Source organism: Odontesthes bonariensis, chromosome 7 (genome assembly GCF_027942865.1).
Source record: "Odontesthes bonariensis isolate fOdoBon6 chromosome 7, fOdoBon6.hap1, whole genome shotgun sequence".
NCBI lineage: Eukaryota > Metazoa > Chordata > Actinopteri > Atheriniformes > Atherinopsidae > Odontesthes > Odontesthes bonariensis.
The window spans coordinates 26,098,081-26,169,161 of NC_134512.1; the positions used below are offsets into that span (position 1 = coordinate 26,098,081).

General features: G+C 41.7%; 3 protein-coding genes across 6 annotated transcripts; 2 read left to right on the forward strand and 1 right to left on the reverse strand.

The window, feature by feature from the left end:
• The first annotated feature begins 2,537 nt into the window (after positions 1-2,537).
• On the forward strand, positions 2,538-30,528 carry ankrd26 (ankyrin repeat domain containing 26). Of its 4 annotated transcripts, none has more exons than XM_075470333.1 (45): positions 2,538-2,601; positions 3,610-3,898; positions 4,339-4,453; positions 4,586-4,759; positions 5,201-5,307; positions 5,405-5,542; positions 5,706-5,860; positions 5,974-6,000; positions 6,279-6,315; positions 6,400-6,469; positions 6,571-6,622; positions 6,720-6,916; positions 9,507-9,678; positions 11,783-11,844; positions 11,929-12,025; positions 12,295-12,399; positions 12,840-12,907; positions 12,995-13,064; positions 13,157-13,201; positions 13,818-14,093; positions 14,179-14,280; positions 14,365-14,435; positions 15,011-15,826; positions 16,900-17,075; positions 17,426-17,641; positions 18,196-18,226; positions 18,331-18,472; positions 18,602-18,815; positions 18,980-19,163; positions 19,277-19,423; positions 20,300-20,762; positions 21,019-21,524; positions 21,665-21,817; positions 22,032-22,207; positions 22,473-22,566; positions 22,721-22,747; positions 23,179-23,256; positions 23,525-23,659; positions 23,771-23,883; positions 25,982-26,129; positions 26,277-26,567; positions 27,692-27,927; positions 28,066-28,309; positions 29,468-29,513; positions 29,620-30,528. In XM_075470333.1, the coding sequence occupies exons 2-45, from the start codon at positions 3,699-3,701 to the stop codon at positions 29,748-29,750; spliced, it is 7,107 nt and encodes a 2,368-aa protein (XP_075326448.1). In that variant the 5' UTR covers positions 2,538-2,601; positions 3,610-3,698; the 3' UTR covers positions 29,751-30,528. The 4 variants fall into 4 exon arrangements, with proteins under 4 accessions (XP_075326448.1, XP_075326450.1, XP_075326451.1 ...); XM_075470334.1 differs by lacking the exon at positions 2,538-2,601 and adding an exon at positions 3,204-3,318; XM_075470335.1 differs by lacking the exon at positions 5,974-6,000.
• Positions 30,529-46,944: 16,416 nt separating this feature from the next.
• Positions 46,945-57,518, reverse strand: LOC142384889 (forkhead box protein P2-like). The gene is made up of 15 exons (XM_075471195.1): positions 57,366-57,518; positions 55,838-55,942; positions 54,113-54,190; positions 53,561-53,693; positions 53,189-53,366; positions 52,655-52,759; positions 51,623-51,710; positions 51,014-51,159; positions 50,163-50,320; positions 50,002-50,072; positions 48,688-48,789; positions 48,468-48,589; positions 47,784-47,853; positions 47,153-47,239; positions 46,945-47,037 (listed from the first exon to the last, which is right to left on the reverse strand). Exons 1-15 carry the CDS (start codon positions 57,516-57,518, stop codon positions 46,945-46,947), a joined length of 1,689 nt encoding a protein of 562 aa, XP_075327310.1.
• A 3,537-nt stretch (positions 57,519-61,055) lies between these two features.
• On the forward strand, positions 61,056-67,836 carry ppp1r3ab (protein phosphatase 1, regulatory subunit 3Ab). Its single transcript, XM_075470337.1, has 4 exons — positions 61,056-61,960; positions 63,662-63,720; positions 63,820-63,917; positions 64,377-67,836. Exons 1-4 carry the CDS (start codon positions 61,071-61,073, stop codon positions 67,362-67,364), a joined length of 4,035 nt encoding a protein of 1,344 aa, XP_075326452.1. The 5' UTR covers positions 61,056-61,070; the 3' UTR covers positions 67,365-67,836.
• Positions 67,837-71,081: the final 3,245 nt, after the last annotated feature.

A 71,081-nucleotide genomic window follows, 5' to 3' on the forward strand; every position in this document is an offset into this window, starting at 1 on the left:
GTGAAAGCGCAAAAGCAGTTTGTGAAAAATCAACTACATGATTCCAGGTCTCCAAATTTCTTTGAGCGTGACCTCTTAACCCCAGACTGATGGGGAGCAACAATTGCTTCTCTGAGATAATTGCTGATGTCTTTCCTCCTTAGCTTTGTAGTCAAGTCAAATTTATTTGTGTAGCACATTTCATGTACAAAACAATTCAAAGTGCTTTGCATAAAATAAAAGCATTACAGCGGGAGTGGAAGAAGCATTAGAATATAAAGAGAAACAAATAAAATAATTCAAATGAATTAAAAAGATTAAAAACAAGCAACAGTCTAGATAGATTAATAGATAGTAACACACCTGTGTGCTCCAGACCAACACATTGCCAAAACCTTTGCTTTTTGCAGAGGTGCTTGCATCTCCTGGTGATCATTTAAGCAAGAGTGCGTTTGATTAGCATCACCTGGCTGCCACCAGCCTTAATTCCAGTAGATGCTGTAAGGGTGTACTTAGTTATTCACACACTGCTTTTGCATTCTGGCTTAGTTACATGGTGCAATATGTCATATGGCGTTGTTCATCTCAGGTTGTATTTATTTCATTTCAAGATGTGTCAGAACCAGATTAGTTTGCTGTTATGGCCTGAAATTGACAGTTAAATGTAAGAATTTTCATTTCTGTATTTGCTTTCTTCAGCCCTTTCAACCAAACCTCCCTGTCCAAAAAAGAGAAACTGTTGTGACTATATTATGTCAAACTGAAATAGAATCTATCTATTTCTTTTAAAAATGGCAATCGAGACCTTTTTTTTTTTTTTGCTCTCGCAGTCTTTCTCCCAAAGACAATTTCCCTTGCCTTAACAAACTGTGTGGAAAATTTTGTCTATTGAGTCCAGTCTTAAAACGCACTTTTGCTCATTTCAGTGCTTTCATCCGTTGAGACAATGCACCGCTGCTTCACATCACTGTGGCACAGCGATTTCACGATGTTAAATATCACACAGGGCTGAATCTTCTGCAGCGGAAAACGATTTTGAAAAATCGTGCTTCAGTGGAGATGAAAGAACTTTCCAAGTTAATGATTTATAGCAATTAGCTCCGTGCTATTTTGGTACACCATGACTGTAATTAAACTCTAATTCTATGCAAAAAGAGAAAAAAAGAGTCATGTTCTTTTTGAACATTCTTCTGTATTTTGCAGCAATCTGCCTTTGTAGCCTTCCAAGTCTGGAATAATGTTCTCTGTTGGACTCAGAAGATTAAATAACTTCTCATTCAGAACCACTTAAAGTTGGGTACTGCAACATTAGGTTATTGGACGCATGCAAAGTGAAATTAAATTGCCAGGTGACACCATCAGAGGTAAATATCACATTCTGTGAGCAACATGTAACATTCATATGATGAAAGTGTTGTCTATCTAATATGTCTGGCCAGATTATTCTTACCATCTTGTCCCCCTATAAAAAGGTGAGATAAAAGTGACCGATTTAGTCATCTGGAATTGGGGTTGACAATGTGGCATTATAATTCCTTTTCTCAATTTCAAATAGCAATAATCCACTTTGAGGGATGTGTTCTAGGTAAGTGAATATCAATGTAGTTCATCTAGAATTTTGATTGCTGCATGTTGCTTTACATTCTATACAAAAGTATTCTATTGAAGCAAACCAAAAAATATGTCACTGCAAACCTGAAAAGCTGGACCCCAGAAACCCTATTTCAGCCAACTGTATAGAATTTAGACACCTGGTGTAATAGTTAGTTTTGAGGTTCAGTAGGTAAAATTATTTTATTGGCAACCTCTTGGTTGAGCTTCTCCAGACATTATAAGCAAAATATGTGTGCAAAAAAATAAACAAATAAAGTTAAAAGAACACACACACTCATACATTTAAAACATATAATGAAGTGTGACAAAACACATTTGTAGCTGTTGTTTCACTGGTATTGTAATTGAGTTTTACATGCGAGGCCTCCATGTACATTATAGTACTCTACAATAGGGGGTTATGCTGCTTACATAATGTGCAGCTTTTGTCACTATACATAGGGATGCAACTCAGCTTTTGAATTCAAAAGAACCACTTCATTAATTTGTTTGAATTTTTTAAGTGATTTTTAGCTCCTATTTCTCCTCCTCAGTAAGCTTTAGAAAATAGACTGTCTTTGAGGGGAAAGTATCAAAAAATACAAATAGTCTACGCCCAGGTCACATCTCTAGCCCCATCAAAAGTTAGTTGTTCTTTTTTATTCCAGTTTATTAAGTGTACTAAATTCACACTCCGTTTCACTTTTTTCCCCTTAATATAAATCAAATGATTGAGATGACCAAGATAATTAACAGGAGAAGCCCAGAGTGTTCTGCGAGTATTAGATGTAAAGGTGTCACCACTCTGTGGTGAAATTTGGCTATTGCACAACCAACCCTGCGTGACTTGTAAACCAATATTTTGCATAAACTGATGTCGCCTATTGGTCAATCAAAGCAGTCAATACCTCAGGCTCACTTCTGATTGGCTTCTTGAACATCCAATCCCAAGCCTCTTTTTCGGAGCATACGTTCGTTAGCTTGAAGCTAGCTCTGAAATGAAAGTGACTTGACTCCGACAATCAACAGGTTAGTATTTGATTTATCATATTGTTGTTACCACACATAACACACATGCTCCCATGAATTGGGGTTAAACACTCACATACTTATATAAACATTCTATATTGGTCTTTAAGTCAGCACTCTAATTAAATATTCCCTATGTTTGATTTTTAGCGTTCGCTAACTAGCATACAGTTAGCAGTGTTACAGTTTTCCAGGCATGTTAGACTCCTACATACGTGTTGGATCTTTGAGCCGCTTATAGCGTTGCATTAGTGTTACGATTGCAATAATCCCTGATGTGCTTGGCTCTACCGCACGTTCATTTTAAATGTGGCGGCTTGCATCATTGGTGAAGTGACAACGTGGGAGGCGCAGCACGGAGCCATCCGAAGCTAGATAATGTTGCTAGGCAACAGTTAATCTGAAATATAATATAAGTTCCTTTTTTTAATAATTAGAACATTTTGTATTTATTTTTAACTTCTATTAACACCGGGGAATTATTTATTTGTGTCTATGGTAGTTCTGGTCATTAACTTATTAAATAAAACTATGTCAAGTATCATTTCTACAGTTGGTCACCATGGTAACAACCCAGAAGCTTCATCGCTAACTACACTGAAACACCGACCTAAGCTAACGTAGTTGGCTGTTATATACGTTGTAATAGCACCAAAACCAATATAACATTGAAACACGGGTGGGTGTTTTCAAGCCCAGCTTTTATCGTTGCAGAATGTAAGTGGACGTCTTTTTGTAAGGTATGCTCTAGTTCGCACCTCTGAAAAGCTAGCTTGACAGCTAGGTTTCGCCGTCACCCAACACTGCGCTGCAGTAACAAGATACAACACAGAATGCGTATTACCTCTTGATACGTGGACTCGAATACTACTGTGTGAATGCTCGGCAGCCACTTTACCTTCTATTACCGTTCGAGGAACTGTAATTGTGATAGTCTTATATTAAGCGACACCACAGTGTACGCAGCACTATATAGGTTTCTAATCCGCTTTCAACGTCTTATTTTAGGGATGGGAGAGTCGCCTGTAGTGACCCTCCAGCAGCAGAAAGGTGGAAGGTAGTGACGGTTCAGAGGCAATGTTGGGCTGCCATATACAATGAAGAAGATATTTAGCTTTACTAAGAAAAAGAAACAGCCACTTGGTACCCCTGACAATGGGAGTGTGCTTTCTGCTGGCTATGACCTGAAAGACAAGGACCTCGGGAAGGTTCACAAGGCTGCCTTATTGGGTGATTTGGCTAAGCTGAAGCAGCTTGCTAAAAAGAATGACATCAATCAACTTGACAAGGAGAATAGGTAAGTAAGAAGCACTTGTTGGCACATCATTCAAGTTTTCTGTAGAGAATAAATAATGGTTTTGCAATATTTCTTGTTGATATCATTCATGTGTTTTTATGTGTACAGTATGCATGTAGCATTTACTTTTTTGTATTTGTTTTCTGGGAATGCCTCATTTTATATTCAAACCGCTGTTGAGTACTAAATGAAACGTACACCCCATTGTTTCTGTTCAACTTGTGTTTCACAGTAGGATCTAGTTACCATTTACATTTAGTAAGTGTCAAAAGTAACTGAAGCAAGCACTTGTTGTATTTTACAGAATGGTTGTAATGAAGAGAATTTAATGATTAAATTAGAACCATACGCATGATGATGTAAAGAATGTCAAGTTCTTCAGTGAAGTGTTGAGGAAGAACATTATTGCTTGCATTCTGAGAAACTCTCCACTGTTGCAGAACTGCACTTCATATTGCCTGTGCCAGTGGTCATGTTGAGGTGGTGCAGTTCCTGGTTGAGAGCAAAGCCAAGCTTAACCTATGCGACAATCAAAATAGATCCGCCTTAATGAAGGTAATCCTGATTGATGACACTCCAAGACAGAGTGAATCTTTCATAAATGCACAACTTCATAGATATTCCTTCATGGAATGTTTTCCAGATTTGTATCAATCCATGTCTCTGAAATTTGTGGAACATTTTCAGGCGGTGCAGGGCCAGCATGAGCGCTGTGTGAGCATATTGCTGGAAAACCATGCTGAGCCTAACCTGGTGGACATCAATGGCAATACAGCCCTCCACTTAGCGGCAAACATCCCTTCTATATCCACCGCTGTATTATTGTTGCAGCATGAGGCTGAAATCAACGCTCAAAACAAGGTGATCCTGTACCTGTCTTTATCACTGTACAGCGTCTCACACTTTAGCCAAACATTAGGACTGTCCTCTGTTTTAAACCGAAGTTTAGCAAATATATTTTTAATATGGATTCAGTTAAGATGCTAGGTTTTAAAGAATATTTGATATACTGTACCATTACATGATCAAAACAGTTTTAAGCTTTAACTTACTTGTCTTTGAGCTGTAGATCAAGGCTTCTTGGCTTTTGCAGCACAACTATTTCAACACACTTTCATTCATTGCTATTTCTTTATTGTCACCCCTATGCTTTTCTATTTTGAAATCTATAAATGTATGTCTCAAGAAAGGTGAACCGTGGTTGTTGGTATGTTTTTAAATGTATCTTATGCATTGTTGAGTGTATATAAGTTACAACAAAAATCTTGCTAATAAAGTTTTTGCATATGATCTGTGATACAGGAAGGGTTCACACCCTTGACTGTAGCAGTCCGTGAGGACCATATCGAGATGGCTGAGTTTCTCCTCAAGGAGACGGCTGATGTGAATTCTGTGGACCAAGACCGCAGGTCAGTACCGAGCAACAAACCATCTGTAATGAACGCTTAATAATGGGTCCTTTTCGTTGTTTACAGTCCGTGTGTTGCCGTTGATTTTTACCCGCAGGTCCCTGTTAATGTTAGCTGCTGGCAATGGACAAATCAGCATGGTGAAGCTGCTGTTGCAATATGATGCAGACAGTACACTCAAGGATACCAAAGGATGGTCAGCTGATGACTATGCAGTGATGAACGGACATCATCCGTAAGCTCCTTCTGTCTTTGAGCTTATATTCCTCGACTGATAATTCCACTGTGATTGATACATTTTGGGTGTTTGAGTGAAACACAGAATTAAACTGCGGTTTTCTTTTTCTTTTGCAGGACTATGATATTTTGACATTTTGACATGTTTTTCTCTTTTGCAGTTGTTCCCTCCTGATAATAGAGCACGGTACCCAGAGGGCTGATGGGGCTTCGGTGTCACGTCAAGGTCCAAGCAAGAAGAAAAAAATGTTTGGCAGTCCCTCCCAAGACCGTGAAGCAGGCTTCTCTTTGGGAGGACCAGCCACTGACAAAGATGGTAGGCAGTTCTCATCATATGAGAATAAAAGTGATTATTTTCGCGGTATGTGTTCGTTACTGACGTTGATTATTTTATTCATTCCTCATGCATAACCTATTGACTGGATCTAGAACATGGAGCAAATGAAGCAGGGGGAGGTACTATACTTAGATAAAAAAAAAATTGTGAGCAAAATTAGTGGAAGAGTGTTATTTATTTGCCATTAAAGATGATTGTTGATCACTACGGATCAATATCAGTCCTTTTGTTTTCAGATTCCCTGCTGCTTAGATTGTGGTGCCATGTTCTCTTTGCTGATGCTGCTTTTTAAGATTTCGATGCTCCCGAGCTCTCGCTACGGGACACGTTTAATATTGGTGTTGAAGTGAATTCAGACGCGGATAAGTTGAAAATATGTTGTTTGGCCTTGTTGCAGATTTTGAGGACAACTCCCAGTCAGAGTCATTAAGTCGGTAAGCGCATTTTTCTTAATGTATTTTACAATTTATACTTGCAATCCAATCCCCCAGCCTTAAGTGATTCTCTTCCTTTCTCAGAGTTTCAAAAAGTGCTGCTGATGAATGGCCTTCGTCGGAGGATGAGGATGAATCTGAAAGAATTGAAAAGGTTGATGCTTCTCATTTTTGCCGTATGTCCGTTGATTTTATTTCTTCAAGTGTTTTGTTTTGGTAATTTTTCTAACCTTCATACTGTGTTCTGTGTTTCAGAAACCACTAAAAGTAAACCTGAGCAAAATGATTGGATCTAAAAAGGGAAAAGGTACCAAGAATCATTCAAACTTTTGTCACTTACAGTATCAGTGTTTCCATCGTTGGTACTGTTTGGTAGTAATTTATTATCCCTGCCTGACCTGTAGCCTCTGCACTACCTGACACATCCTCGAGTGGCACAGAATCAGAGCCAGAGAGTGACAATAGAGTCCAGAGAATCCCCTCCCTGCCAAAGGCTTTATCTTCCAGCAAAACCCTGCCTCACCCAGTAGATCCCCCTCCTCCTCCCTTCCTTTCAAAATCACCCCGGATGACTTCCACTCCTCTTCCAACATACAGAAAGGTAAAATATTTGTGTCAGAGCTTTGTCAGTTGCATGTCTGTGACAACTTTCTCTCCTTCTATGTTTTTTCTCTCCCAAAATGCTGAAAACGAACAGACAGTTCAGCCGAGAGGGGGAAACAGATGTGCTCAGAGCCGCATTCGAGCAGTAATAAAAGGTCAGAGTCTCCGGAAGGAAGCGCAGGAGAGGAGTCTGAAGAGGAAGAGGAAGACGAAGAAGAAGAAGAGGAGGAGGAAGAAGAAGAGGAAGAGGATGAGGATGAGGATGATGAAGATGAGGATGAAGAGGATGAGGATGATGACGAAGAAGAATATGAAGAAAGTGAAGAAGGGGAAGAGAATGAAGACGAGGACAGATCTGTGGAGGAGGAAGACAGCTGCGCAGCTGCCGCCAAGGCCGATGCTGCTGACTTTGAAGATTTGCAGAAACCCACCATTGCTGTTGTTCTTAATAGTGACAACTCTGAGACTCCAAACATGCACAGTTCCGATGTCCGTCACAACAGTGGGACACCTGTTGGAGTTGAACATGAGAGTGATGATGCCTCGAAGAAAAATGTCAAAACAAAGCTCAACTGCCCCGCGAGAAAAGAGACTGGTGCAACGCCAGCAACGTTGGATGTAGCAGAGGATTGCGTCGTGTCGGCCATTAGGGTAGAATCTAAATTTTCTGATGAGGACGAGAGTTTTGGGAGGGAAGGTTTAAGGTCATCAGATAAAAAAATCATTTCAAACCAAAGTTCCACAGAAGGCCCCGCTGCACCCATACTTCATACAGATGCTCAGTCGCCATGCGAGGCAAATGAGGAAGAGTCCGAGAAAGAAGCAGAAAAGGATGACGATGACTCCTGGACAAAACAAAACAGTGGTGACAACATGTGGAATGATAGTGATAATGAGGAGGATAATAAAACTGAAGGATTTGATCCCAGCACCTTGATTGCTTATCAAAGAAATGTACTTGCCAAGGTTGATACAGAAAACACAGACAGCGCGTCTGATGCAGAAGATGATGCTGGGTCACGCAAAAGGGCTTTCAAAGGAGAGAAAGGTAGGTCCTCATGGGGCTCATCACTAGAGGGCAGTGACACTGACATACCCAAGGAGAGTGATGCCAACAATGAGACTCTTCCGCAGGAAAGTCAAGTTAAAGCACAAGATTTGCAGCCGGAAGCTGCTTCAGTGCCTTCTCCGGCTACTGTACCTCCAAATGAAGACCGGCCTGATACCTCATGGGATTCTTCATCACCCGTGTCGCCATCTACCAAATGTGTCTCACCAAAGCCAGTGACAGATGAACGTGAATCATTTCCAGTACCGAGTGCAGCAAGCTCTCCACAGTCCAAAAACCGAGCAGGTGTAGCAACTGTAGATGAATCCGAATGGGATTCTTCTGAAAATAACGACCAAAATGATATTGACCCAGTCACCAAATGTGAAGCGGTAGCGCCACATTCAAAGGCAAATGTTATTACAGCAGACCAAACCACGGATCAGCAAAAGAGCTCTTTAGAAGAAGAAGAAGAAGAAGAAGAAGAAGAAGAAATAGAAAGTATTGAAAAAGAGTCAAATGACCCCTCCCTTGTAGTTTCAATAGTACCTGAGGATGACAACGCAACCGGAATCCAAACACTACAGGACGACGATATAGAGTTGGTGGCTCAGCCGTCACCAATGGAAGGAAAATCAGACTCTGAGAACAATAAGGAGGATAGTAGTTGGGATGATGAAGATGAAAGTGATGAATCCGAAAAGCAGAGGGCAATGGAGATAACACCTCTTTCTGACCCAACCGGTTTGCTGTCACTGAAGCCGGCGCCCACGAGAGCCGAACATGAAAAGAGAGCAGAAGAGGCAAAGACAGACGATGTTGAGAGCGACGTCGATGACGAAGTGGCTCCTTATTCTATTGTTGATGGAAATCATGAATCTGTAGAGGATAACGAGCCAGAGAGAGAAAAGTTGGGGACTGATGAGAAACAAGGTCAGAGCAAAGACGAGTCGAGTGAGGACTCGGACAGCGAGCATCTAAATCTGCAGTACGACTTCGCCAGCTCCACAGTTAAAAGGCTCCATGGGCTGGATGATTCTGGTAACGCTGTTGATGAGCGTCTGTGCGTAGGTGGCAACGTAGTCGATGACCAAGGGGCTAGATTAACAGCATATGTTCCACTTGAAAATAAAAGTGCCATTGTTACTGAAAGAAGAGAGCCATCAGGTGACCTTAACCAAAGTCCCCACGCTAAAGATGATGACCCCAGCAGTCAACACAATGAGTCAGATGTGAACACGCTGTCTGATGAAGTGTTGCCTCAGACTGACATTGATGATGTTGATGTAGACTCACCTGATGAGGGGGAGAACACAGGCATGAGCTGGCATGAGCACAGAGGCGTTGAAGAGGCTGACATTCAGGTATAACAGGACATTTTTCAGTGTAGAATGTAGCACAGTGTGGCCTCTGTAAACACCTTTATCCCTTATTATTTCATGTGCTTGTTCTTGGGTTAGTGCTTTGGTGTTAAAGGTGCTCGCAACATAAGCTCAGTAAGTAGGTTTTACTTATTTTATTTCTATTTGTCTTTACACAGAAAGAAGATTCTACTGAGGATGAGGATAATGATGACAAAGAGGAGGAGCAAGTGGAGGAAGAGGAGGAAGGAGATGAATCAGAAGAGAATGATCAGCCTGAAGATAGTGCAGAGTCTGCTGATGCCACTTCGCCTGTTCCTGAAGCACACGTCCTTAAGGATAATAAAAGAGGTAAGAGATGGTTTCTTCTTAACGGAAGCTGCATCTGCATGTTTATCAAGGAAATGTTAGTGCAGCCCTGCTAAGTCGCTACTATGAAAAACATAAATCTGGACTCTTGTCTGCAACCTGCACTGGCGAGTTGACTAAAAGATTTGCAGTATTGCTTGAAAAACTGTTTTGGATAGATAAGTGTAACTATCCGAGATTTATTCAAGATTTTCTGACACAATAACAAAATACAAATGATTATATAGAAACCCCATTTCCCAAAAAAAGTTACTGAAATGTTAAGAATCTAAATCTGTCGTTTGTTAATTCATCATTTAACACACAAGTCCAAGGAAAGGATTTTCAGTGTGTACCCTAACCAACTAATATCCAGCCCATGTAGCTATATCCATCATGGTGTCATGATGGTTTCTCAGACAGTGCTGCTCCAGGGTTTGAAGGTCACGCGCATCCAACGGTGGTTGCCGTTCTTAGCGTTTACTCACTGAGATATCCCTAGACTTCCTGAATCTTTTCAAAATATTAAGCAAAGTTACATTGTATTTAGAAATCGAATATTTTTTTTAACTGATCAGTAATTCACCGATGGTGTTTTGGCACAAAACGGTGAGGCACGGCCCATGCTCGCTTGGATAAACTCCTCTTTTGGTTGCGGCTTCTTTTATACCCAATGGTGACACCCTCACCTGTTACCAGTTAATCAGCTGATTGGAGAATCTCTTTCTGAATGCTGTTTCTCGTACATTCTGAAAACTTCTCTGTCTTTGCCTCTCTCCCAACGTTGAGTGTGTGTTGCTAGCTTTGAATTATTCATTGTATTTACTAAATACAATGAGGTTGGTTGGTTAAGACACTGAAAATATTTTTTGTGGACTTCTGTATCTGTTAGATAAAGGTTTAAACAAAAATGTGATCACATGTACACACAAAATAGAGAAGGGAGCCCAGTGAGCACAGCACGCTAAATCATTGCACAGAAGGGAATAATGCCATGCCTCCCTGCTGGACACTTTGTGTTCAAACACTTAACAGTGTACAACTCATTTCTTGAGTTCTCATGTCCTCTGCAAACAGCACAGTTGTGGCACTTGGAAAATTCAACCATGTTTTGCTCATAGATGACGCCTTTATATACTGTAAAGTTCACAATTCTGTCTTGGAACTCTGGAAATTGGTCTTGACCCATGGTACATCAAATTCCCATACACCGCTGTCGAACAAGTACAAATTAAGTGGGACTTTCATGCCGTGGCTGGACTGCCAAACATAATCGGAGCAATAGACTGCACACACAAACGCATTAAAGCACCCGTGCCGTTGTGGAGCGCACTGAGCTGAAAGCCAGGTGGATTATTCTGGCATGCTGCGTTTTGCACAATATTGCCATGAACGAGAGTCTCCCACTACCTGAACCATCAAAGTGCCATCATGACGAGGCAACACCTGATTGCACGGCTTTAGTTGCAGTCATCGAGCGTCTGGCCATGACGAGATGTTTTTTTTTTAAGCCATTTTCATATCAAACCATTTCTTCTTTATTTCTGTGACATTACGAACTACAGTTGACACGGAATTAACAGCACTCGTAATTGCCTCCCATTTCTTCGCTTTAGCAGGTCCCGTAATTCCACTGCTGACATGCTAAAAATGACAGATTTTCCTTTCTGGATCTCTGAAAGCAGAACTTCAATCTCAGAGCCCGTAAAGTTGTTCTTTTTGCGCCTTGATGCCATTCTTATGACTCAACACTCAACCCTTCCTGGCACAGGAGAGAGGAAGCACAGCCTTATATGGTATTATTTTGGGAGTGGAGTATGCAAATTTGCTATTCTCATGCACGTGCACTTAAATACGCACGGGTGAAATTCATCATCATTCATCATTTACGGAGTTCATTTACACACTTTTCCCGAAGTTAAGAGCGTTTGTTGAATCTGACGTGGCGTGTTCGCACGTACAAGACCTTACGGAAAAAGTGAGAGAAATTTAGAATAAAAATACGAAAATGTTCTTGCATGACTTTAGACGCTAAACCGAGGCATCACTTGTAAAACTGCATTCCTGTGAAGTATGTAATCGTACCTGGTCCTCATCTTTCTTACAGATTTTCTGTCTGAGCTGGGTCTGGAGAAAGGCGAAGAAGAGCAGGATTCATGGGACTCTGAGGTACGTTGAGGACATGAGTTGGGAAACCCCTTTGGATGAGATATTAGCCTCTCAGCTTCCAAGCAACTTTCTTCTCTTCCTTAGTCACATTCTGAAAACTCCAACTTACCTCGTGAAGAGAGACAAAGTTTGCACATCCAGAATCCCGAGGTGTCCGCTAATGAAGAAGCGCTTAAAGAAAGTATGTCCATTTCCCTACTTCCTTCATGTTTTTTTCTTGTTTGCTTTATTTTAAATGCAACCAAATCATCCCAGGCACCATTCCATGCAGCGGAAACAGTCTGACCTTATTTATCTTTCATAACTGCAGCAAAGAGCACTTTAACTTGTTAATGCATGCGTTCATTTTGTCTGAAAAACTGTCCAAGCTTCCTGTTTTCAGTTAAAATGTCATTTTGAATATACGGAGCGAGACGGACTTTCCAACAATGTGTTACTTTTCTTTCGTAGACTTGTTTTACATTCCTTCTTTTTTAAGAGGGAAGGGAGGCAGTAGGATGGCAGAGCTAGAGCCTCGCAGGAGTGTAGGCAAGCCAACAGGCAGCCAGGGAGAGGGTATGAAAGTCTTGACTCATGGGCTCATGCTAATCATAACAGAGACCTTGCCATCACGCCATGATCGCCCTAAGGGAATGCATGCATCGTACACCTCTCCATCCTGCCTGCTGCCAATGAACACCATTTTTTCCATATATGAAACTTAAACTGCCAGTGGTTCCACTTAACCTGCTCATTTTTTTTTGATAAGTTTTAGTTAAAATGTTACTAATATTTGCTGATGCTGAACTATGCCAAAAAAAAGAACTGTAACCAGAATCTCCATCCTGGGCTGATGCGTAGGCACGTACTGTATGTTCATGCTAATTAACCTTAAGCTCAATTGCATGAGAATGCTTTCCACATTGTTCTTGCAAACTTATCGTGCGTCACCAGGGTACAGTTTGGCTGTTTACGGAGGATGTGTCAAAAAAGGGTAACGAACGTGTCCTTTTCAGCTGGAAACGACAGTGACGATGATCACAGAGGGGAGCACGCTGATGATGGTGATGGTATACAGAAAGAGGTAAGATCCGCTACTTACACCACAGAGGGTGAAATGAATCGTTCAACCTGTTGGATTCAAAATGATGTCGTTTTTCTGTTCTACTAGAATGAGAAGGCAAAATGGGAACCGCTTAGCGTTTTGAGCAAACTCGATGGAGATTCTGACCAAAAGAAAGGTAAGCGGAATAGAATCAAAAAATAAAAACTAGAAAGCTTCATTCGAGGGAGTGTTTGGCATGTAATGTTGTGCTTTGTTTCAATTTGACAGACTTGATGGAAGAGCTCGGTTTGGGTGATGTTGACGATCTTGAAGGTGAGAAGAAATATTGCATTTTCCTCTTTGATTAGATGCTCTCAAGTCTGTGGGCCTCTCATGTGACGCTCTATTTTTGTCTGCTTTTCATTCCCTTAATTGCTTGAGTTTGTTTGCTACCTAATGACTCATTGTTACCATGCCCAACACACACACACACACACACACAAACACAAACACACACACACCTTTTACAGTGTCACAGCTGGGAAACTGAGCATTACCCAACGGTCTGTGTTGTGAAAGCCTCAGTTTCAGATTCTTCAGAGTTTCTTTCTGTTTTGATTAACGACATTCTCTGAAAACACAGCACTGACTTTTCTGCCCCCTCCCCCCTTTTTTTTCTATCATCGCTCTTTTTGAAGTGCGAAAAGCAGGTCAGTAAAGATAAGCAAACTTAGATGAGTAGAACAGTTTTCACTAGAACTGTATGGTAGTGCAGTAATGTAGAAGCCTATCCCAGATCTGCTCTGTGGTCATGAGTGCACTCAAAGCACTGGGCTGTAATGGTTATCCCAGTGTAAACTGACCTTTTACCCTCAACAACTTCTCTTTTTTTTTTTTTTTTTTTTTTTTTTTTTTTACTAACGTACAGTTTCTTGTGTTAATGCTGCAGATGCATCAGACTGGGACTCCGCCAGCACTACCAGTAAGAAGACGCTGCCTGGCCGCAGAATGGCCTCCCCTGGGCTTGAAGAGTTTCCAGAACGCTCCAATTCCTCTCTTAAGGAGGAGGAAGAAGACGCTGCACCTGCAGCAGCCACAACACCTCAGAGGAGCATCAGTGCTGACATGATGCTGCCTAGCACTCCCTCTAAATCTGCCCCCCAACCCCAACCTCGCACAAGGAAAATGGTGCTTCAGAAACCAGAAAGCGAGGAGGGCAAGTGTAGTAAGATGTTCAATGCGTGTGCATACTTCTCCAACACAGCATCTGGACTTGTTTAAGAGCGTCTCTTTCTTATGCTTTCCATCAGAATCGGACTGGGAACCAGACAAGATAACATCCCCTGGCAGCGCTTCTCCGGCTGACAGTCATCTTCAAAATATAGCTGAGCCTCCAAATGTGGTTAAAGCAGGTAGAGCTCATTGGTGTTTTTAAACTGGCCTAAATTTTCTGTAGATGCCCTGTTTTCAAGGTAATGCCTCTGTCTCCCCCTCAGGTCCCCCTGAACTCTCACTGATGGTAAAAGACACTAAAAGTAGCGCCGAGTTTGATGACCAAGAACAAGCGGTAAGAAGTTTTTAGAAAATATCAAGCCCGCCTACTTATGTTAATTCTTTGATGCACTCGTACTTTTCCCAGCAGGTCATGTTTTGGTAAATATGTGCACACGTGGTTGTGTGACGTTGCTTTGCATTGGTTGGGTCTCCTTAAAGGTGGTTAAGTTCATCTCTGTCAATACAAATGTTAAAATGATGTTTATTGAAACTTCTAAGCAGAACAAGCCTCATGGCTAGTTGAGACGAAGCTGTCAGATGGCTACTGCTGCTATACTGACAACTTGTTTAGGCAAAACAAATCCCTACTGTGGCAAAAACATGAGCAAAGATACGGCAGTTTACATAGCTCTGTTTAGGGTGGTAAAAAATAAGGCCAGTCAATTGTAGCTTTTTACTATATGATTAAACATTTAATTGCATTTCGTGTTGTGAAATGTTAACTTGCTAACAGTTTTCCATAAGATGAGGTTTTAGAAATCATAGTTGAAATGTCTCCGTGTTTATTTGAATATTATGTCAAAACTTGGTTTTTGCATTTTTGTCTTTGTCTCCTGTGTTTTCCCTTGTCCCCTCATGCCATCAAAGGAAAAAGATGATGCAGTAGATAGATGTGAGGTAGCTCTGAATAACTCTGGCCACACGGAGGATGACTTTAAAGATCAGTGCTGTCCTGAAGTCCGAGTCGGTTCGGGTGACGATCCTCCGTGGGAGAACCGTTATGAGAAGCTCTGGGTAGAGGTGGAGAAAAAGGAGGTGAAATCCACCTTCAAGAGCGTTGCTGGTGAATTAAAGGAGATGTTTGGGGAGCTGTTTAAATCAACACATACAGCAGAAGATACAACGGAAGGGGCCGCTTCTGCATCCACCTCAGGAGCGGAAGAGTCAAGTGACGAAGAAGAGGGGGAAGTTATTGTTCGCCCTACAACCAGAGCGAGGAGCACTGTCCTTCTCACCATACCTGAGCAGAGAGAGTCTGGACTGGAGGATTCTGCGGCAGAGTCCCCTGACAACTCCTTATGCGAGCAGAGGATGCAGGACCGTGAGCAGCCTTGTAGTGACAGCAGTATTTGTCAGGCAGCGGATCTTCTTACCGATGACGTGCAGGGATCTGCTTCACCACCGCTCACAACAGCAAAGGAGAGCATAGACAACATAAATCATTCTACTAAAACTTTAGGTGACGATAACGCGTGCGCGAATGACCTGAAAGATGAGACCAAGCGACATGTGGACCCAATCGTAGAATGCACAACTGTGAACCTAAATGAAGCTGAGAGGAACACTACAAGACCAGAGGCCAACCTCGAGGAGTTAGCCATGTCTCAGCCACCCTCACAAAGCGGACATCCCCGTGTCTCTGATGAACAGCTGGAAGAAGACGTGGAAAGGTTTAAAATGGAGGTAGGGACTTTCTTCCTCAATTTGGAGAAAGAAAAGACACAACTGTGGAAAGAGGTAGAAGATGGCCGCCTGTCCCACAGTCCCTTCTAGATTGCATCTCTTTCTCTTTTTTCATTTCATTCATCATCTTATTTATTTATTTATTTTTTAGCTCACCTGTGTCATAACACTGTGATCTAATCTTTTTCTCTGTTAGCCAGTAATTTGTCCTGTCCTTGTGGTTTTTCTGTAGTTGTGGAGTTAATTACGTTTTTCCATACATATTTGTGTCACTTTAACCAACCTCGAAGAAGTTATAGTGGAGATTTATTTATTTATTTCAGTGATATTTTCACGACTCACAACAAGCTTTTGGTTCAGATTTTGAGCAAAAAGAAATTGGCATTTTACTCCCAAACTACCGAAGGTTCAGTCTCGTATGCTCTTTTGTAGCCACGCGTCTTATTGTGCACAGACTTTGCATGTTTACATCTTTTAGACCCGACCTTCTTCTTCTTCATTATCTTATGCACGCTGTGCTTTGGTTTGTTTTTACACATGCAGGATCTGTCTCTTCAATCAGGCTTTTGAGTGTCTGTGTGTCTCAGTGTTGGAAACACGATGGATCATTTTTCTGTGCACAATTTGACATTTTAATTCACACAGAACAACAACTACAGTAATGTCTGGAATGGTCCCGTAGAATGAGATGTGCAACATCCTATTTGAAATCCTAAAAAATTGTCCTTGAAGAGATCTGGATGTAACGATTAACCCGTAATTCTTACTGAGATCTTCTCAAAAGCGCTTGCTGTTCATATTCGACTCAGTTATTCTAGTCTCAGCTGCGTCGTTGAGACTTCTGCAGTAAGCATTGTGTTGCATGGAAATGTTCATGCTTTTAATTAACAGAAAATGTCGAATAGAGTAACAACAGTAAGGTGTTAGGTCTCCAACGGGAGGGGTGACACTAAATTATGTATGACAGGAGTGTGCAAGTGCCTGCTCCAAAATGCATCTTAAAAAGCTGGCCACAACCTCTCTCAGCTGGGTGAGTCTCAGGTCAAACACTGCACGTACTGTTCTGTTTTCAGGTCGACAAAGGAACGGCAAAGCCTGTCGTGGAGGTTCAAAAATCAAGTGCTTCCCGGGATAGTTGTGGGACCACACTGGAGGAAGTTGTTTCTGAGAAACCTGAGACCGCTTTAGGCCGCCTGTCAAGTCAAGCTGGAGCAATTCATCAGGAACAGCAGCCTGTTGCCGCCAAAAGGTAAACATTGTTTTACTTTTTGTAGCTTTTGTGCATTTTTAGGCTCTGGCATTTATTTTTACGAGGGGCGGAAATAAAAACACCATCAACCTCAACCATCAAGTTCTCACTGAGTCATCCTATATTCGGATATTACTGTACACACCAATTATTTCTCGGCCTCTAAAGCATTTCATAAGATTCAATCTGTGGGTGTTTTTTTTTTTGTTTTTTTTACCTCACTTTCAGCAGAAAGAACCCCTCTCTAAATGTCCTTTTATTGAATTTTAGTAAGGTCTCTCTGAACCTCTGAACGCCCCAACTTGTAGACGTCGCAGGTCATTGACTATCAGGTTTATTGCTCTCCATAGCACCAGCATGGCTCCAGTGCAATTGCATCTCCCAGTCCGGCAGAGCTGCAATAGCAAGAAACAAGAGAAGCAAGCTGTAGAAGAGACCTTACAGCAGGAGCTGGTCAGAGGGGCCCGGTGCAGCAGAGCCCCTCAGACCAACACGCATGTTAACGGAGATCCTCTCTCTGTGTTTGACGATAGCTCTTTAAGTGACGTGTCGGACGATGAAGGAAGGTATATATGCAGTATGCCACTTTTGTGTACCATTTTATCTCTCTGTCACTAACCCCTAAGGTGTTATTAGTCTGAACGCAAGGTGTATTATATAGATGGCACAGCGAGGTCGGCTCATTGGGTTTTTCTACAGGAAATAAGGATGTCTGCAAGTTTGAGCAAAAACTTGAGTAATGGGGAAAAAAAATAATGAAGTCATTGATACTTTCTAATTCTAATTCTTTTTTTAATTAGCGACATCTATGAACACAAAAACCTCTAAAACGCTACAACAGTTTAATTTTGCTTGAGCAAACTAAGGCAGAAATACACAGTGCGTTCAGTCTGATCAAAACTCAACAATATTGGTGGTGGGCGATAATTAGGATGCCTTATTTAAATTCTTTCCCCACTAACGGAGTTGCATGGCTAACCACTGGGTTTCCAGAACTTGACTCGTATACTGCATTATACCATTACGCTTCCAACAACCCTTCTGTGTCTTTAAAGCTCCTAAACCTGAACACCAGCCTTTCAAATGATTTATTTTCCTCCCCCCTGTTTGCTCTGCCCAGGATGTCAACGAGTGGACGACAGAAAAGGAAGGTAAAGCACAGACTTTGTCAGCATCTGGATGGACTGGGGGGAAGCTTGAATACCAGAATAAGAAAGTGAATGATACTAAGGCCACGCTTTGTTTCCGTGTTCAGAACTCTGAAGAAATGGACATGGGAGAAGATTTCGATGAACTCACTCAGTCATCGGACACAGCCACAGATGACATGGACTCACCCACTTCAGGCTACCGTCACGCGTCCCTCCTCATTTCGAAGCTGGATTCAGCCACGTTGGGTACTGATTCAGCTTTTTCAGATACATAAAATAATAATTATTATTTTTTTTTAACCTAAAATCTGACATTTTCTTAACACTGTGGGACGTGAAAGACTTTCTTACAGACTAACGTGTTTTATCCCGCAGACTCAACGAGCATTGCAAAGTTGCAGAACATTTTCCATGAATACGAACGCTCCATCCAAAAGGCAAGAAGTCGCCACGGTTACCTGGCAGACAAGGTGAGCCAGTTGGAAATGGAGAGGGTGGAGTTCAAGTCCTCGCTGGAGGAAGTCAAAGACGTCAAGTCTGCTTTGGAGCGCAACCAGTTGGAACTACAGACTGAAGTCACAAACCTCAAGTGAGCAACCGCCTCCTTCGTTCAAAACTACAGCACCCTGTAGCCTCTTCTTTTACAGTCCCCTCTCTGTGCATCATATTTTATGCGGTTGATTGTTTCGTAGGTTTTTTTTTTTCAATGTGTTTTGATTTGACGACCTGAAATTTCTGCTTTGTTTGGCGTAGATTTCAGCTGAAACAGGAGCAGGAGAATCGTCGCAATGCCAACATGATGTACGACACTACCAGAGATAAGCTGAGGAAGACGGAGGAGCAGCATCAGGTCGAGGTTCAGGAGAGACAGAAGGTGGAGCTCACACTCAGAAACCTGGAGCTGGAGATGAGAACGCTGATCAGCAACATGAAACAAGTACATTTTCCTGATGTCCTGTTATAGTCATTTGCCTTACAACGTGTATTTTGTGACGTAAACCACAAACGAGATGTTTTTAAATTACGGGGGTTATATGTTTTTACACCCAGCTTGAAGAGGACCACGGTGAGACCCAGAGACTGCTGGCTCAGGAGCGCAGTGCACGGACTCTGCAGGAAAATCTGCTCAGCAGCCATCTACGAAAGCAGCAGGAGATGGAGGAGGAGAACAAAAGAAGCATGAGCAAAAGCAACGAGGTGATTCTAACTAGTGGTCGACCGATTATATAATGGCTGTATAGTTTCACAGCGCTGACCACTGATATTTCAACATGGAAGTTAGTAAAAACATGACTCGGAAGGTGTCTGCAGGGCGGCACGACTCATCAGCGAGTCAGTAGTTGGGCTTTCATCCACAAGTTTAGATTTTTAGGTTAATGGATATCTTGATGGAAATCTCAAAATCTGACAAATCATTAACAACGTGCATATAATCGCTTAAGTAGTGCATTTGTGTAATACAGTCTGATGGATACCGCCAGTTAGTGCCCAAGTGGTTGGCGTTTATAAGCACAAAACTGGTGTCTAACTGAGCAAATAAATAGTTAATCAAAACTAGCAACCGTACTTCAAATTATTACATATTTGATTATCCTCGTCCACCCCTGGTTAGTATGAGGCTTGTTTTTGTTGGTAGCCTGTTCAGTGATGTTGTCGGGCACATAACAGTTTTTTGTTTTTTTTCTTTTTGTTCTGGTTATCTTAGGAACAGCAGTGTAGTTCTGTATTTATTAGTACTGGAACAGATGTGTGCACGTGCACTCAACATGCTCGCCAGGCGCACACACGTGTGCAAGCACTACTATACCGCCACATGCTTCTTCTTTCCAAAGTTAGGCAAGCCTTGTCTCTGTGGCGGTGTGTACCTTAGGCCGCCTGGGCATCGATGTGACACATCAGTTCACAGCGTTTTGTGTCATGATGACCTGAATACTCGTGTCACCAACTGTCAAAAAAGTTAAATGCTGTTGAAGGATGATTGTTTTGAAATTCTGGGAACTAATAATGCTTTAGAGAGAACACCTGTGAACTCCAGGCAATATTAACTTGATATTTCTTGGCGCCTGCCCGCAGGCTTTGTCTCAGCTCACTGAGGCCAGCGACAGGGAGAGGGAGCTTCTTCAGCAGACCTCTGCCTTACAGGAGCAGCTAACCATGCTGAGGACAGACCTTGAACGGTCAAAGGCGAACAGCAGTCTCAGAGAGAGCCACCTTCTGGAGGAGAACGAGGCCCTCAAGGAACAGCTCGAAGATGTTCGACGAGATCTCAAACTCAGCAACGAAGCCGTGACCCAAACTGTCTTCAGCTGCAATAACCAGCTGACCACCCTGAAGTCTGAGTTGGCAATAACAACAAGCCGGCTGGAAAACGAGCGTCAGACTCGCGAAGCGCTGGAGGCAGAGGTTGATTCGACTCGCAGCCGACTGGCTGGAGCCGTAAAGGAGGCTGAGCTTCGCCTGGCAGCTCACTCTGAGACAGAGAAAACTCTGCTCCGGGAGAAGGAAGACCACCAGCGTCTCAAAGAGAGACTTACTGGTTAGTTACAGAAGTGTTGCCAAGACAGCTTCAAGCTTAAGATTTTAATATCTCATCATGTAAAACACAGAACCTGTAGCATTCTTAACCATGACACAGATTAAGTGTCCCCTTGATGAGTTGCTCTGTCTGGTCTGTGCTGCTTCCTGCTCTGGGCTGCAGCAGCTGTCCAGTTCAAGAAACCTTCTTGTTTTGGGGGCATTTCTTTGTCTAATCATCTTTTTGTTGGCCTAACTGAGACCATTTCTTCTTAAAGGTGAAGCAGCCAGTCAACGAGAGGCAGTCAGCAGCCTGTCCCAGAAGCTGGCCAAGGCAGAGGCTCGTGCAAACAGCCTGGAGAATGAAGTTCATCGGGTCACGCTGCAGCTCACCGAAAAGGGCCTGCTGCTCGACGTCCTCCAGCGGGAGAGGGACCAGGGTGCCGCACGCGCAAAGGAGCTAGAAGGCACTCTGCAGGCCGAGAGGGAGTTGGTCAGCCGTGCCGGAGCTCGCCAAGAAGCAACGCATGAACGGCTAGCCCAAGCCCAGAGCGAGGCCATGTTACTACGTCAACAGTTAGAAGAGGCCCAAAACAAAGGTGTTGCAAAGGAGCGTGCTGTGACAGATGCACAAGAGCGCTTCAGTGACATTCTGTCCAAGCTGCGCTCCGACTGTGAGGAAAGGGTTCAGCTAGTGGAAGAGAGAAATAAGGAGCTTGCCAGTAAGGCTGCTGACCTCCGCGACCAGATCTACAAGTTGGAGGAAGAGAAGAATGAAAGGGAGGTAAGATTAGGACTGTCCAGGGTAAGCAGATTACCCAACTTCTTTCACCAGACCCACTTTTAGACTTCATTCCACAGGCCAGCTGAGGATCTCCACTTATATCTAAGCAGCCCCTGCCTTCTCTTGCTTTATCTGCACAGACTAGTCTGAGACAGGTGCAGCAGGAGCTCGCTGACTCCCTCAAGAAGCTGTCAATGAGCGAAGCGTCCCTGGAGGTCAACACACGCTATCGTAATGACCTGGAGGAAGAGAAGGCTCGGCTCCTCAAAGACTTGGACAGGCTCAAAGGGAAGGTAATGTCAGGAAACAGTGACACCTTGTGGCGGCATATCCTCATCACTCCTCTGAGATGAGATGTGAATGATTACCAAGTAATGAAAACCTTCAAGTTCTCTGAGATTAAATTAGTTAAAAATCAGTAGGTGATAAAAACTGTTGGTCATAAGCAGAAATGACTTGTATTTTCATTAGCTTGGCTGAGCTTGATGTTCTGTCTGTGTCACATAGCTCGAGGAAAGCGAAGATGAATATGTGCAGGCGGAGAGACGTATCAACAGTCTGAAGAGCAGTTTGGATGACAGGGAAAAAGAACTGTCCACTGCGGCTCAGAAACTCCAGGAGGCGCTGTCTGCCGCTGCAGCTTCCGATATCACCGTCAAACAGCTGGAGGAAGCTGTGCAAAAGTATTTGCAAACACGTGCTGTCCTCGCACAAATGAGTGTCTCATTACTCAAAGGATTTTGTCTGATTAGATACTGCGTACACACAAAGTCACAAAAGTAAAAACAATCACGTGAACCTTGTGGGACAAGCAAACGTCACGAGTAAAATAATCACACCTTCACTATTCTTCAGCGAAAACATTTTCAGCCATGACCCTGGTTATGTTTTGATGTCAACACAGTATGAATGCCTTTGACCCCGAGTGTAAATGTGTTGTCTCACCAGGCTGGAGATTGAGAATGCCAGACTGGAAGCTGCTGCTAAGCAACAGTCTAACAAAATTGATGCTCTACAGAAAGGGACTCAGGAAGCTGCCACAGTGAGTACTAAAAACCTAACTCAGTTACTGGATCTCACTGGGTCTCAGTGCACTTTATCTACCTTTTTACAGCTGAGCAACATCCTGACTCGAATAACTGACTCTATATAATGAAAGTCGTTATCCTATTTTAAGCTATTCAATCTTTTTCCAGCTAACTGACTGCTCACCTGGAGGAGGGGTTAGTATTGTGGACGTAGGTTTAGCTTCTCTGTGTGGGGTTATTCTTTTTTTAATTCATTGATATGAATGGAAAGAATAATAGAAATGATACTCTTCGTGGGGTGAGTTGCATCTCGGCTTTGTGGTCTTTTAGCACCACCTACTAGATGAAGAATCCAAACATACGGAGGAAGAAATATCTTTGTGTTGGTTTGTGTTTCTCTTGGTGATGGAAAGATGTCTTTTTCTCCCTTAATCTTCTTTCTCTTTGTCCACGGTGTCTTCCTTTCATTCTTGTCTTTGTGTCTGGAGCTGTGTGATGCATGTCACTTCCTTTTAGTGTGCTTCTTTTTTTCTTCCCTAAAATCACGAATGGGAAATTTAACAGCTAAAACTAACCAAAAAATGTCTTTCATTTATTTATTCGCAAATCTTTTCTTCTCTCTGTAGGTCCGTGGACGTTTGGAGGACTTGGTAACAAATCTCCAAAGCAGTAAGATGACTTTGGAAGACCAACTTAATCGAGAGGTTGGTGGCCTGTGTTGTTTTCCTCACTATGAAATGATCAGATTATTTCCATCTCCTTGCTCTAGTCTTCTTTTCTTGATTTAGCCCTAATCAAAGCAGCAAAATATTTTTTGCTAGAGCTCAAATTGAATCAGAGATGAGATCAAACAGATGAGGAGAAAAAGAGGAATTTTTATAGGAAAAAATGATCGGATGCTTCTTTTCAACAGTTATTCTCTTGATTATTTATTAAATTGTTGACCAACTGTGTTTTTCATCCTCTTTGCAGGTCCAGAAACAAAGCGTGCTGTCTCATACAGCCCAGGACTCTCAGGCCCTGTGGGAGGAGGAGCTGAAAAGCCGCTCGAAGCTGGGAGTGCGATTGGCAGAGCTCGAAAAGGAAAAGGGGGAACTGAGCACCCAGGTGATCATGGTGTTTCCCTCCCACGCGGCCCACTCTTAGGATTTGAATTGTCCTGATGGCAACAAATGATTTGGGTCTCAAAAGTTTGTTGCCATGTTGCCTGTGTTCTAGATGGAGATTGAAAAGAAGAAAGCCAAGAAAATCACAGAGCAGAAGAAGGCTGTCGACGCTCGTATTGATGAAGAGATGAAGAGAAACACAGAGCTTCAAAAAGAAATGTACAGGTGACTCCTAAACTCCCCCCTGTGACCTGTGGCTGTGCCTCCTACTACATAGACACACCTAAGCTCCAGTAGAACAGTCTTTCCTGGTTTATATGGCTGTGGCACTCCAGTGTCTGTATCCTTTGTAAAGGTTGTGCTTTTATAAATTCCCAACACAACTATGTTTTTAGAATGTATCATAGGGTGTTCATGCATTCATAATTATTTATTTATATTTATATATATATATATATGTTCTGTGTTCACCCCCTTAATTGTGCCTGGTTTGATTTTCCTTATAAATTACCAAGAAAACAGGATATGGGTGCAGTCATTTAATGAAACATGTGCAAACATAAATGGAATGGGTTACTGTATTTAAGATAAAAACATATAGTTTTTGCTATTCTAATAAGCTTGAAAGACAATATTTAGTATGAGCACCTTTATTCTTCAACACAGCCTGAACCCTCTTAGACAAGCTTTCTTGTTATATCTTTAGGTAGTCTTCAGGAATAGTTCTCCAGGCTTTTTGAAGGACATCCCAAAGCTCTTCTTTGGATGTCGGCTGCCCTTTGTTCCGTTCTCTGTCAAGATGATCAAGTCAAGAATGCTTAAGTCTGGACTCTGGGAGGATTCATCTCTACATAAGACCTGTTGCCACTGATTTTCCGTCCACTTCTTGTGTCATTTGGCACACCTCAGCCTTTTCTCCCTGTTTCCCTTCGTTAAGAATGGCTTCAGAGGCTTCAGTGAACAGTAGATGGATCAACAGAAAATCCAGATGCGTCTCCCACGTCCTTTTTTTATCCGATCTTTGAAGGATTTTTTTTTCCCCATTTCTTATGGACACCACTTTCAGTTTTTTTGGGGGATGCAACTTCTTTTGTGCTCCACTTCTCCAGTTTCCTCAATTTTTTTTTAAGGACACACTGCACACCATTCTGAGAAATGCCAAGTTTTCAGCTAATAGCCCTTTGGGAAATCTCCCTGTTGGTGCAAAAATGCCATTCTATACCCGTCAAACTGTTATGTTTGGGCTTTTTCACAGGGGCAACTAAAGTTATTGGAACAAATCATGTTTCTTTACAAAGCTGCGAGTAACGATGTGTCTAAAGATACAATTTAAAATGGGTTCTTTGCTAAATTGTCTTTCGGGTGTTGACACAAAACTGGTTCATCCTTTGATTTAGATGCCTGTTTATGCTTGGATGATACATGTGTCAACGTTAATTGGCCTAACAAGCAATAACGCACATTCCACAAGGACTGGTGTTTAAAATATGTGAAAAAATAGCCAATGTATTTTATGTATTTTATTTAAACAGCCCTTTACAAACAATTGTTACGATGTACCAAAGTGCTTTACAGCAGGTAATAAATAAAGAGAAGAATAAGTAAAAAACAATTAAAACAATAAAAGCAATAAAATACAACAAAATCAAATAAGATAAAAGTGTCATCATACTACTGGGTATTAAAAGCAATCCTAAATAAGTAGGTTTTTAGCTTAGATTTGAAGAGGCCCAGGTCAGAAATAAGACGCAGCTCAATGGGGAGCTTATTCCAGAGCCTGGGGGCAGCGACAGAAAAGGCTCGGTCACCCCAGTGTTTGTATTCTGACCTGGGCACTTCAAGCAAAAAGTGATTTGTTGACCTCAGAGCTCTACCAGGATTGCGGACTGTTAAAAGCTCAGATAAATATGATGGGGCGAGGCCATTTAGAGCTTTAAAAACAAACATTAAAAGTTTAAAATCAATTCTATAAAGGACAGGAAGCCAATGGAGGGAGTCAAGAACAGGAGTGATGTCCAAAGAAAAACCTTGAAACATGTTCAGAAAGCCTGAAGAGCTATAGCTCAAGACCATGTAATAACATCGTAAGTCTGGCTCTTTTCAGCAAAATATATAGAAATGAGGGGTAGTTTTGCACATTGGTGTACATAAAACTAACAATGGTTTATACACCATATATTTTAATGCAGTGTACAAAAGCTTTTGTTGTTTGCAGTAATGGTTCCGGTTTGTGTACATCCGTTACTTTTAGTTGATAATTTGATTAGTTTATTTTGGATATTTGCTTTTTTAACAAAGTGGACTTTGTTAATTTGTGTTTCAGGCTGCGCACCTTACTGAAGACGGCAAAGAAGAAACTGCGGGATCAAGATGCTGCTGGAGCAGAGTTCGGATCTCCTCTGAACAGTCTTCGGATAGACCAGGGCAGACACAATCAGTCCGAGGGTGCCTTTGGAAGAATAAAAGACAAGGTTTGGGCCAAAATTCCATGTATTTAAACCTCTACTTAAAGTATTACTTGTAATGGTACATTCAGCCACATTCTAAAGTTGCCCCATTCAGTCCCTTACATGCAATATCCCGCCTCAGGTTTTTTTAATCTTGGCCTCTGTCTGTAGGTGGATGATCTGCAGGCGCAGCTGGAGGTGGAAACATCTCGTCGCAGCCAGCTAGAAAAACAGAACGGGGAGCTTAAGGATCAGTTGGCCTCTCAGAAGAGCTTGAGCCGTAGTAATGATCAGCTGGAGAGGAGCAAGAGGCAGTTGGAGGAGGAGGTACTGGACCTGAGACGTCGAATGGAGGCCGCTCAGGTGGAGCAAAGTCAGGTGGAGCAGTACCGGCGCGAGGCAGAGGAGAGAGCCCGGCAAGAGATACAACATAAACTGGAGCAGGTCAACCTCTTCCTCCAGGTAAGAAAGAATAGAGAGAAAAAAAACGGATCAAGTTTTTGTTAGGAGATCTATGAATAGGCTGATAAGCTCCGCCCACATCTCAGCCACTCAGCTTTTCATCAAAGTCTCTTTCAAAAACGGCAAAAGTCCCTCTGCTACACTAATTTCAACAAGAAGAAACGTCAGTGAAAAACCGTGATCAGGACTGCGAACTCTCACTCACTGAGCGGCAGAACTATGGGCTTACTGCGCAGGTCTCATCGATTCTGAAGAGAGATCGTAGAAGAGAGGTGCAAACAGGGAGAAAACATGCCCTCTCGTAAGTCACGGTGTGTCCCTGATAGATGGCTTGAATAGCGTGAATCTTCATAATAACTTAAGAGGTTATTTTTTCAGGTCAAATTTGAGAGTTCTGTGTGAGAAAGAGGTGTCTCTCCCAGGGAAAAGCGGCCCTCTGCATCACTTTGCCAGACCCTGGGTTAGGGTTAGAGCTCTGTCAGTGTGTCGCTAGAAGTGAAGAACACAAGCGGCTGATTCCTACTCTGTGGAAAAATCTATGATTCTGGTGCTCGGTGAGTGAGAAATAGCAGCCCTTCTTATTTCATTTGTCCTTGGTCTGGACATGAACGTGATAGTTTTGGCTGACTATTCTCTGGAGGTTCAGCCACACTGGGGCAGTGGAGTCCCAGCGGCCTGGGCTTTCAGTCCTGTCGTCGAGACAGAAAATGCATTTGTACTCGTAGTCTCTCTCAGATAAATGGTGGGAACAGTGCCACATCTTGTCTGTTTAGTGGCAGACCAAACTGTTTATGGGTTAAATTTGTCAAACGGCTTTCTAAAAAAAATGAAGACTGCAGGCCCGTGTCCTCGCTGGTATGTTTGATGGGATACTGCAGCGTCTCCAAATTAATTGAATACTCCTGCAGTAGTTTAACGTCTTTGGGTAAGACGTTAAATCTCATTTCATTCTGTCACAGTCCTAAACATGTCTCATCTGTCATTTTAGCAACCAGAGGAAAACCCACCGACTAGCTTCTCCTCCTTGCTTTCGCTAGCTTCTCCCAGAAACTTGCTCGATTATATGCCTGCGCTCACCGTAACGTCTCTAAACCTGACTTACGATGATTGTGTGTTTCGCCCAGTCTCAGGCAGCATCCCAAGAAGCACTAGATCAGATTAAAGCTGCCAACGAGGCTAACCTGCGCTCGCAGCTGGAGCAGAAGATTCGGGAGCTGGAGGGAGAATTGGGCCGGGCCCGCACCACCCAGCAGGACAGCCTTAACCAAAGAGACTCCACACGCACAGAGCTGGAGCGATACCGGCAACTCTACACAGAGGAGCTTCACCTCCGCAAGTCCCTGTCTGCTAAACTCGAGAGGTTAGAATGAATTTACAGTCAATGAGCTGAACCTCTACACTTTGAAAGTGCATTATTTGGGAATAATGAGTTCTTTTAAACAGTGGAAGTCTTTTTGGAGGGGTGATCCGACACACTTCTGCTATATTCCATCCACAGGGCCAACAGTCGGCTCGGAGAAGCCAATTCAAAGTTGCTAAGCGAGCGCAGCAGGTCGCTCATCACCAGCAACATCGCAAATGGGAGCCTTGTTGGGCCCTCGCTAGACCTGGGCGCTTTGGGTTCACCGGCAAATTATGGAGCCACACTTGGACCCCTAAACAGGAGTCTTGGCCTGGGGCTTTCCCTCATTAGCCCTGTGACTGAGGCACAGAACAGCAGGGTGGAGGACTATCTGGCCAAGGTTTGCTGTGTTTAATCCCACTTTCACTCATTCAGTTATGGAGATGACTAACAATTATTCTTTATGTGGACTACATTCTTCTTTTTTTTTTTTTTTAAGCCATTTGCATCGTGTTTTCTGTGTTGGTATAGTGTAACTGGTGGTGTTCTGTTGAAAACCATTGCTTTTTATACACAAGTCAGTTCACTGTTTCTGCATCAAATACACTGTACAGACAGTGGAAAAACAAACTAGAACACCCACAGAAGTAAATGATTTCTTCTCCCTTTTTTCTTTTTGTTTCTTCCTCCTGCACTTTATGTGTCTCTAGTCTTTATATTAGTACTTTACTTCTAACCTGTCTTGTATTTCTCACTCTTTTAGCTTCTAGCTCAAAAGTCTGTCTCTCACCTCTCCTCTCTTCAGCCAGACTCATAACCAGGTGTGTAGTTGTGTTTAGTTCAGTGTCTGACTGGCTGCCGCTGTCCTTTCTTTGTCTTACTACTTCGAACAAAAAGTGCGACCTTCCACTGTCAAAAGAGTTTTCTGCAACTACATAATAATTAAGTTTAAAAACTTACAAAAATTAAGAATCCTGTCGACATTTTCTGGTTAAATAGTCACTAAAAGCCCCAAAGTCCAAGCACCAAACCACAACAAATGACGTTTTGAATGCAGTAATCATATAATAATAGTGTAACTGTAGCTTTGACTTAATTTCTTCACATCTATTTGCACTGATACAGTATATAAGATGAATTTATTTACGCTCTAAAGAGCATTTATCAACATTTTAAATGGCTTCATGTGACTTAATTTTTAACGTGATGCCTGTTATGCATTCAGGAATCAAACCCCAGTCACACGCTCACCACTATAATGGCACATAATGCCTGTGATGCGATTTAAAAAGGCTCGATAAGCAGCCCCCTTTAATCAAACAGCCTGCAGAACAACACACAGCTTCACTCTAAGACAGAGCTTGCATGTTTGGTGTGAGCTGCTGTGTTTCATGTAAAAGTGTTTTTCCATTCTAGTGTTTTCCATAGTGGTGGTGTTGTTGAAATTTCATTTCAGTCTCTCACCTTGAATGTGCATTTACTCACTTTGAAGACTTTGTTTTCCCTGCTTGTAAGATCAGATATTGAAACAGCTTTTCCTCTTTTTTTCCCCCCCCAGATGCAGAGCGAGTTGGATTGGAACATATCAAAGGAATTAAGCAACGGTGAGTCCTCTGAAGCTGGAAGCGTGGCACGCGTCCTGCTCGTGTTGGAGCGTGACGCGGTAGCTGCATGCAGACGGTAACCGTGGTGTTTCTTTTGGTTCCTCAGCCACAGCGGAGCTGGATGCTGCCTCGGCCCGTATGTCACCCGTGGGCTCCGCTTCGAGAGTGGAGCTGGACCCTCTGAGCAGAGCAACGCAGCAATATTTGGAGGTACTCAAGAAGAACAACAGGATCTGACCACACGTCACAGCTGCTTGCCTTCAAAAGGTTGGAATTCAGCCATTAAAACTTTAAAGCCAACACCAAGAATCATACTTTGTACATCTTTTTGTGTCCTCTTTCATGTAAAAAGCATATATAATGCACATTGCACTTATCCACTCAGGAGCAAAGGGTGACACACACGCACACACACACATATATATACATGATAAATACATACACATATGTATGTATGTATTGGATGGGTACAATTAGAGACAACCTCAAAAGTATTTGTTTTTTTTCTGGATTATGTTGTGATTTTGACTTTTATTTGTGAATGTCAGTGTTTCTAAATCTGTATTTCTAAGTATTTGTATTTATCCTTACTTTTGCCAAGATACTACATTCGTTACGTGCCATCAGATGGTGCAATTATCTGTCTTAGTCTTACTTGTAGCATTGTGTCATCCTCGGTATTTTATTTATTCGTTTACTTCATGAACAAGATATACTTGAATAGGACGAGCTGGAGCGTTCTCCGGCTAAAGAAAACAGGGTGACCACATTTGTACGAGTGTCATTTCAGCTTTCTCGTGGGCTTGATGTAAGGCCCACGAAAAGTTTGTTTGTTTTTCATTATTCCTTAAATACTGTAACAAAATGAGACTGACTATAATATAATGAGATCCCATTCACTCCAACATTGTGAAAGTTTGTATTCTGATTATATTGTTTTTATGTGAAATGTAATTAAAATCGTATCAATTTGCATCTATATTGCATATATTAAACAACTTAATCTAATGCTTTATGAGAGTTGTCCACTGGATTTGAATGTGATTTTTGCTCATCATTCTGTACTGGTGGCAGTTGAACCTGTCGACACATAACTGTGGAAGAGACGTGGATCTTTTTTAAATATGTCTGTAGAGTTTTTACTCTTCTCACTGTGTTTGGGACCTTCTTAAACTCTAACCAACGGGGTCTCTCGCTGTTACAAAATGTTCTGTAGTGACGACTAAAGGGATTCTATTCAGTATGTTTTCTATTAAATAGATTTAATTAATAGATTTAGAGTTTCGTAGCACTCGTTTCGGCCACTAGAGAGTGCAGGGCACACCTGCTCAGCAGAGAGAGAAGCTGGGCTTGTAAAAACATAGTTTAAAGTCATTAAATAAAAGAAACTTATTGATTGACTCACAACATAAATATTCGGTCATTAAAAGACAAAGATTAAAAATATAGAAGATCAGTAGGCCCAGTTTAAGCATATCAGTACTCTTAAAAAACACGTCAATGTTCTATTGAAATTGTCTTTTTAACTGGAGGTACCTGGAAAACGTACCCGACGGAAGAGGCTCGAGGAATGATTCTCCACCTGCCGACATTGTGTTATTCATATGTTTCAGGGTAAAAAAGAGTAAATAAATAAAACGGTTAAACTGGCAAAAAGTATCTCTTTTCAACAATAAGACAGTTCAGATCGCCTTTATTTTTCCTTCACTTGAAACGTGGTTTATGTCGGATGCTTTCAAAAACAATACGAAAGAGTAAAACCAAATCAAAATGACCAAAAGAAAAACTATACCAGCACAACAAAAATGTGTGATCTTTACAGTAAAGTCCCTTTGGACTGCCTGCTCCGAAGCATTATAACAAACGAACTTGTGAGCTACTTTGCTGTCTTAAACGATGTAAGATGCAGATTTGATGGTAGCTGTTACTTATTGTGCCTTTATGAGAAAATAGAATACGTTCAGGGAACTACTCCCGATTTACAGCAGCTGAAGGTTTAGATCTCTCACTGAGGACGAGTCGGCGCGCAGTTTATCAGATTCAGTTGAATGGCGTAAATATTCAGTGCTGACCTCTCGTGCTTTAAAGCTGCAGCCATTGTGTGCAGAACTTCTTTGAGATTCTCCGTTCCTCACATTCAAGACACAGATGCAGCTTGCCATCGATACTTTATGCGCACCCATTTTTTTGAACCCCAGCCCTCATTAGCTACGTTTTGATGTTCTCCACTGCTCCCCCCTCCTCACGCGCTCCCAGTCACATGAAACGTGATGGTATGCACTGGTTTAGAAACCGTTTCCCTCACTTATTAAAATGAGACGATGTGTTTATGATCCCCCCCCCCCCCTCTGGAGTGTCTGCTGCCTTTGATCCGTCCTCTCTGCGTCAGCCTCGAATGTTAGATATTCAAATCTGGTTACATTTATTTTGGTTTCCTTTCCTTTAGCAGATGGGCACATCTGACAGACTGACTATTAGGTGTTATTATTTCCCCTCTTTTTCAATCGACGCCACTTCACACAGCACACGTAAACTGTGTTTTGATTGAGGAGGTTACAAGCATTGTCATGAAGCTTTGGAGGCAGGCGAGAATACAAATAGACGACTCTGAATAAAGGCGTGTTGAAAGAGTTTTTTTATTTTAAACTCCAGTTTAAAGAAATCTGCTCCTCCCTGGGTCACCTCCTATCTGTTGTCTCAGACTACCTGTCCGAGGACTGTTCGGTAAAACAAGGTGTTGGTTCGAAACATCAAGCCTCCGACGCACCACGAGGTTGTCAACGGAACGATCCCGTGTGCAAATCAAACTTTGTCACTCAAAACAAATGCGTGACGCTAAAGACTGAGGTGATAACAAGTGGAGGACAGGTGAACGGTGGTCAGGTGCAGCAAATGTATGTAAAATATCTAACATCTGGGATCCGAGGAGACCAGTTTGCGCGACCTTTAGGAGAAGAACGTTGTCCCATTCTTGTCTGTTGTAGGATTCTAGCCGATCAGCAGTCCTGTTGTATTTTATGTGTCATGATGCACCCAATGTGTTCACTCGGTGGAAGCTCTGGACTGCAGGGCTGTCAGAACAGCACATGGACTCTTCTACTATGAAGCCAGGCTGTTGTAACAGATACAAAGTCTAGTTTGATATTGTCTTGCTGAAATATGCAAGGCCTTCCCTGAAAAAGGCATCGTATGGAGGTATGTTGCTCTAAAACCTGTACATACCGTTCAGCACCGATCAGACATGCTGGCTTTTGAACTGAGCGCTGATTAGAAGCTGGAAGAATTTCAAATTCAGATTCGTCTGACAACAGAACAGTTTCCCACTTCACCTCAGATCCGAAGATCATGGGCATCCATCCAATACTCTTAGCTGTGTCTGTTGTGCACGGAGATGCTTCCAGATTCATCCCCAGACTCTGCCTCTCTAAGGTGCTCTTTTTTATACCCAGTCATATTGCTGACCTGTTACCAATTTTTTTTGGATTCAGAGTTGCAGTCAAAGCTGAGCCGAAGCACTGCAGCGTGCTTCAAAGCATGTTCAAACCATCCGCATTAATATTCTGCTTGTTTTAGTGCAGAGTGAGACACAAAGGCTCATGATGATGATCTTAGTGTGTGTAGGGATGTTTTTAATGTATGAAGGGAGACATCAGCTTTGGATAAAGGATAGAACGAACAGAGGGGCACAAGTGGAACAAACCCGAGTGTTTATTTTATGGCACATGCTCGCCGTGCCCTGAATTAGACATCGCCGCTATTTCTCGTTACTACGAGTCTAAATGCGTCGTGGGCAAAAGAGATGCTTACTTGCTCTAACATGATTTAAATGAGCCTCTTGGCTCTGTAAGACAGATTGACAGCGTTGTCTTTATCGCCACTTTGTTGTATTTTTGGCTGTTTACTCTGCCTCTCTGCTGTCATCCCGCACCGCAGCGTGAACAGAGCTGGCTCAGATCTTCTGAGATCTGGAGACAGTAAACATCCTTTTCATGTTCTAAGTGCTTTTATTTGACAAATAGGAAAAAGGGATTCAAGAAAGGAGCTGACAAGTTTTGCATTGCCCTGTTCCTCAGCCGCAAAGAGCCACGCGGGAAAAAGTCAAACCTGTAATCTTACAACATCAGAAACCGCGCGAAGCCGAGCGAAAAACGCTACACTTCTCTTGTTCGGGGCCTTGCTGGGTCAAAGTCATTAATTGCAACTTCATGGACAAATAAGGAAAAAAAAGATGTAAAAAAATGTAATAAAAAATTGACAGAAGTGAATAAGGGGCTGTTAAATCTTATATCCCAGAAATAATGTTGGAGCTGCATTATGCATCTTCTCTTTAGTCACCATTATAGCACTGAGGTGAGAATTGGTCGAGTCTCACCCAAAAACAGCAGCGGTTACATCCATGGCTGTAAAATGTGAGCAGGCACTCAGTGGGGTTACATGGCACTGAAAGGATCGGACAATTGGCTAAATTACAATAAGACTGAGTTGAGCAAGGGTAATTATGCTTGATTATATATGGTGGTGAATGAGTTGAATCATAGGCACAAAGCATGTCAAACTCTGATACGATAGGTGGCGCTGTACCCATTTCAACTATTGCTAATAGAGCCACTTCCGGAGACCACCAAACTCAGGCATTTGAGAAAATGGCGAATGAAGAGCAAGATGAAGCTACGTCCCTCTATATTTCGTTTGTGATGAGCTGCTTATTGCACAACGGCGCATTCTCCATCGCGTTGTTTTTCTTTCTGACGGCGACTACAACAGTAATATCGTCTCCTTTGACTTCCGGTTCCTGACCCCGGGAAAAAATCTCGAGCATCCGCAGATTGCAAAGTCTAATCCACCACGTGCTTCACCGTCTACAAGCAGGTTTATTTTGACTTTCAACCGAGTTATCTCGGGGTCTTATTCTGATCGCGAGTAATCCGATACGATCCAATTTCTTGTCAGATTAAGCTGTCTATATGCACTTAATAACTCAATCTTTTGTAATTTAGACAATTATCTGATCTTTTCAGTGCCATGTGACCCCACTGATAGTCTCCATAACTGTTGTTTTCTGTAGGTCAATGCACTTGTGACATGACGGCAATTGCAACCCTTAAGCAGTAAAAGTCGTTAGCCCTAACGATGGAAATACTTCTGTACACCGTAATTTGCGGTGGCCATGGCAGAGTGGGTAGAGTGGTCGTCTCTGGTATGTCATTGTCACCGACATTGAACATTGAACCGCAATGTGCTCATTGGTGTGTGATTGTAGAGAAAAAAAAACTTTGTTTCTGTCCACAGTTTGAAAATATATGCCTGCCAGCACCCTTAAAAGTTCATCAAATAACACTGATTAGAGAACATGTGCAAATTTTGTAAGAGCGGGAGCAAAATCTTAACAGATTAGGCATGTGCAAAGATCCCCTTTAACTTTGTACACAGCCAAGCTGGGGTTCTTTTTTTTCCAGTGGACACACTGCTGTAAGCTAACAGCTCATCGGCACCGTGGGTTCTATGCTGAAAAAAAATCCTGTAAATGTTGAGCCATTTGGCCAGCTGCTTACTGAGGAAATATGGAGACTTCTCAAAATGTAAAAGGCTCATTGAAGATGATTGTGAAACGTCAATTTCCCCCTCAGTGTTGTGTTATATGTTAGCAGAGGCTGTTCTGTTCCATTGACATTTAGTTATTCAGCCAAATCGATTTACAAGTGAGGCCCACAGAGTACAAATAGAACAGGTTCAAAGTGCGAGGTAAATGCAGGTTAGGGTTGTTTTTTTTGTTTGTTTGAAGGATTTAGATGTGTTAGGAGAGGAGGTGCTCTTGGAAAAGATGACTCCTCAAAAGATTCTTGAAGGAAGAGAGGGATGCGCCTGCTTTGATGGCGACTGCGAGCTGTTCAACGATCATGGGAAATGGAAACAAGTGAAAACAGTCTGGATAGTTCCTTGTGCACATAACACTCCTAAGAGGAATAAAGTGGTCCAGAAGGAGCTTAAACTTGCATGACTGAGTTTGGAGATCAGGGCTTCCATTTGATGTGGGCATCCAGTGGAGTTCGGCTGCTGACTATTCGCACGTTCATTTTACCGTCAGTCGTTATCAGAGTCCTAGCTGCGATGGCAGATCTCGCAGCACTCCAGACAAAACTCGAGGCACTCGGCGGGCTCGCAGCAGGACTCGAACAAAACCGAGTGACAGTGTGCGTTGCAGTTGAGCTCCTCCACGGGGGCCTCCTGGACAGCCGAGCAGCAGCGGGCGCAGGCGTGGCAGCAGGAGGAGCAGAGCCCCTGCAGGCAGGACAAGCAGGCGTCCAGCAGACCCACGAGGAGCACGGAACACTGACACCACAGGCACGCCAGCAGCAGGTGGAAACACGAGTCTGTAGGCATCGCCGTCAGGAAAAACACAAGGCAGAAAAGTGATTTTGCAGCACGCACACGGGTTCACAAAACAGCAGTGAGTTCTGAAGGCGTGTCACGAGTGATCAAAAAACGGGGATTAACGACTCCATTAACCCTACATTAATCTCCTGCATGTTTGTTTGCGGTGCCAACTGGAACTTAAAAGAGAGAATATTCTGCTGCAGTGATCAAGTGTGATTGTGTTTACTTAATCACACAGCTTTGTTCTGTCCTCGGGGGAAAATGATAAAAAAAAAAAGGCTACAGAGGGTTCCAGTGATGAACAACAACCAGGAGGAAGCTGTCACATGATAATTGCTCCGCTACCCAAATTAGGCGCAGATGAAACTGCGTACATTAACCTCACAGTTGTGTTATAGGGCTCCTCCTGGATCATACTCGTTGTTTTGTTGCCATGCCGCCGTTTTCATCCCCACAAGGACCAGGCAGCGCATGAGCTCATGCAAATGGAGCTGTTTTATCCCGTTTACTCTGGGAAGTAAATGAAAAGGAGTTTGGCAGAATTCCCTGCGGAGTCGGGTTCAATATTTCCCTGCTCAGCTGCTCAAATGATGCAACCCCCCCACATATAACTCATGCCAATACCTGTGTGTAGCTGAAAGAGGAGCATTGTGTGTGGCTACTGGAATTGATTATATGCATATATTCATAGTGATTATAACATGAACACACTGGTAAACAAGGAGAGGCCCATTCCTCCTGGGAAACCTTTAAGAGCTTCATATAGAAAGATGTATCGTCTTTTGTGGTGTCTAAAAAAATAAAGAAAAAGGTTTTATACAAAGAGATACAGATGAATCTAATTAATCTAACCCCGACTTTAATTCACTCTTTCCTTGTTGTGATGTTAAGAAATAAAATCATGAAGACAAATGAACCACTGTCCAGCTGGGGGGAAATATTCTACACTTCCGGGTGCTTTTAAATGGGCAGTGACCCCCTGCTCTGTGTGGGCCGCCCTGCCACCTCGCCTCACAGGTGAAAAACTAATGCAGCCCGTCCCAAAAGTTGTAAAAGCAAAATGTCAAGACAGGGAGCCAACCGAAACCACACCTAGACAATATATGGGCATATTTTCAATATTTTCCTCTCATTTTTCAGCAGCAAACTGAAAGAAGATTGTCTATAAATGTGGTTTTAATGAGAGAACACATCAACAGCGGAACAGCGTTGCTGAAGTTTCTGTTTTCATCTCCTTGATGTGGGCTGGAAGTACAAAGCCACAAAGGACAAGATTTTCTCATTGGATGGAGAAGAAATGTTATATTGAAGCGTGAGTTCAGCGCCTCCAGCCTGGACTCAGACCTACATTTGGAAAAACACATTAAGGCAATAACAAAGTCAGCCTACTATCACCTTAAGAATATATCAAGGTTGAAAGATCTGATGTCTCAGCAGGAGCTGGAAAAACTAGTCCACGCATTCATCTTCAGTAGGCTTGATTACTGTAACAGCATCTTTGCAGGTTCTTCTATTCTCCACGTCTGGAACAAACTCCCAGAAAGCCTCCGATCAGCTGAAACACTCAGTGTATTTAAGTCTAGGTTGAAGACACACCTATTTTCAGCTACATTTGAATAAAGCTCCAAATCTGAAGCTTGAGTTTCAAAACTTAATCATATTTTAACTACTGATTTTATCTATTGTTCTTATCTCTTTTCTCTCTTAAACTTGCCTTGCCTTGGAGTCCAGGTTTACCAGGATAGTTTAGCACCCTGATTCTTTTCCTGCCGAGCCATGCAGTGTGTGGGTTTTGCATTATCTTGCTTAAATAAGCAAGCTCTTCCATAAGAGAGACTTAATGTGGATGGAAGCATGGAAGAAAAGGGACTATGTACAATATTAAACATGACTGTTGCCATTTGATGCACTGTATCAGAGTTAGCTTGAAGCTAACTCTTTCAGCAATGAAACATCCCAACGACACACTTGTTCCCGCACACATGTTTACAGGCAAACACCCAAGTAATTCGAATGAAAAGAATCATGTTGCTCCAAATCCTGTGTTTGTCCCCGCCCCCCCACACCATCACGGATGCTGGTTTTTGAACTGCGTGTTGAGCCAGAATGGTCCCATCTTCTCCTTTTCAAGGCAGACGCAGAGTGATTTCCAAAAAATATTTCCTCACTTCAATGCGGAAGGCTTCTGAACAGATTTCCACTTTTGCTTCTGCCATTCATTTAAAGTGTTTTAGCGTTCTCCTTATTCTGCTGGTACCACTCCATCACCCAACAGGAGATTATTGGACTTCCTCCCCGCCACCAGAGCATTGTTCTCGGTGACTCAACACACGCTCTATTTAGCATTTAAGCGGCTGCCATCTGGTCGCAGGGTTCCGCTGTCCGGCTTGCAAGACCCAGAGAAGGAGAGTGACCTTTGTTCCCAATCCCATTCTCCTCCTGAACTCAAAGGGGTCACAATAATTTAAGATGTGCAATATCACAATAATGTGCGATATTATTATATCATGTGCAATATTACCATACAGCTGCTCATTCTGCTGGTCATTGCTGCTCATTCTTCTGCACATATCGCTTGCTTTATTTAATCCATAATACATTATCATTACTGTATCTGCTATTTTACTTTCTATATTTATCATATTCAGTACCATACACCTTGACTCTTCCTTCGCAGAAACCACTAATACCATTGCTGGCAGCAGGCCTGCCAATGCACACGATTAGCTGCTTTGCCCCACCCATCTTGTGTATTTTTGTACATATTTTATTTATTTATTCACTTTTTTGAAATTCATTTCATTGTTTTTTTTCTCTTGCTCTTTTAAATGTATGCGTCGTTCTTTGCCCTCTTAATTGCCCCTCGGGGATAAATAAAGTTGTTTCTGATTCTGATTCATCCTTCTTAAATGAGCTCAGGCACATAGAAGGAGTGTTTTGTTTTTTTTTGCTCACACACAATGATTTTTCAGAATTGCTCTTCTGCACACGTAAGGATTTCCACCACAGAGTTGAGTTTGTTTTTAATCGCAGAGCAGTCCGAGGGCCTGAAGATCATGGCTGTTCAGTGTTGCTTTCAAGTCTTGTCAGTAAATGCCTACCAGCGGGTGTAGCAGCGGTTTGGTGTGATCCAGCAACGCTGCTCTTGTTGCTGCTCCTTTTGCTGCCGCCGCCGCCGTGCCCTGACGACCCCGAGCCCTGCCGCTGGCTCAGACTGGGTGACACGGGGTGTAGTCTTTGGTCTGGGACCGTGAGACCGCATCGTGGGCACGTGGGTTTCTGAAAGTCATGCTGAGGCTTCTTGAATGCTGTTGGCCCCTTCAAGGCTTCCGTTAGAGGAGGTGCAGCAGACTGAGGCTGAGCTGAGCACGTCAGACAGAAATGGAGAGATCATTAGGATTCATTACAGCAGAGCAAGAAAAGCAAAAAAATATCTGCTTTCAAGGGCGCTAACATGGGCAATCTCTCGAGCATATGCAACTCTCTGGAACTTATTGATATTTCCAAATTTTTAGTCTTGCTTTTTTATCAGTTTTATCAGGACAATCTGGTGTTCCCTGAAAACATTATAATATAACACAATAACAGGTAAATACATCACTTTATGAGCAGACACGCACTATATTGCCAAAAGTATTCGCTCATCTGCTTTTCTGAACTTAAGTGACATCCCATCCTTAATCCAAAGGGTTTAATATGACGTCAGCCCACCCTTTGCAGCTTCAACTCTTCTGGGCAAGCTTTCCTCAAGGTTTAGGAGTGTGTTTATGGGGATTTTTGACCATTCTTCCAGAAGCTTTGCATTGCACTTGGTGATGTTTGGCTTGGATGCGGCCATGGAAACCCATTCCATGAAGCTCTCTACGCACTGTTCTTGAGCCAATCCGAAGGCCACATGCAGTTTGGAGGTCTGTAGCGATTGACTCTGCTGAGAGTTGGTGACCTTTTTACGTGGCCTAACACTTCGTGGCTGAGTTGCTGTTGTTCCCAATCACTTCCACTATGTTATAATACCACTGACAGTTGACTGTGGAATATTTAGTGGCGAGGGAATTTCACGACTGGACTTGCTGCACAGTCGGCATCCTATCATGGTACCACGCTGGAATTCACTGAGCTCTATCTGAGCTTTATACACCTGTGGCCATAGGAGTGATTGAAAGACCTGAATTTAATCATTTGGATGGGTGAGTGATTACTTTTGGCAATGTAGTGTATTTTAAGTACATTTTTTTTACATCTTGGACAGGTGAACTGTGACACTAAAAGTCAGTTTTACAATTCAGTCATTTGTTAATCAACTGTCTTCACTTTAAGCTCCATCACAGCTGCTGGGAGATGTTTTATTTTTCTCTCTTCATAATGATCTACTTCCTTTGCTTAAGTCAATATAATGTACATATGTGTTCAAGTTTACATTTTTTTCTATTTTTCTGTTTAAATTCAGTACTCGTAATAGTGATCCAAACTGTGTTCTTACTATATTTGCACGGTATTTTTCCCAGAACTCGGCATGAAAAATGGAGTCTGAATACGGTAACGGGTTGCTTGGTCACCTTGAAAGTTGTTATGTCTGATGGAACGATTGTTTGCAGATTCAGACTCACGGCCGAATTGATAATATACACAGTGACTGTGAACTGTCAAGCTAAAAGCGAGGTTTTCATCGAACATCGTTTCCAGTTTGATTCATCGTAATTTGCTACGTCCACCAATTAAGCACAATTAAAAGTAAAGTGGGTCAGTTGGAGCCCTCCTCCTTCTTACATTCCCTCTCAGTAACCCTGCTTCATTTGAGTAAAGCTTCATGATATTAACAACAGCAAAGCTTCGCTCGCTGTATTGTTTGCCGGGTAGGTCTCATGGTTTCCACTTACTGCTGATGAGGTCAGCGGGCCTGGTATTTCCTCTGCTGACAGGGTCACACGCTGAAAGGATTTCCTCGGCTGATTTTAAAGGCTCGTTACCTTGAGGGACATCAATCGAAAGTCATGTTAGCTGAGGAGCTGGATTTTATGAATGATGAACATTTACAAGATGTCAAGCAAGGGAAAAATTATATTTATTGTCTCCTTTTCTATGTTTAGCAGAATGTTGTGGGAGAAACTCCTCCCTTACCATATTTTGGGGACCTTGCTGTAAAATTTCTCAAACTTACACGTCACTGCCTGAGTTTTTTTTTTTTTTTTTTTTTACAAGGCTTGTATATGCTTTATATGCAGGCTTCTTTATTCTAAAACAGAAAATTCTGACTTTCTTCAAAATGATTTCAGTGTTTTCACGGTATTTGGAACAGGATGCCAGTATAGCCATAACACTCACCATTGTGTCGAGAGAGTGGGGCTGAAGCTAGCCCGATATCAAGGGAGGAAGTATTCTGTTTGCATTTTTCCAAAAGTTCTACAGCGACTGCCTCATAATTCTACCAAATTCCTGCAACTAGATAAGTTTTATATAAAAAGTGACAATATCTTCAAGCAAATACTAAGCTTGTCCGAACATTTTAGTTAGCCTGTAGTGATGTAGACTTTTGTTAAAAGAAACCACAAGTTACTGTTCATGGTCGTTTCCGTGACAACATTCGATAAAGCAGCACTGAGCCAATTAATTGAAATTGATATTCTTTTGTGTTTGGCATAAACGGTATTCAGATTACAATTCTGCTGCCACAATGCTGGACAGAACAAGGGGTTAAAAAAAAAGAAAGTTATATCCTTTTTTTTCACAAACGTTATTGCTTCAATTTTCCGAGAGCAAAAAATATTGGTGGAGCAATAATGTATTTTTATCTACTGAACATGTCAAGAGGAAAAAAAACAAAATCACCATCAAGTCTTTATGGTGTTTTTCTTTCTATATCTAAGTATATCTTTGTCGACATACTAGCCTGTGTAGATTTAATATGATATCAGTGTTTTGTTTTTTTAATGCCACAGTTTCATGTCAGTTTTACAGTATGTTTACACTCCAAACTAATGAAAATGATAGAATTTTGCAATAAAACTTGCTTCGGAACCTTGTAAGGTGCTCACACAACTTTTAGTCTCTCGAGATCCTTTCATTAGGTCTCGGTACCTTTGCTCCTTGCCTTTTAATGACATGAGGTGGACAAACAAGAAAGAAACAGAAAACTTTTTCACTAATGAACAGCAGCACAGAAAAAGCAAGATTTCGACAACTAGTTTAAGCCTGGAAACAAGTGACTTTTTCTCCGACTAAAGGAGCAAACTCCTATCCAACTTATATTTGGTAAGGTCATAAGTACTTGCCGTCAGTCGGGTTGCTCTTTTTCTCCCTCCCTTCCACAGGTAAATGTTCTCCTGGCAACATTTCGGATACACATGACTGCTCAGCTGCTGCTGCTGCTGCTTTCTTGCGCTTTGTTCATTTGAGCGCCGTCTTCATTGTCCTGCTTCTGTCTGCACCTCGGGGTCAGGAAATCTCCAACAACACCCAGCATGCTGGTATGAGTCATCACTCAGGAGGCTGTGAGATGTGCTGTGCGCTTCGTTATTGTACAGTGACTTAATAACACCCTCTTTCAAAGCAAAGGTGCCCACTCTCAACAGGCTGATCAGAGAAAGGCGCAGACAGCTGAGGCCTGGGTATGTGACTTTAGGTTTGCCTTTTCATTTCTGCTTTTAGTCATCTGGCACGGTGGAGACACATATCCCACGAGTGTGTTAGCTGCATATTTTATGTATGCAAACTCAGTCGCTCTCTTTCAAACACACCCTAATACAAACCACTAACACTAACACATTGCCGGTCAGAAGTATTAAAGAGCCCATATCATGCTCACGTACACATTCATAGTTTTATTTCGGGGCTGTATTAGAATAAGTTTTACCTGTTTTACTGTTGGGAGTAAACACATTCTTTTTTCTTATCATGTACATTGCTGTTGCGCCCATTGTGTCACTCTGTCTGAAATGGGTTGTTTTAGCTCCTGTCTCTTTAAGGCTCAGTGTGCTTTGATTGGTCAGCCTATTCAAAAGTAGGGGACTACTTAACCTGAAGTACAAAATATAACATTTCTTCAGATGTAAAGTCGGTTCGTTTAAAGTCAGAATATTCAAATATGTAGAAAGAAAAGTTATCAAACAACAACACAAAAAAAACTAACAGAGATTTTGCTGGATAAAAGGCTCATTGTTTCTACTTTCGGCCTCACGATGGTGAACGCAAGCAGCCGTCTGAGCATGAGAAATGCCTCTATGAAAAAACTACATTCCAAAAGCTACAAAAAGAAAAGGCAATGCCTCATATATCTTAAAACCCATGTTGCAGCAGGTCATCATGTTACTGCATCAAAAATGTGTCAGTCGTCAAACTGTTAAGTCGCTTCCTGTTGAGGAGTAACTCCATGAGCCAAGTCTTAAATCTTTGTGCCAACTGTTAATAAATAAATAAATAAACGCCCCATAAAACTCATAAAAAGCCTCTGGCTTGGAGTGGTCCAGACAATGGACTGCACACTGATTCAAGATTCACTCAATCCAGGAGCAAAGACCAAGGAGGACACTGGTGAAAGTAAGGTGCTCCGTGGGGAGAGGAAATCAAAGAAGAGCTCTGACAGTACATAACACTGAGGACTCGAGGAAAAGAACTCCCTTCTTTCGGTAAACCCCGCCGGAGGTGTCATCATGCTGTGGAGTTGCTTTGATGCCTCTACGGGAGCAATTGACTGCATAAAAAAAAACTATAACCATAAGACGGCCAAGGCATTTTAAAGTCAGACGTTGCCCAGTCTAAAGAAAGTTGAAAATCTTGTTTCCATCAGCAGGAAAACAACCCAAAGCACATATCCAACATCAACTGAAACCCTTCGAAGAAAGCTGAAATCTGCCGTTGGCAAAAAGAGCGACAAGCTTCTAAAAGGTTCTGCTACCAAAGTCATAATCATAATCATATCAGTAATCATAGCTATCGTATCAAACACAGTAATCTAATTACAAAGTTCATATGTTAAATAGACAGGTTTCCTGCTTACAGACATTACTGGATACAAAACCGTGGTTACAAGTCACTAGATTCTTATAAACTTCTTCTTGCCCATTTTCTGTGAGCACGTTGTTTTTGGTGGTGTATTTTCCCTTCAGACATCACGTTCAAACAATCCTATTATATCAAGAGAATCAGGATATCAAAACATTCTGGTTATGTCACGTTAGGTCCTTTGCATGAACTTATGAGGATCGTCTAAATGCTTTTTGTAGTTCAGGGAATACAGTAATTCTGACTTTTCACAACGCTTATCCAAGCAATTACTGTTTTACTTATTGCAAGGGTTTTGGGACAGGACATTTTCTGTGTATTGCTGTAAACAAACAAAGGGAATATCTGTTAGAACCACATAAAAACAAAGTTCCGACTGTCAAATTGTCGCATTAGTGTTGATGTTTGAAAAAGTCAATGCACGGTGCTGTGGTTCAGCCCACGACTGCCCCCAAAAATAAGGAATAGTGTTGCTGTGTGTAATATTGAGATTTTTATAGGTGGAGATGTTTTTTTTTCTCCTAGTGTGAGTATGAGAACTTGAAGAACCGATTCATCACATGGGCAGGAGCATCGTCAACATGGTTAAACACAGACCAGCCCTTTCGGAGCAGCTGTTGACTAAGTCCTGTCAAAAGTGCTACAGTGAAAAACATGTTCACAGTGAGCTCATGGCACATCAAAGCCAAACACAAGCAAAGCTGCTGAAGTTGTCTAGCACCACGCTAGCATTCAGTCAGCGAGCGTGCCGCATGGAGTGGCAATCAGAGGGAAATGTCATCTTGGAGGCTGACGGCGAATCAAAGGGAGCCCTCTGAAGCAACAGCAAAACAAAAGCTAACACGTTATCAGCAAAGACAATTACTGACATCAGTCAAAACAGGGAGCTGAAAACTCTTTTGTTCTGTGTTTGGTTGTGAAGTTAAGAGATGCAGCATCCCCTCCAAGGTGTGCAGTTTGTTCGTTTATTTAGTTATGGTTCGAATGCTTTCTACTCACAGAAAGCATGGATTGACAAAAGATCCGATCTGAATGATCCTTAAGAGCAAGCGAAAAAGAAATACAAACTAAGTGATGGTACATTAAAAACAATCTGCTTATTCTGCCAGCATGTTAGACAGAACCGGAAGTTTAGCACCGCTGTGATGCATGGGACATTCAGAAAGGAAAGCAGATTTCATCTCGTCTTTGATCTTACTCGGTATTGAGATCTGATGGCATGAAATGATACACAGGCACACACCTGATTGGATCATTTTTTATGGTACAGATTCAGTTAAGGATCTATACATGAAATATGATGCGCATGTTTAGGTTATCTATTCTCATTTAATGGTATTTAAAGTAAACTGTAAACTATTCAGCCACACTAATGTTTATTTTGAGAATAATGATAATGATATATGATTAATTACTTTGCCAAAAAAAAAAAAAAATATGCTAAAATGACTCTGTGGCTGAGCAATCCACTTGACTCAAAACTACAGGACACCAAATACAGAATGGATTTCTTTGGTGTGTTTTTAAACCTTTCCGCGTACGTTTTTGAACTCCTCGGCCTTTACCTGCACTCAGGACCTCTCCGAACCTCAGAACAACAGCTTTTTGCTGTTCCTGATTAGGTTAGTTTGTAGCTTCTGGCTATGAAGCTGTGGACAAAGTGTAACTGTCAGTGAAATTGGTCCTCTCTACTGATACCTGTAAAACACAGCTGGACATTTGTTCTCCTTTTCTTTAAAGTGTGATTGATGCTCTGGATATATCAAATACTGCTAACATCTTCAGGAACTGTTAATAGTAGTGGGTTTTATTTAATCTATGCTGTCGAGCACTGCTTTCACACACTTTTGATGTGTCTGTGCTGCTGTATTAATGGCCTTCAGAATCACTGTCTGCTCTGCTCTATTCTTTTTGCTGTTATTGTTGTACACTCGTGTCGTTTACAGCACTTTGGTCCACTACGGCTGTTTGAAAAGTGCTTCATGAAGGAACTTGATTTAATTTTGAATTGACACTGCGTGCAATAATTACACAGGTTTTCATACATTTATTAAACAATTTAGTTGGACACACACACACACACCTGCAGACAAAAATCCTATACAGAAAGTTGTATGTGGCCTGTAATTATTCTAAATAGTCAAACTTTAATAACACTTGGAATATTACATTGGAAACACACGACTGGGACAGTTAAGCCTAAGCATCGGATGTTGCATTTCTCAAAAAAATAAATAAAATAAAAGATAAACCACTGCAAATATCATCTTTATATACAAAATAGTAAAACTGTTCTAATGAAGAAAACAGAGGAACAGCACACAGTGCACAGTTTCAACAATTACAATGACACGTTTCCATCTCTGCTACAATACTCTCGTGAAGCTCTTTCTGCTTTCTTCTATTACACATAGACCATCACAACAAATTAAGGAAATCCTTTACTTTGGCCAACAGAGAGAGGGCTTTGTCTGCACTGACAGTATTTTTCCTCTTGTGTCCAATTCCATCTGGGATTTAAGTGTAAGCTGAGAAAAGATTTTACTGTCAGGACTTGTTAATAACTACAAGGTGGCACTGTACAAGATGTGGCTTTTAGATGTATACACACTTATACATACACACACATATATATATATATATATATATATAAAATTTCCTCTTGCACCTTTACACTGCTGCATTTCTGGTCTTCCGCCAATCAAAGCTATGCAGGAAGTCTTCTTCTTCACTGCTTAAAGAGAATCAGGGGAGCAGACTTGATTAGTGTAACGAGTGAGATGAGTAAGTAGAATGGTCAATTTTTTCTACCCCGTCACTTAAAAATGAGCCTCGTGTTCTGGCGCGTTGTTTCTGATGAAGGATGAAACCATTTTCCCACAGCTGTGGTCTCATTCCTCTGCTGTCGGAAGATTGAAATGTAACAGACAGGCTGCTCAAGGCCTTTAAACAGGGACACGTGGTCCCTGGATGGTCAATGAAGTCTCACTTTGCTGCTTCATGATATCCAACTGTGTTGAATGCCACGAATCATTCAAAGTTGAATAATTGCTCTTCATCAGACTGGTTTCATCGTCGGCAGCAGACACTCTTGGTCATTCACACTCGGCTCTTCCTCCTTAAGGAAAAGTTGCCTGCAAGAAGTGGTGAACTTATATCAACCTTTGGATCAATCAATAATTCAAACATTTGAGTTAATAAAAACACACAACTCACTGCTGCGCTCGGGGAGAGACGTTTTGGTTTCTGTGGCTTTTGCCATCTGCTGCTTTGTTCTCCTGTATTTGACTCCTTACGTTTCTGCTCACACTCTCCTTCTTGCATCGTGGCAGTGACGCCTCTGCCAGCGCAGCCTGCAAAAAAAAAAAAAAAAAGATCAGAAATCAGCCAAACGTTTATCAGGAAACACGTGAAAAGTCTACACCTCCAAAGTGCCACAGTGTGACAAAAATCTTCGTCACTTTGCTGCGTAGCTGCCCAACTCCTCCTCCCACGGCTGAAAAAAAGCCCACAAGTGCCAAAGAAAAGCTTTAAAAGTACGATGGCAATATATTCCAAGTGTGCCGTTTTACTGTAAAGCAGAGTCTATGGTGGGAATGAATGACGAATTCTAAACCATGCGTTTGTAAGGCCTAATCCTAACCATTAATAAGCGGAAACAATGTAGAAAACTGTGAACAGTGTTGTATGAGATGAGTCTCAAAGTGTGGTTTCTTGGGTGTGAGTCAGAAGACGAATGCCTACTTTCAAATGGTTGTGCCTCCCGATAAAAACAATTTAAATCTTTAAAGTCTTTACATTAAACCAGCAATCACAGCACGGCGCATTGATCCAGGTTTAAATTCCTGCAATGAGGATGCTTCTGATCTGAAGGTTTACTGAAACACGACAAGTCACCTGTAAGGTGGCACACAGGGTGGACCCAAAAGTCGGACTGGAGGACACAGTTTTCATCAGTGAAGGGTTTCTGCAAAAAAAAAAAAAAGACAAGACATATCACTGAACCAATTATGTTCAGCAGGCACACACGCTTGGCAAACAGCCAAGTATGAGGAGAGATCAGTTATGATGTCAGGTGACAGTAGGCCTCTGATACGTTTACCACAGTCATTACAGGTAGATTCGTCTGTTTACAGACGCCTTTAATCAGAAAACAAATGGAGTAGATGCTATAAAGACCCCATTTTGGTCTGCGCTAAGACACTGGAATAAGATGTTGACTTTATGAATCTGATTGATTTGTTTATTTTAAAAGGGCATAACCCTCATCTGCTTTGACTATTGAAGGATAAAAATACATTTGTGGGTTTCAGTTTGACCGGGTTTACCCAGTTCTTGCAAATCATTAAACATTCTTTATTTAATAAAACCAAAAGAGGATTTCCAATGCATTCATTATTCACCTTGTTGTGCTTTTTACCTCATAATATAGATGACAATCTATTTGTATTTTGAATTTAGTTCGTTCAGCACTTTTAGTGAAAGAAATGGCACATTGCACAGTTGGGTATGAAAGAGCCTCGATTCAGTTTCAACTAAAACACAAACAGGAAGTCTGATGGCAGAGCATGGAGGATCTACCCCGTGACCTTTTGGGATCTCCTCCTCTGGTATTCCTCCTCGTCCACCGTCCATACTGCACCTTTTACGTTCTCCACGCGCACAAAGCACTTGTGCAGGCTCAGGTTGTGGCGAACTGCGTTCTGAGTCAGAGTGAAAGGCATATCACTGAATGCATGCTGCGTAAATCGAGTTTGACACACAGTGGAGTTCACAGGTAATTATCTGCAGGCGCGTGTACCTTCCAAGTGGCGGCGTTGCGTCTGAAATAAGCGAACGTCCTCGTGAACCAGTTGTATATCTCATTGAGCGTTAGCTGCATGCCTGATGCCTCCATGATAGCCTGTGGATTGGAGAGGACATGAACAAACTGGAACACGTAATCTAAAGAAGGCAGGTAAGGCTGCACACTCACAAGTCTCGTGCAATATCTTCTTATGTTTCTCTGGATTATTTAGTGTTTTGGCAATCAATTCATTTAAAAGATAATTAGAAATTCATTATTGAACATCCTTTATTGTGTTAACAGCTGTAGGGCTGCTTCTAAGATATCTTTTAATTTCTCAATAATATGCTAAATAACTTTCTATTTTAACCAATAATCTGTTAGTTGTTAATGAAGTAAAACCAAATGGAAAAAGCAGAGGCCTATCATAGCATACCAAAGCCCAAGTTAACAGATTTAAATTTCCTTTTGGGTGTGAATGACACTCCAAAACCTATTTAGTTTCCCGTTGTGTAAGCTGAGAAAGGCAGTAAATATGTGGCCCCATCAGACTAAAAGGCTGACATAACTTGAATGACATAACTTTATATTCTTTTATGTATTTTTAATGCTTCTTCCACTCCCTGCCGCAATGCTTTTATTTTATGTAAAGCACTTTGAATTGTTTTGTACATTAAAAATGTGCTATACAAATAAATTTGATTTGATTTGACAATCAAAATGGGTGATAGTGTATCAAATGACAAATCATTTCAACTAAAGACAGGTTGTTTGAATGATTGAGCTACCATATAAAACACTGTGCAAAAGTCTTGAGCCCCCCACAGCCTTTTCTCCCTGTTTCTCCTTCTTAGTGGCACCCTTCTTCCATGCAGACCATTTCTGATGAGGCTTCAGTGAACAGTAGATGGATCAACTGAAGGTCACGATGCATCTCTCGGGTCATTTTTCAGATGTTTTACTGGATTTTTCCCTATTTCTTAACTTCATCACTTGCAGATAGTGTTCATCTGCTGTTTTTTGTTTTAGGCCCGACGCTTCTTCTTTTGTCCTCCACATGTCCAGCTCTTTTAGATTCTCAAGGACACACCGCACAGCATGCTGAGATATGACAAGCTTACAGCTCTTTGGGAATCACCTTGTTGGTGCAAAAAAATACTTTTTCAGGTCTTTGGCATTTTTCATGGATGAAACTAGTAAAATGGGAACAGATTACGTCTTTGTGGCGGACTGCTAATAACTGCCAAAAATATGTGGATGCCATGTTTTTATAATGTTTCAAAGGTTCTGTTGGAAATCTTCTATTCCCCTCCGAGTCACCGATGGTACCTGTCGAATCAGCGTAGCATAGGTGAAAGGTGGCCTGACATCCGTGTTCTTGTAAAGCTCGTACTCGTTTTCTGAAACAGAGACAAAACAGAGGGATTGAAAAGTCTGCCAGCGGCTGCTCAGTGACCATATTGCAAACGCAACCACAGTACTGGCTTTACCTGAAGACAGAGAGAAGATCAAAGGGTGATGGCGACGTCTTATGGCCCCAGAGCACAGCGCACGAGTTGGAGACTCTCCTCCACAACCCTGAGATGCAGAGCTGACAGAGTCCAGAGATTGGGGGGACACCCGGGCAGGGTCTGGCTGTCTCATTGTGCTGGTGACTGCCACGGGGCTGGGCTGAGAGCAAAACGATCCAAGTTAACAAAGGAACAAGAGGAGTGAAAAGACTGACAGAGAAACAAAACCGAGCGCTGCATTTTGAACAGAGTGTGACGGAGCGATTTGCCTCGCGTCCTCAGAGGTGATTCCACTAATATTGCAATAAGAAGGGAGCCAATTATTGTTAATTACAGGGTGAAATTGTTTGGTGAGCGTTGCGATTAGGGTGCAATATTTGCAAGATTAACAAATGATTAGCTTCACACATTATGGGAGCATGTCTGCTGTCTGAAAGCACAATAGCACCCATCTGGTGCAAACAGCTGGGTACCGAAAGGGAAAATCCCGCTCAGACAGGATGGAGAGCTCCACAAAGGAAGAGGGTAAAACTTATTTCGAAGTTTTCTATGAAAAATGTGCTAAAACTTAAAAAAAAATGCATTTGTGATCTGATACAATTTACCTTTGTAGGTTCAAACATGTCAGACCTTCATTTCATGCAAGCGTGTTTCTGTTTGTGAGAAAGTAGTTCTCTTGCAGCTCATTCAACTGTAAGAGTTCTCCTGGTCAATTACAGTGTGGCGGTGTCTTTATCAGAGCTGGAAAGATGAGGCGTCTGCCAGACACGCGTTATCTTCACCGCTTATCCAGAGTTTTTCTCACAGATCTGTAAGAGCATAACTCTCACGGCTCATTTACTCTGCTATCACTGCGCCCATCTACCTGTGGGCCACGGGGGTCAGCAGCTGCCTCAGATTGTGGCGACTGCGCTTCTGAGGAGGGAAGATGAAGGTGAGCCATCATCGCTCGCAGGCGCTCCCGTTCTTTGCAGAGCTGTTTGTGGAGATGAAGGAATGAAGGGGGAATCAGTGGGAATGGTGTCACACGAAAAACACAGAAAACAGATTACTGAAATGGGAGGCCGTGAACTGGACACGCATCAGCAAAGAGGCAGTGCTGGCAGAGAACTGCTTTAACATTTACTATAAGACGGCATTCGGTACCATAGACTGATATTGTTAATGTAAAACTAACTCGTGATCGCAGAATTAGTTACCGTCTTTAGATATAAGCCTGTAAGGGAGTTTGCCGAACACATTTTGATTTTAAAGTTGGTTGAATCCTCTAACAAGAGCATCAAAAAGAGTTATATTAAGAAAACACTGTCAACACGATCGTATCAAAAATGACATTGTACAAAATGTATCATTTATTTTTTTTTTTAATGACATTTTCAGGTTTGTACAGTACAGGTCACACTATGACCAATGGGACACACATTCATGCTCCTGCCTACCTGAAGCTCCAGCTGCTGAACTATCTGCATCTGGACTCTGCACTGGGCTGCGCTTCTGTCATCCAGAGTGTGCTCACTGCTTATGTGCCTGAAACGCATGCAGGGGTATTACATTAATGTCTGTCTTCAGTTGTCTTCTTTGCAGATGACAACGGCTTCGGTGTGCCGCATCAAACTTTACTGCACATGTTTAAGTGAGAAGAAGAAGAACTGATTTCCAAAGGGGAATAAGGTTAAAGATGGAACATCATTTTTCAAGTTACTTCTATCACAGCCTTGGGCCTGAATTAGCTTGTAATAGCTCTGTCTTGCTCAGTCTTGGTAAGGAAATGCCAGGTGATGCGACTTTAAAACTCTTACTTCTAAAACCTAAAATCAACAGCCATGGACTCCTTAGAGCACCTAAAGAAGCAGGGAGTATTTTTGAAAGATGATAAATGAGAAAGTTTTGGCTGCAATGAGCAAAATTTCAAAATCTCTCTAAAGCTTTAGCATGTGTAGTAATCAGTGGCACAAGGGACGTTTCAGGGAAGAAATGTCAAAGTTACCAAAGGTAAACATCAATCCATCTATAAAAAAAACTAAAGACTAAATGACAAAAGCTTCTGCAGCATCGTAATCATCCCCTGACCTAAACATCATAAAAACAAAGGACCCCAAGAGTCTCTCAGAAAAAGACGACTTTTGCAAGAAGACATGGTGTTAATCTCCAAAATGAGACAGTGTACACAAACTTTGTGCTTACAGTGTTTTTCCCTTTTAATCTTGTTTTAAAAGAGGGAAGCACAAAAGCAATCTTGCTTAAAAAAAAAAAGTGTCATCTTTAGTATTATGCCTTTTGAAAAAGAACTTGTACACCCCGACTTGCTTACAGCACCAGAGACAGACCTTTTGAATGCCATTTAATTGGGCAACAGATATAATGAATTTTAACCAGAAGACTCTGCAAACACCATTTCATTTATCTCTGAGAAAAGTGGACATTTAACTGGGGAGAGAAGTAAAATGCACGAGGATGGATTTAAAACCGACCTGATAAACTGGGTGAAGTTTTCACAGACTGACTCGCAACCAGGCCAATTACACACGCCATGGACAAAGAGACTGTGAGAAGCAGCTCGATCACCTTTCCCAGTGCTGTATGAGGAGGGAGAGAGAAAGGTTGATTATTGTTTAAAAACCACAGCAGCCAGACAACAAAACGGCAATAAAACACATTAGAGAGTTTTCTTTTCTTTTCAGGTAGCGTGAAATGACATCGAAAGGTGGAAGGGAGCGCTGCAAAATAAACGGAGAAGTATTTACTTTTGATTTGGGACATGTACTGTAGTCATGTAAACTTTTGCTTTGCTGAACCACCTCGGGTGGCGGAACACAAAGCAAAGAAACAACACAAAATGCGGCGTCCCGAGGGGAATGAAAAGTGATTTTTCAAAAGCAAACACCTCCCCACCCACACCTTGGGAGAAAGAAAGTGTCTGCAGATGACAGGCCTTTGATGTTCACTAAAAGGCACCATCGTCTGAGCGCTGCGATGTGTTTACAGCACAAACTGACAGATCTCACCATTGCACCCTGCGAGAAGCTGGAGACTGCTGGTCGCCGGTCCGTCTCCCGGTGACTTCTGCTGAAATTATTTTCTGAGCAGACGAGTCCTGATTGCTTTTCCCTCTGCTTTTCTCCTCAGTCACTCCACATGTGAGCTCTTTGCATATCTGCTGCATCTCGGCAGGGCTGAGACAGACTAAACCACGGAAACAAGAAAAATCATGTAAGATGGTGATATGTTTCTGTTTGTGTATCGATGAAGGAAACCTCGAGAGCAGAGGTTCTTATTAAAAAAAACACAACAGCTGAGTCTAGCACTGCATCGACAAATGCTGTGAGAGGACGTGGACGACACAGCAGTCCTTGGTGTTGAATGCAAAGAGGAGTGACCTGGCGGGAGAGCTGGTGAGGACAGCGTTGGCTTCTGTGCCCAGAGGTGGTGCTGGTGGTGCTGCTGCTGCTGCTGCTGCTGCTGCTGCTGCAGGTGGAGGAGCTGCTGCAGCACGAGCTGCTGTGCAGGGGCCTGACGGACAGAGGGCAAAATTTTTGCTGTGGGCTTTTGACACGAGTGAAACCCTATTTCAAATGACCGTATGTCATCCTTTCCACAACTGTTGCACTCTATCAACCTGGTCTACAAACAGAACAGTTCCTCAAGTGTTGATATTGTTGAGTCTCAAATTCAAAAAGAACACAAAACCCCCGAATCCACATCTCAAGTAAACGCTTCTTGATCAAAACAGGTCTTTTTCTGTCCAAAGTGCTCTCAATTATTTTATTTTTTTATATGAGCATCATATAATCATCATTAATATTAGGGCACAGTCCAAAACTGACACTATGTGTTTGTTTTATGATGTGCACGTTTGATGGGGAGGGCGTGTGGGTGTGTGGTTTTCAGGCTTTTTTAGTATGTCAGGAAGAAAAAAGCAAAGCAGTTACCTTGACTTTTTTGCTGGACTGCTGTTGAAGTAATTGGATCTGTTCTTGTTGTTTCTTGTAAAACTCTTTCAGGTGTTGCTAAAAAAAAATGAAAAAGAATAAAAAGATGTATGTGTGAATATTACATATATGTGTTTGAATTTAACACTTACTAGCATAAACACTAGTAAGTGTTTATGCTAATTTTGCATGTTCACACAGATTTTTAAATACTTCTAATGAATAAAGAATAATCAACTTGATTTGAAGTTTTGTGTTTAATTGTCAAATCTATTTGTTAATGTATTATTTTAGCAGTTAGTTTGGGGTTTCCTGTAATTGATCATCCAGTTTTACTGTCTATAACTCTCATATATTCAAAGCAAGCTTCCCTTCAGTTGCACTTCTATACACAGTCCTGGCTAGAAAGGAATATTCTATATTAAATATTTCTTCAGATGATTTTAAATATAGTTTGTAATACAATTAATTAAAAAAAAAAAAAGATTTTTTCTTTCTTTTTTATATATATAGTTGACTGAATTTTTTTATATATGCTATGATAAAACTAGTCATCCATGATATATATATATATATATAAATCTTTGACATTTCCGGTAGAAATAATTATTACTTATAATCATATGATATACTTTATTATAATTGTACTATGAATTGGGTTCCTAATGTATTAAATAGGGAAGATTCATGATTACATATTTGGTCTAACTACTTGCAGAGTCTTCTGACATTGAACTGGGACGTGAACTAAGGCTAACTAGCAAACAATACAAAATTTCAACTCAAAATCACCTTATACTGGCCTTTTTTTTTCTTTAGTTAGAAAATCTTGCTCATGAAGATTAGTTATTTTCGTCTTTTATTTCAGCTGTTGCTAATCTTTTTTTCCTTTTTTTTCTTTATCTCTCTATTTCATCTTAGTAGGCTGTTTAATTTGACAGCAGACGGTTTAGTTAGGCGGCCTTGGCAAAGGCAGATGAGCAGCTGGTATTTATCGCCATTGATTGGCAAGTTGGTGGCTTGAATCCTTGACCCTCCTGCCCACCGAACAAAGTGTCCTTAAGTGCATTTATTACCGATTAACTGAATTCACAGAATAGCTCTTGGCTAACAAACAAACTCGGATGGGACCAATGACCTTTGTATATAGGAAAACAGAAGACCATCCTCAGTACAGTAAGCGTAGTGTATCAGATTCAGTATGGAAGTAATGGCTTACAGGTAAAGTAATAAGTAATTGGGAACGTGTAAAAGGTACAGATAAGTGACCATAATCAAATGTCATTTGATTTCACACTGTAACATGATTACAATTTATTTTACATCCTTAAAATATTATTATCTTAAAAGTGAACTTTTTTTTTTTAATTATAAGGCATCTGACTTAAAACTCAGCAACATAAGCACTAATGAAGCAGCTTTCAACATGGTGTAGAAGAGAAACAGTACACTTGAGGAGTGACCCGCTTTGAATGTTGAATTAATGCACTTTATTAGCATTTAAGGTGTTTAAAGAGACCAAATCTAAGAGGGTTTTTGATTGGTTGTTTTTTTTTTTTGTTTGTTTGTTTTTAAAAATCCAATTTATTACATTACAAATTCCGAATATCACAATGATGTATAAATACGGTAAATTAGTAACCGACTACATTTCTGAGTGATCTGCCCCAGCCCTGTTGGGATCATTATTAGCAGAACTCATAAGCTCAGCTGTGTATTAGATACCTGCTGGAGCAGAAGGGCTTGCTGCTTCTGCTGGATCACAGCCTGCAGCTGGTTGGGGGACAGAAGCTGCTGCATCTGCTGAGGAGTCATCATAGCCAGGAAGACCTTTAAGAAGAAGAAGGACACAATTAAAAAGTGCGACAATCTACAGAGGGAAGTCAAGAGTGTCAGGTGATAAACAGTAATAACCATCCAGAGGAAATCTTTCCAATTACACAACAGTGTTGTCAACCTTTTGTGAACATCATCATGCTTGATTGTGTCACTGACCCCAAATGAGATGGGAGATAGGCGGACGTTATTAGCAACACAATTTCATGCTTGTTGTGCCTCCTAATAGAAGTGTATGGGTATTAATAAAGGCAAACCCTCACGGAATAATAACTGATCTGCACTGTTGGGGCTGAGTAACAAATAACAGAGTGATTGTCTCCCTTTGCAGTCACAAAGTGACAGCCGCAATTGCCATGACAGCATTAAGAAACAACAAACCCTTTCATATGAACTGCAAACAATAAAAAAAAACAAAAAAACAAAAATAATAATAATAATGACACAGGTGTCACCAGTAATTGTTAGTTGAAGATATATTACAAATTCAACAGAGAGCACTCTAAGGACCGAAGTCTGTCATTTTTGTCGTCAGGTCTGTTGAGAAAAATGTCACCCGAGCTTCGACCAGAATGAAAAGACAACTATAAAGTCAATAGTATAAAGAACTGCGGGACTGCAGACATAATGCTCTAAACTGTGTAGGAATGCATTAAATTGTTCTTTTTTTTTAACACTGAAACTTTCGACCTGGTGTTATTTGATTGACGGAAATGAAATCAACAAGCCTTTTCAGCTTCTTATTTCAAGGTTCTCTCCGTTTTATATCTTTACAAATGGAATGATTCACCATGGCAGTCCCCATAAAAATCTAAACAACATAAATTGAAATAATTCCAATTAGATTTTCATCTGTATCACGATCAATGTTTGCAGGGTTTATAGTAACAAAACAAGTCATCACCTTAGTCTGCACCGAGAAGTGGCCGCTCAGTACACACTCAGAGAGTGAATTAGGGGAAAGGGACGGAACAAAACCCGTGAGATGAGAGAACAGACTAAAGGAAACAATGCTGGCCGTGCGTTCATTACTGTGGCTGTTTCATTCATCCAGCAGATTAAGACTACCAGCGACAGAAATGCAAGAGACAACCATAAAATTGTGTTGGGCCATGCTTATTTGCCTCTCCCTTGCATCTGTTTGACCTATGTCTGCGAACAATTATTATTCCCTGGCACTGACTCGCAAACTAATAATGAAGGACAAACAATAATTCTGCGCGTCAGCTCCCAACTCAGGTCAGATCTCATATGAAATCTGCTACTGTCAACACATCCACAGTCTCCTGGTTTAGTGTGCTGTCGGAGGATATCCAAAATAGAGCTATGGGAAGTATTTCTCCTGACGTGTGTTTGCTAAATATTCCTCTACTGGCTACTTATAAAGAAGATGAGTGTAGCAGCAGGATGAACTCACCTGTTTGTGAAGAAGGTTCTGCCAGTTTTCACCACTCACTCCACTGCAGGAGTCTCCATCAGCTATTTTCTCTGTTCTGTTGTCTGAGTGACTGAGGAGGCTGCTGGCTGGGGTTTGACGGGCTGCCGTGGGGCTGAGAGGAGACTCAGGCATCTCTGCTCAGCTCCTAAAAGAACACAGCCAACAGTAAATAAGCTGTAAGACTCAAAGATGGTGTTTCACATCCCAGTGGAATTGCTGCGTTTTGAACAAAAATCCAAGAGCAAAAAGAAAAGTTTACACTTTGTTTCGTTTCTACTTTTTATTTCGAGAAGCATCACAGAAAGGAAGTGCACAAATGGAGCAAAAGATGAATATTTAGTAAGTATTGCATCAAATGCATTTTCTATACATTTTGAATAAACAAAGACCGTTCAGACACTCAGTACATCCTTGATTCTGTTGTAGGAATCTAATTGCATGTGATTGGAAATGGAAAAAAATGCATCATTCCTGTATTTCAGCACGTCAAAGTAACTATGCAGTTATAAGTAAAAGGAATATTCAGCATAATCTCAATTTATTTGCAAATGTTATTGACAATGTAACATTTATGTGACAATTACTGTATTTTTTTTTAGAACTTTTGTCATTTCAGTTTGTGGCTATTCAAATTATCATTTGACACACAGTGCAGGCATTTCTCTCTTATTTTCTTTTATCACCGATGTTATTTTATCTACAAGAGCACAAAGTTGAGACCAAGTGGGGGGAAATAGCACATGCTTTAGAGCTGAAATATAACTGTATAATAAAGCCTAAAATCTAAGCACATAAAGGAAAGATTCAAACTTTCATTCAAGTCAGAAATATATCAAACCTACATACCGTGAACATGGATACTTGAATTCGGAGCAGGCAGGCAGAGTTGGTGTCTCCAAGTCAAGCAGGTTTGGACTGAGGAAGGGAGATAACTCATGGAGTTGTGTTTCTACCTGAGGGGGAGGAGTCGCTGTGTCACTCACTAAACATGACGGCAGGAATAGCAGTTCTCAAGATATGAAAAGCAAAAAAAAAAAAATCGAATGAATAAATAAACAAGTGATCCAATTAGCTGGAAGCACAGATCATCTTTATTTCAGGCTGAAAGCGTTTCAGAAGTGGCTTTACTGGCACAATGAGTGTAATGAACAATGTAAGCAACATCAGGCTTACCATGTGTAAGAACTGCAGGAAGAAATGTTGCACGCAGGCATTTTTTCCTTGTTTATATTCAAATAATCAAGTAACAACAAAACAGAGATAATTTATGGTTCTCAACAACAACAAAAAGAGTCTTTATCTGTTAAAGAGGACAAGTATAGCTGTCTGTGACTTTATTTAGATATGCAGTACAAAAAAAAAGCTCTGCAGCTACACAGCTGTCAAACCGTTATCAAAGAGCTCTTTACAGCGGTACCTGCACTTTTTGTTTGAATAGCATATCAGTGTACCTATTAGAAACAAATAAAAGTGTTTTAATTTAGGCTGTGGATAAATGCAGTGCACCCTGGAGTGTAGATGTTCAACCATCCGCGCTGACAAACAACATCAAACTTTGCACAATTCTGCCTAATCATCTTTTATTTATAACCATTGATCTCTCTGTGTTTTATGCTGTTTCATAATTTTCGTCTGTTGGCATCTTTTCTTCTTTTCAACATACAACTATGATCATTGATCATGTCCTGGTTTCTTTTTTTTTTTGTATAGGTACATGGTGAAAGACAAAGATGAAACGATCCCCAACATGTATATGTGAATTAATACTGTGCATTTAATTGGGTAAAGAGGCCAAAGAAGATCTCTGTGTTATAATGAAAATATCCTGAAGAGGGACAAATCTGGGAGCAGATCTATCTGTATACTGTGTATCGTTACCAAGGCAACTTTCTGCCACCTACTGGATTAGCATTTATCTTCCCTTTTGTTATATTGGAGCGAAAAAGTCAAACGTATTTCCTGTGTAAAAAAGACAAGGAAAAACTAAAATCTGATCTTGTAAGCTAACGGATTCGTTAACTCATTCATGACTGGACACATGCACCAACTGCAAGGAAACCTGAATGGCTGCACCGATGACATAATAACTCTACTGCCATATAATTCTGTCATGTCTTTCTGTACTGGGTAATTCTCCCACCAGTGATGTCTGAATGTCAGATATTGACAGTTGCACTCCCTCCCAGCTGTAGCTTTGCCCGATGAGCCTGACAACGACTCTGGAAAACAGTCATTTCCCATCCAGCTGGGGAGCTGCAGTAGGCCCACAGTGATGCTCCAAGGCTGAGAGCATGGTCTGATCCAGGCTGAAGAACTCTGCTTCCTCCTTGGATCCTGCAGAGGGCATTGTGCCTCCATCCAAAACTGAGACTCAGATCTATTCCCAGAGAACTGTCCATCCAGCAGGCAGCTGGTCTCCATCCAAGCCACGCTCTCACTCCGCTCCTTCCTCCCTCTGGTATTCCTGTACTGCCTGAAGTTCCCATGCTGGAAGTCTTTCAGGTGAGCTGGGTGGACACCCCAGTGATGGCCACGGCCGTCCTCACAACGGCTCACCTTCACGAAGCAGTCATTCACGGACAAGTTGTGGCGGACGCTGTTCCTCCAGCCGGGACCCCGGCTCTTGAGGTGGGGAAACTGCTCCTCCATCGCCCTGTAGATGGAGCCCAGGTTGAGTTTCTGAGACGGGGAAGAGAGGATGACTTTGGCAATCAGGGCAATGTAAGAGAGCGTTGGTTTTAAAGAGCGCCGCAGGTCGTTAGAGGAAAATCTCATCGTGGTATCAGCAGGATGGACTGGGCTGGCGAGGAGGCTCTCATCACGTGTCACAGTTGCACTTTCTTTTGCACTCACACCACTCTTCTCTGCCTCAGATCGTGTTGTTAAGTGATGTCCTGATTCTTCTTCTTTAATGTATGGAGTCTCAGTTAGTTCTTGTCTTCCTTCCTCCATTGTTTATTTCACAGCTTCATCCAAGTCTCATCACATCAGTGGGGACGTCCTCTCTGGCTCAGATTATACACCCTGCCAGCCTCTTCACGCTTTTATAATATTCTCGTCCAATCGAGGGCAGTGCTCACCATTCTTCAGTTAAGATACAAGATTCTTACTCACTGTTAAGGAATGTATCTTATTTACTCACTCTGATTAGGGCCAAACCACTTTGGGTTGGATACACTTCTTTGTCACAGTTGAAAGATAAATGCAGGAAACAGCACACCGGAAACTGTGTATTCTGGTATCTGCAGATAAATTCTGGTATGGGATCAACAGATAAAAGAATCTGAATCTTTTGTTTGGTTGTGTCTCACTATCAAGCTTTTTTTTTTTTGCAGTTGTTGCTCCATCAGAGAATGGTCAAAGGAAATGATTTTGGAGGCCTAATATGGAGTATGGGATGGCCAGTTGTGCTACGAACTGTGGTCAGTTTCATGCGAGCATTCGAACTCTCCGGAGAGCAATTTGGACAGTTACACAAGAAAGATTCTCACAAAAATGTAAAAAAAAACTGGGGTACTGATACAGAAAGAAAATTAGTTAACAACCTACAATTCAGATTATTGTATAACATAAACACTCCGCTTCCAAGAAGCAACTGGTTGATATTTTCTTTTTTCTGAGCTTAAACTACTGTACATACTTTATGTCCCCTCTGGCCTATTTATAGTGTTGGCCCTTGCAACAATGTCATCTGTAACTCGACTCCATCTGTTAAGTCAGAGCATGTTGAATGTCAGTTGCCAGAAACAGAATCACTGCAGTTTCCCGCTGACTCTCACAGACAGCTTCATGGAGTATGCGGGACAGACAAGGCTTTCTGAGGCCTGTAACCTCTTAGCAGTCCCGGGCCTCAGCTCCTTGGATGTGGACGACGATGAGGGGGAAGTGGTCATCGGCATCAGGCCCAAATCCTCTCCTCTCCCACGGAGAAAGAGCTCTGTCAGTGATGAAGACTCTGAGCCTGAGCCTCCACCCTGTGGCTCCAGAAGAGTGTCCTTTGCAGATGCCAAAGGCCTCCGCCTAGTGCAAGTGAAGGAGTTTGACACATGGGATATACCCAAACTGCCAGGATATGATGCTCCTGAGGGCAAAGGTATAGATGCAGAGGAATACGTCCTCTCACCTTTTACTTTTTCTCTTCCACTGTCATCGGAGGAGCTGCTCGCCAAAGTCCAGGAGCAGAAAGTAGAGCTGGAAACAATCGAACTACTTCCAGGGACCACAATACTAAAAGGAATGATCCGTGTCCTTAACATTTCCTACAGTAAGGCAGTGTACATCAGAACCACTTTGGACAAATGGTCCACCCACTTTGACCTCCTGGCAGAGTACATCCCCGGTTCCAGTGATGGTGTGATGGACTGCTTCTCTTTCAAGCTCACCTTAGTTCCTCCATTTGGGGAGCAGGGAGTCAGAGTTGACTTTTGCCTGCGGTATGAAACTCCCGTGGGGACATTCTGGTCTAACAATAACAACAGAAACTACGTGCTCTTCTGTCACCACAGAATGAAAGAGGAGAAAGAGCAACCACACAAGGAGAATGTGAACAAGAAAAGCTGCCTAAAGACTGTCAGGTAAGGTTATGAGCTTGTTCGCTGAAAGGGATTTTAAAAGATCATTTTCCCTGAAACACAGTTCAGTTTATCGAATTGTTCTCGTTGCACATTTATGGGAAAACTGTTGATCGTGTTTGTTGTATAATAGTAAAATTTCTTATGTCTGACCTCTAAACCCCACTTCCCAAAAAAGTTGGGACATTTTTCAATTTGTTAATTCATTAAAGCAAGAGGATATGAAGGAATCTAAAGTTACTCAATAAAGGTCATCACCCTTTCTTTCCATGACACTTTTTAATCATTTGCGAACTGAGAATACTTATTGTTGTAGTTTTGCAGGAGGAACCTGCGTCTGTTCAGCCGCTCAACGGTCTGTGGTTGTTGGTGTCTGATCCTTCTCTTCATGATAAGATGCCATCATTTTTTATTAGGACACAGATTTTGACCGCAGGCAGGCCTGAGAAGATGTCTCCTCGATGATAGCATATGTCACTATAAAAATTCCAGTTTATGTCTCTGGATCAAAAGCATCTTTGCACATATGTCACTAATATCATGGTGACACGATGCACCCTCATACTATCACAGAGACTGGCTTTTGAAACATTTTACTGGTTAAAAAACTGGTCTTTCTTTTATCTTTGGCACTAAGAACCAAATGACCAGACTTTTTTCCCCCCTCAAAGCAGCTAAAATGTGGACTTATCTGACCACAGAACATGTGCCACTGTCTATTTCTTCATCTGAGATGAACTCGAGTTTGGCAGCATTTTCTTCACATATGATATCCTCCTTGTGTATCCTCGGTTTACGGATGCAGCAACAGTCTGTGTTGAAGTCAGTCACTTGGAACTTTTTGATGATTCTCTGAGTGAGCTTGGCACAAAGTGGCCACTACCCATCCTTGCTTAGAAAGAGAGACAGGAAGCAGGGGGCAGAGAGAGGGGGAAGACATGCAGCAAAGGGTCATCCGGTGCGGGACAAACCGGGGCCAGCTGCAGTGAGGACTGTAGCCTCTGTACATGGGGCGGATGCTTAACCCACTACGCCACCGACCACCCCGGATTCTCCTTTTATACCTAATCCTGACGCCCTAACTCGTCATCAGTGAATCTGCTGAATGTAGAATCTTCCAGAGTTGTGTTACTATCTCTTGTATACTATTTACATTTTGTTTTCTTTCTCAGCATCTTTGCCAACTATTTTTGGTCTATTGCTACATCAAATTTTAGATTTCTTTTTAAAATCAAGTTAATCAGTGAAGATACTGAAACATCACCTTTTTTTTGGATTTGTGTCTATTAAATGAAGGTTTAAAACGACTATCAATTTTGTTATTTAATGCATTTTAGAACATTTTCCCAATTTTGTAAAACAAATAATTGGGTACTTTTCAACTTCATTTAGAAGCATAGGATAACTTAACCACTCAACTTTATTCAGGTGGGGTCTATTTGAGGTCTACATTATCTCAAAGTCTATCTCAAAGTTTATCACAAATGGTGTAAAAAATCTCCTGTTGTTGTTGCTAAAATGTGGCTTATTCACCTTGTGAAAGGCAAAGTGATACACATGATCAGCAAAGTTTTGGATATCCTCTAATCAAATGTGTCAGTGCAACTACCCTCAAATTGTCCAGTTTTGTGGCTTGTTCACTGCTGATATTTGTATAAAAGGTGAGAAGACAGAAAAACAAATAAATTCTTGATTGATTCACAGTCAGAACGTCTCCGCTGTGGAAAACAGTTCATCTGAGCGAGCCCAATATGCGTCAACAGGTGAATCTTTATTTTTCCGAGTGTAAAATGAAAATGTCTTAATTGTGAAGATTCACACAGTTTTTGCAGCCACGCTCCAACTGTATTTCCTTTCTCCAGATGTGTCTAACAAAGGAGAGGAAGTAGACAGTACAAAAGCTAAGAAAGCTTCTGATGGTCTATCAAGAAAATCAGACGACCAGAGACAGAAATTATTGGTAAGTTACAATCAGAAAAAAGCCCTAAATTTGTGACTGCAGCGGAACTGTATCTGCAGATTGTGCTCATATTTTACATATCTTAGATTATACACTGTAAAATGTTTTACGAGGTGCAAAGTTATTCTTGACTTGATGACTTAAATTAGTATGACCTATAAAGGGAGCTTTATGACACCTGAGGAACAGCAAACTTGAGCTGAGCTTTCTCTGTGAATGTCACATGACTGGAGCTTAAATGCCAGCAACGTAACATAAATCATTGAGCACCAAAGGAACACTTTGTGCTCTGTTTACATTTCCTCTGGGTCTGATATTATGTCATGCCTGCTACCACGTCAGCAGACGAGATGTTTTCTGATCTCAGTATGTTATTATGTGACTTGCACTCCCTTTCCTTAATACAACATGACTGTTGTATGAATACGTTGGAACTGATTTATCCCTGTTGATGGACAGGTGGAGAACAGACAGAACAGCAGCCGAAGAAGGCAGAGGAAGGCTACGCGGATGGCCAGAGTCAGGGACCACTTTACTCAAAGGGACGGAGGAGCGAATGACTCTGACAGAGATGAATCACCTCCTGAAATAAAACAGGCGACTCTAGAAGGGATCTCAGGGGGAAAACATGCAGATGTGCAGTCATTTTCTGGGGGGAACAGCAAAGCAGAATGTACTGAGTTTGTTTGTGAAGCTCTCCACAGTGTAGCACATGAGCCCAAAGAGCGAGAGAAATCTGACCCGGCCACATTAGCACGAGTTGAGAGTGTCACAGATATCCCAAAACACCCGCTGAGCTCAGCTGATGCGTCCGCACAAGGAGATCAGCAAAATATCACTGAGAATCAAAGCATGAGCTGTGCGAGTGCAAACAACACAGCAGGAGAGAGCAGCGACAGCCTCGTTAGCCAAGCCTGTAACTTCACATTCGGAACTGTGGTGGCTCTGCTGTATCATCAGGTGTTTGGCAGGGTGAGAAGTGAAGGCCTGAACGCAGGTGATGAGGAAAATCCTGTGGATCCTGGGAACATCAATCCTCTCTCTGAAAGAAAACTGACTGAAAGCATTGATCCAACAGTAACAAATAGAAACAGTAGCAGAGTGAAGGAAAATATGACTGATGATTGGGAATCTGACCATGAAAGCTTAAATGCCACACCAAGCAGTCCTCCTTCTGAAGAAGTGGCTAACATCCTGAGCAGTACAGAAACTCTGCAAAATCCAGCAAACATCATAAAGAAGCCAGACCAGAGTTCTACAAATCCATCTCAAGGTCCACAGACTTCTTTAGGAGACGCATTAGAACGTTGTGACACTGTAAATGTTTTGTTAGGAACAAATCTGTTGAATCCACAAATATTTAGCGAGGGTGTCCATTTCCAGGGAGGTTCACAGGAAGAGAAGCCAACCCATGACCTCCCTGGTCAAAGCTGGGCCAAGCCACCACAGCAGACATGTGCACAAATGGTAACTCGTGTAGATGAAACACTCGGAGGGAGTGAAACACAAGACGCTTTCAGCGTTTCTCAGAGTGTGTCAGGGCCTGTTAATGAAGAAGCAGACCAACAGACCAGCATGACGGGAGAGAACAGCTGTGGGTGTGCAGAGGTGAACCATAACCATGACACTGGCAAAACTGTGACTACATCAAAAAGCAGCCCATCTCTGAATGAGGAAAAACAGCTAGAAAGGTTGAAGGACTCAAATTCCGGGGATATCGATGACACATTTACAACAAGTAGCGCGATTAGCCTTGTTTCTGGTGAACCAGAGAGAAAGGATCTAATGACACTTGAAACATCTTCAGAAACTCAGGAGGAAACTAGCAACAAGAAGGAAGAATATGACGGAACGCTTGTGCCACATGAAGATGAAATAGAGCACTCTGGTGATATAAAGCTAACTCATAAAGCAGCTGATTCTGTGACAAATGAAGGGATGAGTAACCACAGTCAGGCTGACGTGTTGGAGCAACTCAAAGAGGAAATTACTGTTAAAAAGACAGAGCATTGTGAAACCGAAGCAGCTGCCTCAAAAGAGGATGAAGATTTGTATTCAGCAGACATAAATGAGGTGAAAAATTGGGAAATGATGGTTGAAGAGGAGGAAAATAACATATTAGCACACGAAGAGGAAATGAAGCTAATAAATGCAAAGGCAGCGGACACTGAATCAGTGGAGACAGATTCCTCAGAGAGGAAAAAAATAGGGGAATTTGCGGAGGAGATGTTAGTCGGAGGAGAGAAAGAGGACATGATGGACAACATAGTGGGGTTAGGAGACGAGGAGATGAAAAGAGAGGCAGAAATTGTGGAGATTGTTGCTGTTAAAGATGCCGAATTAGAGTATGTTCAAGTCACAAGCACAGATGAGATAGTTGGTGTAGAAGAAATGTCTGAAATAGACAAAACAGAGGGACCGGAGGAAACAGAGATGCACAAAGAGAAGCACTTTGCAGAGATACAGAGGGTCAGCATTGTCCAAGATGAAGAGGGGATAGAAGTAGAGAAAAAAATGGAAATAGACTTGAATTATAAAGGTGAAGCAGGTGTGGAGCAGGAGGATCAGATAGAGCTAAACCAGGAAAACAAAGAGGAGCAGAATTCTGATTATAAAGAGGAGATCATAGTTGATGAAGCAGCAGAGGCGGAGACAGCAGATGCAGACTCATACATGGAAATAGAGGACAGAGACGATGAAGGGGGTTATTCTGAAGAGAGGTCAGACATAGCGCAAAACAGGGTTGCCGATGGTTTATCTGCTCTAGTGAGCAATATGCTGGATGTTGACAAAGAAGATACAAGCGAGGGGCGACATCCGCACAATGAGCCAGGTTTTCAAAGCGACGCTGATGTTTCACACGACCGACCAAAAGCCGACAAGCAACACCCTGCTTTAGAGGGAGACGTGTGCGTTTCAGCTTGTGAGCTTGACAGTGACCCAACAAGTCACGACAGTGCCTCAGCAGAGTCCGACTCAGATGACGAGGTGGAGTTGTATATGCACTGTCTGAGGGCTGTTGGTGCACCAGCACAGGCCCATAAAGACAGGATCAAAGGTGCAGGTGTCGCTGTGAGCAGAAGGCCGTCCATAAGCCGAGGCAAACTGTCCTCAACACCCATGCCGTCCATCAGTGAGTCCCTCGATGAAGAACAGCACTTCGGCAGCTCTGAGAATCAGGACGACGTGAGGACGGCAGCCGCAGAAGCTCCCTCAGAGTCAAGTGGACAGGGAGGCAGCGGCCAAAAGGTTTCGTGGTGGACAGGAACGTTTTCCTGCAGCAATATCTTAAAAACATTGTTATACACCTCTCTGATGGTGATATTTTTAGTCGTGGCATACCATTATGATTTCCTCGCCTGTCTTGGGCTCTACTTGATATCTTTGATTTGGCTCTGCTGTCAAGGAGAGAAGCAATCAGTTAAAAACAACAGCAAAGCAGATTGAATGAAGTAGTTCAAATCTGTTTTAGGTGTGGCTCCAATGGACTTCTGAGGGTTCTGAGTACAGAACAATGTGTATTTTCCTTATTAGCAATTTGATTTGGTTGATGCATTCACAAGATCATAAAACACTACACGATAATGGGCATTATATATTATATATGACACATATGATAATACATGTTGTATATTCCCTATGGGAGGATGTTTAGTCTCTGTTGTCAAGAGTATGGACCTTTGTCTTGATGCTCTCTTATACATAAGAAATGATGCCACCTCAGCAGCATCCTGTGGAACACTGATCAGCTCTGAAGATCTTTAAAACATTTTGAGGTGTAAGTGAAAGCCAAGTGTGTGCTGTACGTGTGGTTGTCATAAAAATCATAGAATTTTTGTGTTTTAATAACAAAGTTAATAAACTGCATAAGTGACAAATACTTCTGTGGGTCATTTACTCATGTAAACTACGTGAGAAAGGGACAATTTACAGATACTTGTACCTCAAGTAGGTTTTTTTTTTCTTACTTTGTACTTTTAATTGTAATTTTTTTACTTAATTATGTTGCAATTATTCTTCATCTTTAGTTACTAGTTACTCTTCAGATTAAAATCCATCCATCCATTTTCTGACTCTCTGGGAACCGGGTCAAGAGGGGCAACAGTCAACATGCAGCCCAGAATCTCGCCATCGAATCCTGGGTATGCCCCAAGGCCTCCTCCTGGTGGGAGTTGTCTGAAACGACTTCATTCAGCCTGTCCACAAGGGTGAGCCAAGCCGCCATTTGTTAGAAGCTCAGACTGAAATCATGATTAGAAAACATAATCAACAAATACATTATAACGTCTATATATCCATGAAATACCTGCCTAACAGAATGTAAAGTAGCTTCGACATCAAAATGATGCTTACACATCAGTGCATCGCTGATTCTAATCAAATAACAGGCCTTAACACGACATGGACTCCTGCATAATCTGCATACTGAGAATGGATTTACAGTGTTGCATTGCTACCACTACTTTATATGACACGGTGTTGCATATACTGAACTGCAAAATAACAAGTTAAATGAGTCTGATGGAAAAACAGAAGCTGTTGATTGCAAACATTTTGACTGCATTTAAGCCAATTTTATATTTTGTTTCCAAATGTCTTCCTGAAATCTGGCAAAGGATCAGCAAAAACTGGATGAACTTGACTCTGCAGGTCAGTACAGGTTGTTTGTGAATGAGAAAAGAAAGGTGCGTGTTTTCAGTGGTATGCCACTGATCTGTGGTCATATGCTGAAACTTTGCAGGAACACACAGAGTGACCTGCTGTGTGGGTAAGGCTTCCTGGTATGTAGAAATGCTCTTTTTTTCTATTATTCACCTCAGGCTGCATTCTGATCAAATCAAGTACGTTGTTATCAGCGGTTATCAGTTTGAAAATATGTTTGGCATCAAGCTGACCCAGAGAAGAATTAAAATGTTCTTTTCTTACTGTTTAGGTGACAAATCCAGGGTTTTACAATCAGTTCCTACACAAGAACAACTCCCGCTGAAAGAAGAGCTGTTTGAGGGAAATAGTTTGGATTATCCCTCTACTGGCTCAGCTTCTTATCTGTCTCCCGAAAGGAATGCAAGACTTCTTTCCAATGTGCAGCTGGTATGAATAGCAGAGAAATCTTGAGAGGAGTCTGTGTCTGTTTCTCAAATACTTCAGCCGTCCTCAACAGTTTAACTGGGAAACTGGTCATTCTATGACAAATGCTCAACCACAACCCAGAGTGGTTTTGTCTTAGTACAAATGAGGGTGAGGACATATCATGAAATAGCTCCTGCCCTCTATTTTTGATTGAGGCTTTTAGCTGTTTGAGCTTAACACAGCTGCAGTCAGGAAGCCGCCTGCAAGACTTTCAGGGCCATCCACTGTTAGGATTTCTCTCTAAGACATACAGAGGGATATATCTGTCTGTGCAATGAATAATATGCACTTGTTGAAATTCAAATTATACCCCTCACAAACAGTTCATGTCAAACTGGAGACTAGTGACGCATGTGTGTTTAATACTCATCTGATCTGATATTTAGAAACAAATACCTTTGGTCAGCATATTTATGTGGTTCTCTTTCTTTTGAAACATGTTGCAATAACCCTGTTATTCATTCCAGGTGTTGCTTTTACTACAGAACTCACCAGAGGAATAATAATTATTTATCAGCTGTGAGGGTGGATTTTATTTTGGCTAGGACTCATCAGAGCATGTTGGCTGAACCCTGCACCTGTTGCATTGACTACAATGTTTAACACCTCGGACGGCAGCCAGAAAACTGTCTTCACATCCACACTGACAGACATCTGACCTCTTAATAAAGGAGTTATTACTGGAGAGAAGTAATATATCGAGTCCAGACAACAGAATGTATTTCAGAGACATGTAGTTGTTCAAAATAGCACAAGTTTATAAAAGCATATTTATGTTAATGTGATGACATACTAAACTGGAAAATCAATTACATATAGTCTGAGCCACGCAATCTGGAGGAGATACTTTCTTTATGAGCAAAAGAAAATTCATGGATAGAATTAAAACAATACGTAGCATATCTGCAGCTAAATAAACAACCCAGCACCCATCGTGAGCTGGGTGTTATTTTGGGAGAGAGGAATACTTTCAAACTGTCAAGGGGTTTAAAACAATTTATAACTACAGTCTGAACGGCAGCTGTAAACACGACTACGGTTGTGCTTGCTTTACACAAACTTTACTTTGAATCAGGACAGAAAATAGTGGCTCTGTTCCAAGAACTCAACCCCTATAAGATCAACTCTGTCAATCTATTTGACAAATGTCACAGTTCAGAGGCGTCAACACTGTCAGGCAACAGTGCTGCATCTTAAGCCACCCCTGACATCTTTATACTTTGCTTCCAAGGAGACAGACTTCCTGGTAACCTCTTAAATTGGTCTGGAGCAATACTTCTTCAGACTTTCGGAAAGTTTTTCAAAGTTTTTTCTTTGAACACTGGATGCTTTTTCACTTATTTTCAGTCAAGTTTTTGTACCTGACAATTTGTTAGGTCACTTAACACTCACCTATGAAACATTCCAGCGTAATTGTTGCGTCTACAAATAACTCCGAGAATTTCGAAACAGAGCGAATTTAAATGGTATCTTCAGGGATTTTGTTGTTAGCAGCCTGTGGCGAAGATACATAATTTGTTCCTTTTTCTTCACTCACAGCCTTGTGGAATGTCAAAGACAACGCAGTTTAACAAAAATCAAATAAGATTTTGCTCCAACAAGGTGATTCCCAAAGAAGCATCCGTTAAAAATGGAATATGTCAGCATGGTGTGCAGTGTATCCCTAAAATATATGAGGAAACTGGACAAGTGGAGGACAAAAGAAAAGTATCTCAAAGTGATGTCCTTAAGAAACGAAAAAAAATCCTGACACGGGAGCTGAGATGTGTGTAGCTCTCGATCCATCGACTGTTCACTGAAGACTCATCAGAAATGGTTTCCATCGGGTGGTTGTCCAGAAGCCATTCTTAAGGAGAGGAAACAGTTAGAAAAAGCAAAAGTACGCTTAATGACATAAGAACTGGGTTAAAAATCATCAGCAGCAGGTTTTATGGAGTGATTTACCCTCAAGACTTTTGTAAAATATGAAAAAAAATTCAGTGAAAATAAGCATTTGTTAGTGTGTCTACAGAGGGGAAATTAACCCTGGCACCA

Excerpts from the sequence above, each read along its gene's own strand:
- ankrd26 (XM_075470333.1), top strand. The coding sequence starts at position 3,699 with ATGAAGAAGATATTTAGCTTTACTAAGAAAAAGAAACAGCCACTTGGT. Across the intron at positions 18,473-18,601 it reads GCTGGATTCAGCCACGTTGG|ACTCAACGAGCATTGCAAAG; the intron begins GTACTGATTCAG and ends TTTATCCCGCAG. Across the intron at positions 28,310-29,467 it reads TGGAGGACTATCTGGCCAAG|ATGCAGAGCGAGTTGGATTG; the intron begins GTTTGCTGTGTT and ends TTCCCCCCCCAG.
- LOC142384889 (XM_075471195.1), bottom strand. The coding sequence starts at position 57,518 with ATGCCTGAGTCTCCTCTCAGCCCCACGGCAGCCCGTCAAACCCCAGCC. Across the intron at positions 52,760-53,188 it reads GCTTCTCGCAGGGTGCAATG|CACTGGGAAAGGTGATCGAG; the intron begins GTGAGATCTGTC and ends CTCCTCATACAG. Across the intron at positions 48,590-48,687 it reads GCAACGCCGCCACTTGGAAG|AACGCAGTTCGCCACAACCT; the intron begins GTACACGCGCCT and ends ACTCTGACTCAG.
- ppp1r3ab (XM_075470337.1), top strand. The coding sequence starts at position 61,071 with ATGTCATCTGTAACTCGACTCCATCTGTTAAGTCAGAGCATGTTGAAT. Across the intron at positions 63,721-63,819 it reads AGCCCAATATGCGTCAACAG|ATGTGTCTAACAAAGGAGAG; the intron begins GTGAATCTTTAT and ends TCCTTTCTCCAG. Across the intron at positions 63,918-64,376 it reads ACCAGAGACAGAAATTATTG|GTGGAGAACAGACAGAACAG; the intron begins GTAAGTTACAAT and ends GTTGATGGACAG.